The following is a 72089-nucleotide window of genomic DNA, read 5'->3' as shown; positions in this document are numbered from 1 at the left end:
AGCGTACTGAATATTGGATCAGACTTGGGACTGTATTGATGAAGTCTAGGAAATAGAACCTGTCATTGTTAATAGAGAGAGAAAGATAATCAGAGGTAACAGTAACTTCGGACATACCCGAACGGAATGTTATAAAGCGACTACTTTTTAAAGTGAAATATATATCTATTTAAAAATAAATGTAAATATTAGTTTATTCAAAATCGTGTCCATCCAAAATTTCGTGACCGATTGCTTTGAAATTTTGACACAACGTTGCATTCTAATCCAGGCGTGTATAACTATTTCAGAATTTTTTGTAACAAAGTTTCACTATTACTAAATTTATTAAAAATAGGATATCACATATATTATAAAGTAGGTATATAAAAACCCATGGGTATTTTAATGCAACGTTATCTTCGAAATATCAAAGCATTCAGATAAAAAACTTTCGGATACTTGCCATTAGCAAGATTTACTGTGTGAAATTCTAAATTTTCCCGGCGAACTAAATATTCAACAAGATTTCGGGCTTGCAGCCCGTCGTCGTTAGCTTCCATCCACGATATTTCGACTGGACAACTACCACCCATCCTCAGGTGAGCCACCGAAGACTGACGAAGACGTCCTCCATACCGCAATATATAGCGTGCAGCGAGTATTCCGCGCATGCGTCAAAATCATATTAACAGACGAACGACACCGCCCGCCAGCAGCGCCCTCGCTGGTGGAACTGCAGAACTCAGCCGGCCAGAGTGGCCGAGCGGTTCTACGGGCTACAGTCTGCAACCGCGCGACCGCTACGGTCGCAGGTTCGAATCCTACCTCTGGCATGGATGTGTGTGATGTCCTTAGGTTAGTTAGGTTTAAGTAGTTCTAGGTTCTAGGGGACTTATGACCACAGCAGTTGAGTCCCATAGTGCTCAGAGCCCTTAGAACTTTTTTTTGTTTTTATTTTTATTTATTTATTTTATTTTTTTCAGAACTCAGCTGCCTTCGGCGTTGTCAATTGCCGCGGCCATCGGAGTACTCTGGCGTCTTCGTCTGGAGCTGATCTTAGAGATGACGGGGTTCCGCGAATTGTCTAGCTGGTCGCCATTGTCACGGTTCATAAGATTGCCTGTCATGCGAATTTCCACTGATTCTTTTATGACGGAGTCCCAAAAGGATGTTACTGTGGCCAAAATTGTTGTCTTGTCATACTCCATTGAGTGTCCAGTGGAAATGCAATGCTCAGCAATTGCAGACTTGCTAGGTTGCAAAAGGCGAGTACAGCGTTGATGTTCAGTGCAATGTTCTTCTACAGTTCGCAATGTTTGTCCTATATATGACATGCCACACTGACAAGGTATTTTATAAGTTTCCGCTTTCCGCAATACCAGATCGTCTTTCACTGATCCCAGCAGGTCGGAAATCTACGATGGTGGACGGAAAACTACTTTCACTTAGAAACCGTGGAGGATTCTTGCAATTTTGAAGGACATGTTGCCAACAAAGGGAAGAAAAGCTAAAGATTTAGTAGGCGTGCTCTCTTCTTTCTCCACTCCCTGTTTCTTTGGCTTAATTGCAAGTGTCTTGCTAATTTGCCTTGTAGAATATCCATTCTCTTTGAAAACCCAATTCAGGTGGGCAAGCTCTTCAGGCAAACTATCTGCATCTGACACTTCATGAGCTCTGTGTGTATACTCATTGTTTGCGATGAGTGATGGCAGCTGGACGAATTTAAATACAAATCAGTATGTGTGGGCTTTCGTTAAACTGAATGCCCCAGAGAGCCATCACTCGTCCGTCTAACTAGCACATCCAAGAAAGGGAGGCAACCATTTTTCTCTAATTTCATGGTAAACCGAATGTTCTCATGAATGGATTTGAAATGATCTAAAAACTCCATTAATTTTTCTTCTCCATGAGGCCACACTACGAAGTTGTCGTCCACGTACCTCCAAGAAACGGTTGGTTTGAGGGCTGCTGATTCAAGTGCTCTCTCCTCAAAATCCTCCATAAAAATGTTGGCCACCAAGAGACACAAGGGGCTACAGAAGAGTTTCTTGGACTGCGACTTCACATTCCGAAAGGTTTACCAGCAGCTATGTGATACGGTAGTGAAAGCCTTCATACTTGTTTTTGCCAGAAAAGCCTTCTTTCCATGTGCTACCCGAATCTTTACGTCTCCGTGCTTTGTCCTCATTGTGAATTTTGATTTTAAAGTAACAGAATCCTTTAAGTTCGCCTACCTCGTGGTCCTCAAATTTCACTGCAAATTTCTCGCTACCCTTATTTCTGCCACTGCGCATTACTTCCTCCTTTCTTCGGTTTACTCTCAATCTCGATTCTGTGCTCAGTAGTTTGTTCCTTCTGTAGCATGTGCCAATTCGACTACTGAACACGTCCTGTAATTCTTTCTCACTTGCTTTCATTATAACAGTCGCACTACTGAGGCGATACTCCGTAGGCGCGCAGTTTGGTTAGAAGACGCTTGTGAGGAACGGTGTCGAAAGCCTTCTGGAAATCTAAGAATATGGAATCCATTTGACATCCCCTGTCGATACCACTTATTACTTCATGAGTATAAAGAACTAGTTGTGTTTCACAAGAACGATATTTTCTGAATCCGTGCTGACTATGCGTCAATAATTCGTTTTCTTCGAGGTACTTCATAATGTTCGAATGCAGTATATCCTACGGAATACTTCTTGTGGGGTCGTATGGAAAGTTTTATTTACGAGATTCCTGTGGCGACAAAGCAAGATCTGTAGAATGAAGGCTTTCACGACCGGGTGACATGGCTGTTGATATACTTTCCGGAATGTGAGGTCTTGGTCCAAGAACTTTTCTGCTCCTTACGTTTCGTCCAGAACTGCGCTGGACTTCCTCAGAGGCGCTACTCCGCTGAGTCTTGCCGACTGACTGGTCGGGTGTCTGAGAGCGACTTACATATTGTGAGAAAGGGGGGCGTGGTTCAGGTGACACGTGATGAGCAGTGATAATCCATAGCAAAGATAAGGTTGACTATCGATTACCATCTTGTCAAGGATAAAAATTGTTAGCAATTTTGTAGAGCCACTGTCCATATATCGCTAAGTTTCATAGCCACCTCTTTCCTATTGAAATTATCGTGATGTTTATAAATTTCGATAGCTTCTCTATATAGCCGTGGATAGTAATTTAACGTTGTAGATAAAACTTCGGTATCCGAAAACTTCACTTGGTGGTTGCCTGGTTGAAGAGCATGTTCCGCTACAGCTGACTTTTCTATTTTTCCAAGTCAACAAAGACTTTTATGCTCTTTCAGTCGCGTGTTTACGCTTCTTTTGGTAGTACCAATGTAAACTTTACCACAGGTACATGGAATTTTATACACACCACATGTCGACAGATCGTAGTACTTGACTTATTTTCTTTGTTGGTTTAAAGATCGGTTTTATGTCATGTTTTCGTAAAATCTTACCGATCCGATCTGTTACTTTTTTAATAAAAGGGAGAACTACTGTATTTTTCTGTCGTTGTGGTTCATTCTTATCTTTTGGGTTTCTGTTCCTTGAACGCAAAATTCTATTTATCCCTTTCCTTGAGTAGCCGTTTTTTTCAAAAGCCTGCTTCAGATGTTTCACTTCAGCATCCAAATGTTCAGGTGTACATATCCGTTCCGCTCGATCGACAAGACTTTTTATGACACCTCTTTTTTGTTGAGGATGATGATTAGAATTTTTATGTAAATATCTGTCCGTATGTGTTGCCTTCCGAAATACTTTATATTCCAAGCTTCTATCGGACCGTCTCATAACTAAGACATCCAAGAAAGATATTCTGTTATCCTTTTCTACTTCCATGGTAAACTGTATTTTTGGGTGAATTTTATTTAGATAAAGAAATCGTCCAAGGCCTTTCTGCCATGGGACCAAACCACAAATGTGTCATCTACATATCGATGCCAACGAGATGGTTTGTTATTAGCTTTGTCTAGGGCTGATTGTTCAAACTTCTCCATATAAAGATTGGCAATCGCAGGGCCTACAAAATTGCTAACAATTTTTATCTTTGACAAGGTGGTAATCGATAGTCAACCTTATCTTTGCTATGGATTATCACTGCTCATCACGTGTCACCTGAACCACGCCCCCCTTTCTCACAATATGTAAGTCGCTCTCAGACACCCGACCAGTGAGTCGGCAAGACTCAGCGGAGCAGCGCCTCTGAGGAAGTCCAGCGCAGTCCTGGACGAAACGTAAGGAGCAGAAAAGTTCTTGGACCACGACCTCACATCCCGGAAAGTATATCAACAGCCAAAGGAAGATCTGCTGACATGAGCTCTGGCCGCTGCACTAGGAAGTCATGAGACAGCAGGTGGGATGGAGAGTGTGGACCAGAATATGCGTCGTGACGACGTTGGTGATCACCACATGGAGCCGCTGTTGTAGTGCATCAATGTTGTTCTGCACCTAAGGTACGCTGGCAAACGGTACGTTTCCGGGCATGAGTTCCTAGGCGAAATATTTTTACTCACTGCTCTCTACAAGTCTGTGACTTCCTTGTTTACTTGCGCGTGAGCTCACTCGCGTTTCAGTGTCGTGTTTGGCTACGTGGTGTGTGGTATCAACGAAGACGCACGGGCGGTTTACGACGATAGAGGAGAGAGCCATGTGTTTAGATGTTGAACACCATAGGTGACACCATTTTAGAGTTGTATATGTATTTTGACGACTATGTCGAGATGCACCTTGGAAGACACGGCTGCAACAAGGGAAGTAGCCGCGATGTTTTAATTTTATTATCAATTTCATTGTGCCTGGTGCATGTTCCAAATAAAAATGGCTCTGAGCACTATGGGACTTAACTTCTGAGGTCATCAGTCCCCAAGAACGTAGAACTACTTAAACCTAACTAACCTAAGGACATCACACACATTCATGCTCGAGGCAGGATTCAAACCTGCGACCGTAGCAGTCGCGCGGTTCCAGACTGTAGCGTCTAGAACCGCTCGGCCACCCCGGCCGGCGGTGCATGTTCCATTTTAGCGAGTTTTAACAGGTTCTTTTACTTTTTATTATTCTGATGATGGAAGCTTGACTTCCGAAACGCGTCAATCTTAGTGTTTTACACTATAAACAAGTCGTTGAGCCGATACATCTTTTAACAAGTCTAAGAATTTTGTAACAGGAATATCCGAACACCGTCTATGTAGATGTAGGAAATTTAATACGCGAGTTGTGTGATCAGTATCTCAGTTGTTACGCAATTAAATCATCTTCTCGTTAATACCTCGACTGCTTTTCGACGGATGCTCCAGAGTGACATGGTAGCTGGGTGGTGGTAGCTGAGAGAGGGGGATTACGGTCGGCCACAGAGCGGCCGTCCGCTGGCGCCCGCTCCGCCGCCTAATCCACTTGCTGCTCGCGGCGCAGCTGTCGCCCGACTCTGGCCTCGCCGCTCGGCTTTAATTTTACTGCTGCGTCTGTGCCGCACGTCGCCATCACGTTGACACGAGAAGCGGGCCCAGCAATACCCAGGCCGTAAATGCCATCTCCTCTTTCCTGTCCTCATTTATACTTTTGGAATTAAGCGTGTCCTCCGTCGTAGGGTCTTCGGGGATCATTATTCAAAATTTCGAAGAGGTGAGTAGGTGCCATTATTGGTTTGTGCTTCTTCCAGTTACGGTTTCGTGAATTGACGTATGCACCAACACTCTGCACAGTCTAACGTGGACTGTGGTTTATCATAAATTTTCAGATTTCAATGAGGCGTTTTTCACTAGCGTGTTTGACCGAGTGAGGTGGCGCAGTGGTTAGACACTGGACTCGCATTCGGGAGGACGACGGTTCAATCCCGCGTCCGGCCATCCTAATTTAGGTTTTCCGTGATTTCCCTAAATCGCTCCAGGCAAATGCCGGGATGGTTCCTTTCAAAGGGCACGGCCGACGTCCTTCCCCATCCTTCCCTAATCCGATGAGACCGATGACCTCGCTGTCTGGTCTCCTTCCCCAAAACAACCCAACTAACGTCTTTCATATAGGGCTTCCTCCATAACAGCAGTGAGCTCTCCTCTGAAATGTAAACCGACAAGTTATCTTCTGTTGAGAACGTAAGGCAGGCTTAATTAAAATATTTTCCTTTCTCTCGAAAAGTTGTTTGGTCTTATGAACCGTAGATTTTTCCACTCAAAAAACCAGAGTGATAAATTGTAAGTAGGCTGTTTAGGTTTTTGATGTTGGTAACGCCACGTAGCGCTCTGTATGAAAATCACTGACTGTGCTGTGTGCAGTCTGTGGCTGGTTTGCATTGTTGGAATATTTGCTATTGTAGCGTTAGGCAGTTGGAGGTGAGCCACCAGTAGTGGTGAGTGGTGGATGTGGAAACGATCTGGACGTGTGTCCATCAGAAAGAGTAAATTTGTAATACTGGATATCATGAACTGATATATATATATATATATATATATATATATATATATATATATATATATAATGACTTTTGAATATTATTAAAGTAAATACATTGTTTGTTCTCTATCAAAATCTTTCATTTTGCTAACTATGCCGATCAGTAGTTAGTGCCTTCGGTAGTTAGAATCTTTTATTCAGCTGACAGTATTGGCGCTCTCTGTATTGCAGTAGTGTGAGTAACGAGGATTTTTGTGAGGTAAGTGATTCATGAAAGGTATAGGTTATTCTTAATCAGGGCCATTTTTTTGTAGGGATTACTGAAAGTCAGATTGCGTTGCGCTAAAAATATTTTGTGTTAGTTTAGTGAATGTCTGAGTACGTTCAATTTTGCTCAACTGCTTGAAAATCAAATAACGTAGAGGTTTTCCAGCACTGTCATTTATAAAAATTTTCTAAGGGCATGTTTCAAAATGTGTTTTCCAGTGTGCTTGAGTAATTGCAGGACGACAGCTTACAAGGTGTACAACTTTGCTTCCGCCGTTTGCCGATAGGGGGCGACAACGGTTTGTAGCGGTCGAAAGAAACAGATCGTAGACGTCAGGCAGTTAGCTTGGACCTCGTTCAACATAACCTCATTCAAACATCAGTCGATTTGTGTCTGCATCATAAAGTTGTTCTCGATTGAAAATGTCAGTTTACGAGCCTAATTCTCGTCATTTGCGGTAGGTGTTACTGTTTTGTTTCAATATTAAGGAAACAGCGGCTGAGACTCATAGAATGCTCTCAAATACGTATGGTTAGGACGCTATTAGTGAAAGAACGGGTCGTGAGTGTTTTCAATACTTAAAGAACGGTGATTTTAACGTCGTAGGCAGGTATAGTGGGACGAGATAATGTTTTCGAAGATGCAGAATTGGAGACAATGCTGAGTGAAGGCTCGCGTCAAACTCAAGAAGAATTGACACGATTTGGAGTGACACAGCAAGCCATTTCAAAACGTCTCAAGGCTGTGGGCATGATTCAGAAAGAAGGAACCTGGATCCCGTGTAAGCTGAAACCAAGATACGTTGAACGGCGTTTGTGTGTTTGTGAAAAGTTGCTTCAGAGGCAAAAACGGAAGGGATTTCTGCATTGCATTGTGACCGGAGACGAAAAATGGGTTCATTACGATAACCCTAAATGCAAAAAATCATGGAGATATCCAGGCCATGCTTCCACGTCGACTGCCAAACCGAATATTCACAGCTCCTACATCATGCTCTGCATTTGGTGGGACCAGCTCGGCGTCGCGTACTATGAGGTGTTAAAACCAAGTGAAACAATCACAGGTGCTCGTTATCAAACACAGTTAATGCGTTTGAGCAGAGCATTAAAAGACAAACGGCCGCAACACAGCGAGAGTCACGATAAAGTGATTTTGCAGCACGACAACGCTCGGCCCCACGTTGCAAAAGACGCCGAAACGTACTTGGAAGCTTTAAAATGGGAAGTCCTACACCACCCGTCGTATTCTCCAGACATTGCTCCCTCTATCACCTGTTTTGATCATTGGCGCATGGCCTGGCTGGCCAACACTTCTGATCTGATAAAGAAGTCACAAATTGGATCGATTCGTGGATCGCTTCGAGACATTAACAATTTTTTCGACGCGGAATTCGTACACTGCCCGAAAGATGGGAGAAAATAGTGGCCAGCGATGGAAAATACTATGAATGATAACGTGTAACAAATTTGTTTAATTAAAGCCTCAAATGTTGGCGAAAAAACGGAAGAAGCAGAGTTGTACACCTTGTAAAAACAGCCAAATCTGCTTGATTCACCTTCTATTTAACTGATGACTGGTACCGAGTTATCTGAACCTATTCTCAGATCATCCACACAGATAAAACAGTATTTTCCGAAATAGCGTATAAACCACGTCTACGTGGAAGTTAATAGGAATATAAAAAAAGGGATGAAGGTTTATCTGTTTAGCAAGAGTAATAGAAGGCAGATTTCAGACTACCTAACAGATTAAAACGAAAATTTCTGTTCCGACACAGACAATGTTGAGTGTTTATGGAAAAAGTTCAAGGCAATCGTAAAACGCGTTTTAGACAGGTACGTGCCGAGTAAAACTGTGAGGGACGGGAAAAGCCCACCGTGGTACAACAACAAAGTTAGGAAACTACTGCGAAAGCAAAGAGAGCTTCACTCCAAGTTTAAACGCAGCCAATACCTCTCAGACAAACAGAAGCTAAACGATGTCAAAGTTAGCGTAAGGAGGGCTATGCGTGAAGCGTTCAGTGAACTGGAAACTAAAATTCTATGTACCGACTTGACAGAAAATCCTAGCAAGTTCTGGTCTTACGTTAAATCAGTAAGTGGCTCGAAACAGCATATCCAGACACTCCGGGATGATGATGACATTGAAACAGAGGATGACACGCGTAAAACTGAAATACTAAACACCTTTGTCCAAAGCTGTTTCACAGAGGAAGACCGCACTGCAGTTCCTTCTCTAAATCCTCGCACAAACGAAAAAATGGCTGACATCGAAATAAGTGTCCAAGGAATAGAAAAGCAACTGGAATCACTCAACAGAGGAAAGTCCACTAGACCTGACGGGATACCAATTCGATTCTACACAGAGTACGCGAAAGAACTTGCCCCCCTTCTAACAGCCGTGTACCGCAAGTCTCTAGAGGAACGGAAGATTCCAAATGATTGGTAAAGAGCACAGGTAGTCCCAGTCTTCATGAAGGGTCGTCGAGCAGATGCGCAAAACTATAGACCTATATCTCTGACGTCGATCTGTTGTAGAATTTTAGAACATGTTTTTTGCTCGAGTGTCATGACGTTTTTGGAAATCCAGAATCTACTATATAGGAATCAACATGGATTCCGGAAACAGCGATCGTGTGAGACCCAATTCGCTTTATTTATTCATGAGACCCAGAAAATATTAGATACAGGCTCCCAGGTAGATGCAATTTTTCTTGACTTCCGGAAGGCGTTCGATACAGTTCCGCACTGTCGCCTGATAAACAAAGTAAGAGCTTACGGAATATCAGACCAGCTGTGTGGCAGGATTGAAGAGTTTTTAGCAAACAGAACACAGCATGTTGTTATCAATGAAAACACTCGTTCGACCTATACTTGAGTATTGCCCATCAGTGTGGGATCCGTACCAGATCGGGTTGACGGAGGAGATAGAGAAGATCCAAAGAAGAGCGGCGCGTTTCGTTACAGGGTTATTTGGTAACCGTGATAGCGTTACGGAGATGTTTAACAAACTCAAGTGGCAGACTCTGCGAGAGAGGCGCTCTGCATCGCGGTGTAGCTTGCTCGCCAGGTTTCGAGAGGGTGCGTATCTGGATGAGGTATCGAATATATTGCTTCCCCCTACTTATACCTCCCGAGGAGATCACGAATGTAAAATTAGAGAGATTCGAGCGCGCACGGAGGCTTTCAGACAGTCGTTCTTCCCGCGAACCATACGCGACTGGAACAGGAAAGGGAGGTAATGACAGTGGCACGTAAAATGCCCTCCGCCACACACCGTTGGGTGGCTTGCGGAGTATAAATGTAGATGTAGATATAGATGTACATTATACATGTACACTAACCAACCAGAACTTTATGACCACCTATGTAATAGCCGGTATGTCCACCTCTGCCACCGATAACAGCGGCAACGTGTCGTGGCATGGAAGCAATGGGGCCTTGGTAGGTCGCTGGAGAGAGTTGGCACCACATCTGGACACACACAAGTTACCTAATACCCGAATTTCCGTTGAGGTGGGCGATGAGCTCTGATGCCACACTCAGTGACATCCCAGATGAGTTCGATCTGATTCAGATCTCGCGATATGGGGCGCCAACGCGTCAGTTGGAACTCGCCACTCTACCAGTCGATCACCCTTCTGGCCTTGCGACACGGCACATTGTCTTGTTCAAAAGTACTACTTCCGCCGGGAAACAAAATCGTCATGAAGTGGTGTAAGTGGTTGCAAATGGTGTACAACAGGCCTTGGTTGTTATGGTGAATTGCACGAGCTCCACTCTACACACGAATACCCATGTGAATGTTCCCCAGAGCCTAACGCAGCTCCCGCCAGTTTTTTCTCCGTCATGCAGTGCACGTATGAAGGTGCCGTTCCCCAGGAAGATGACAGATTCGCGCCCTCCCATCGGCATGATGATGAAGCTAGCGGGATTTATCACACCATGCAACGCTCAACCACTGCGCCAACGTCCAGTGTCGATGGTTACGTGCTCATTTCAGCTGGTGTCGTGTTGTTAACATTGGCATGTGGATGGGTCGTCGCCTGTGGAGGCCCATCATTAGCAGTGTTCGGTGCATTCTGTGTTCAGACTCACTAGTACTCTACGCAACGTTAAAGTCTGAAGTTAGTTCCGCCGCAGTTCGCCACCTGTCCTGTTTTATCAGTCTGCCCAACCTACGATGTCCGACATCTGTGATGAGTTGTGCCGCCCAGACCCACCGCGTCTGGAAGTGCTTTCAGCTTGGTTTCACCGCGTGTTGGCAACACTCACCACAGCTCTCCTCGAACACCCGTCAAATCGTGCAGCTTCCGAAATGATGTAGCAAGCCACCAGGCCATCACAGTCCTCCCTCGGTCAAACTCAGATAAATCGCGGAACTTCCCCATACTACACACGGAAAACACGTTCACTGATACCATATGCACCGTTAGTGTCTCTGACTAACAGTCATTCGCCGTCAGGTGACGTTGCTATCGCCTGGACTGTTACGTCGGTAACAGGTCGGTGTTCATAATATTCCGGGTGACCAGTGGTCGTACAACGAAGTCAAGTTTAACGATGAAGAGTGAGTGAACATCCATATCACCAAACATTTTCTAGGCCATATTGGACGTCGCATTCCCTTGCAATCCTTCGATACTTGGAATGATGTATCCCGACAGTTGTCTCTGTACTCACGTAAGTGGGATTCAAACCATGATATAACTCTGCTTTTTTCCAACAAATACACATTTTCAGAGGTGAAAGAAGTGGTAATTAACATAACTAGGAATCCAATCCCAGGCCTTTCGACCCTTAGTGAGTCACTCTATTACCTTCTTAAAAAAAAAAGAATTCTTCGTGAACTGTTGAACCACTGAACCACTGTCTTACCTTCAATCAACAGCTCAATTAAAGTTCGATAGTTTGACAGCACGCATTTCAGCTTAAAAACCGGATGAATCAGATGATAAGTTAACTACATAAAACTTATTGAAAATGGCTATCTTTCGAAATAATAATATGATCCTACTTTCTTCAATCCTTTTCCTAATTAAGTTGGACCACTTTAGAGTCATGAAATTTTGTCGCAATATTGATTCACAATTTTTGCCACGTATGCCACATTCATCTGTATAAGATATTTGTCACGTCGTTCAGCTGTAAGCCAGTGGAATGATGGTTCGGCATTGTTGGCCACTAGCCCTTTCTGGCATTGCTACTTTTTAACTGACATCGTATCGGCAACCTGAATGTTGATAACGATAATCGTAATTATGATGATGATGATGATGGAGTGATGATGAAGACCACACAACGCCGAGCACGAGCAGATAAAAATCTCCGACTCTGCTGGGAATCGAACCCGATACCTCATGACCTTGAAGTAACAGCGTAACCAGTTGTCCCGGAAGTGGGGACACCCTGTGTAATAACGCATCACGTCGGAAGTCGCTTAAAAATTACGATGTTGAAATTAGGTCTTTCAGCACTTGACTGCCATCTTCAGAAGTAACTAATTCGTTAAAACCTTCGACAACACGTACAGCAATTCCAGATGAATCTGGCGAACGTCAAGAAGTCTTACACAATATGTCAATGAACACATCATGTCGTCACATTAAAAGAAATTTATACTTCTCACAGATGTATAATATCCCCAGAGTGATGTAGAGCAGCAGGTAAAGCACTGTATAACACCTCTACAATGTTTGTTATACTGGCTCAAAGTGTATTACCAAATATGACATTATATTGCAGTAAATATTACGCTCTGACTATGAGTTACCTAATAGATTTGGATTATCGAACGTGTATTTAATATAACAGAAGAAACCAGAAAGATAAAGACTGAAATTCTGGAAGCGTTTTAAATAACTAAGTTTACTTAAAATGAAGTATAATTCGGTCGCCAGCCTAATTAGGCACAATAATGTGAAACATTACTTCATAAAAAAATCTGTACAGAAATTTAGTAAGGGAAAGCTTTCATTACTTCTTTCTCAGAGAAGTGCAATGAACTCTACCATAACTAGCCGAGAGAAATGGTTCAAAATGGCCCTGAGCACTATGGGACTTAACATCTGAGGTCATCAGTCCCCTAGAACTTAGAACTACTTAAACCTAGCTAACCTAAGGACATCACACACATCCATGCCCGAGGCAGGATTCGAACCTGCGACCGTAGCGGTCACGTGGTTCCAGACAGAAGCGCCTAGAACCGCACGGCCACACCGGCCGGCTAGACGAGAGATGCTGTCAATGCTAGCAGTTATAAATAGTATGAGCCAGCTGCCACCGGAACAATTAACACTTTATCTCTTCTCAACAGTAAATATTTTGTCGTATATGAACTGTTTCATCACCAAATGTTATGAAATACACCACTAAACGCAAAATGGACATGGACATAGTCCTGTTTCGCTAGCTAATTTTCATATAGTACAAATATAACTAAAAGTCACTTGCAATTGTATTTTTACACTCACAATGAAGCAAGGTAGTTTCTGTTTTATGAATAAAAGCCATTACAGTAACTTTATCTTTCATATGCAAAGCCTTAGATGAGTCCCTCAAACTGTCTTTCCAATTCTTACTACCCAAAGCATCCAAATTTATAGAATTTCTTCAAAATGCAATTAATAAACTCATTGTTCAAGAATCTTTCTTCATATTAAGCAACACTAAAATGGGGACTCTTAAACTGTCCATTTTCATGTTTATGTGACCAAAATTTTCTCCGGATTTTCTGGGCTATGTATCTTCCATGTCAGTCTTACAAGTCAGTTAGCTACCTCCCGTTGTTTCCTCTAATCTGTAAATATGTTCGAAGCTTAAAACGTTACGTAATTTATAAAATCAGTGTGTGCAAAGGCACTAGGCTCATCCAACCTGAAGGTCTTTCTTTTCAGATTCGTCTACCTTGACATTCCAAGATACATTTCCACAACGTATATCATTCTTGGACAAAGAACCCAGTGCCTCCGCTGTAGCGTTCATCACATCAAGATGAGTCAGCCTCTTAAAATTTCTGACGCTTAGAATAATAGTGACAATTTCACCTTCTTCGTGTTGTTACGAGGAACACATCATAGTTCTTTTCCCAAAGGATCTGACTGCATAGCGGATGGCTAAAAGTTAAATGAAGCACGTAAACGGATATTTACGTGTCTGTACGGGTAGCTACCTCATTCCATTGACAACAGATGGATAGGTATCGTCAAGACTGTAACTCGTTACGTCGTTGTCTGTTTCAATGATTACATTGTTTTACGTTCTATTGCAACCTTCAGTTTGACTTCCTAGTTGACGGTTTTTATTACCATAAATTGTGTTCGACGTATCAGTAATCCGATATAGCATTACATTAATTCTGTTCAGGTAATTTCCTGATAACCATGTTGAACTCCTTATACTACAGATCATTGGAGTCCAAGTCAGATCAAATTAGATCACTGGAGTCCAAGTCAGATCAAATTTGACACGTAAGTAGACTGTCGATGTTTTTCAGATTGTTTTCACTTCAATTGCTGATGGAGGACCACATGCCTGTTGATGTGTTTTCTAGTTAATCAAATTTTATTCTCTTTTTCTAATGCTCATTGAGACTAGAGTTTCTAAGACTACTCATTTGTATGATTAAAAATTTGGTAGTCTTAACTGTAATAAGGAATAGTCATACATGGGATATTGATACAGAAATAACGAAGTGCCGTCAGCGGCTGAGTGTGTATATAGTGCCAGCAGTAGACACTGATAATGCTGAACCGGCGGTTGGTTTTGGCAGCCAAACTCCTCCAGGAACCAAAGAATAGAAATCTATGCCGGGCGGAAAGGCCGAGCGGTTTTAGACGCTACAATCTGGAACCGCGCGACTACTACGGTTGCAGGTTCGAATCCTGCCTCAGGAATAGATGTGTGTGATGCCCTTAGTTGGTTTTAAGTAGTTCTGTATTCTAGGGGACTGATGACCCCAGTAATTAAGTCCCATAGTGCTCAGAGCCATTTGAACCATTTTTGAACAGAAATCTGTGTGAAGGTGCTAATCAGCTGTAGCTGTTTTGTCACCGTGTGTTACTCACACTGATTTTTCAGATAACTATTGTTATTGACAAGACAGCCAAGACAGCCAAGTCACAATGAGAGGAAGCCGGAAGGCACGCGTTAAGCTCACGCAGTTTGGCGTGAGGTCTGGAACAGATAAAGGAATTAATAGTAGCAAATAAAGTATGTAGTTGATGTAATACTTAACTTTAATCCACAATTGTAGAACATCTCTCTTGACGGTACATGTTATAACAACAATATAAAATAATATCAAATGCTATGGCGCCTTGCTAGGTGGTAGCAAATGACGTAGCTGAAGGCTATGCTAACTATCGTCTCGGCAAATGAGAGCGTCGTTGTCAGTGATCCATTTCTGGCTAAGTCGGCTGTACAACTGGGCCGAGTGCTAGAACGTCTCTCTAGACCTGCCGTGTGGCGGCGCTCGGTCTGCAATCACTGACAGTGGCGACACGCGGGTCCGACGTATACTAATGGACCGCGGCCGATTTAAAGGCTACCACTTAGCAAGTGTGGTGTCTGGCGGTGACACCACAACTGTGTTTGGCACTACGGACTCAGTGCTTGCACTAAATTTTCTAGGCTACAACTTTGTTCACCTGCCCAATGAATTCCCCCAAAATTTTCTGTCGCAAATTTCCGTACTTACGAGTCATGTTCTCTTGACCATTCTGTAATTTCCTAGTAACGTGGACAGGATTCCTTCTCCTCGCTGTCTTCTAGTAATGCCTTAAATTCTGGCCTTCCGCTCGGTTTTCCAGAGACCTAAATTACTGGTGTGTAATTTAGTGTATATCACTGGTGTCATCTTTAGATACTGTCAGATATCAATGATGGTCCTCTAAGGATTCATTCCATTGTTATAGCTAAGGATCAGATGATAAGCTGCCCTTTCCTTTGGAGAAATGGAACTAGCGTGCTTAATTCCGTACTTCATCCTTGTTGATATCTATGATTGAATCAAAATTTGTGTTTTATTATTACAGTGCTGTAATGAAGGATTTGTTTCCAGTTGTTTATTAGCGATGATGATAACAGAAAAGATCATAGCAAATTCCGTTTCACAGAGTGACGTTGCAGTATGCCAAGTGCCTCGTATGATTAACGTAGTAGGAATGAAGAGCCCTTCTTCCTAATATCTCCTACCTAGACGATTAATATAACGTAATTATAACCACAAAAATTTTTGTTTCCCTTGTGAATCGTGTATCAGCATTTCAGGGTAGTATAAGTACTGTTTCAGAAATTAGTAATGTTACCATAACTTTTAATTAGCGATTAAATTAGTACGTCTGTAATGAGCGACGCCGACACGAAAACAAAATTTTCATTTGTACGACAAATGATTATTTATTTAATATATTTTTTTTCCTTTTCCCCTTCTTCCATCTTCATTGAAGCCATCTGTTGCTCGGTCAACCTTCTTTCCTGTTCTTTTATGGTTTATTACTAGTCAAACGAATTTGTCATCCCACTTCCTCGCGAGAAGTACATTGCATTTTCCCCTTCCTTGGCGTATTCCATTATACACACTATATCCTACGTTCTTCTTTAACAATAATAGTGTTTGTTTTATATTCCCTAAAGAAGCTTGTTTAACCCATCTACATTGATCTTTCGTCATTCTGATTCAATATGCTGGTTTAAGTTCCGTGCGAAATCAGAGGTGTAGCAATTTATAAAGTTTAACCCTGCATGCTTCGTCGTTTCTCCACCCACTACTCTGCGAATTTTTTCACTTCTCATTTACACCTTACGTAATTTATGAACGACATTGTTTTCATACGCAGAGTTAATTACTTTACAATTCGCAGGTTAATTACAGACATGCCAGTCACAGAGTCATATACACTACAGGGGAACCCGGACTCCAACCATGCCGAGTGCTAGCCATTACTTTTCCGCAGGAAGATATCAGGGTATTATTTTCCACGGACACGTAGCGTTGGACGTCACGTTGCCGTAAATACACCGCACCGCCTGCTGCTGTCAGCGCGAGTAAACTTTCTAGAAAACAGACTCTTCGCCATATTCGGCACCTGCTCACACGACGTACGAGGTCACACGAGACACTCCTCTCTAGATTGCACATCCGAGGGGTCAGCGGTTCTCCGTCACGATATTAAATATGTCCGCTGGCCTTCAATTACATTCACCCGCGTTCTACTGCAGCAGCAACAGACAAGCGAGGCTAGAACTACATGAAATACTGTACATACAAAAGTTTTTAAATTTAATTAAAACAACTTAATGCGATTCTAAAAGTTTTTTATTTGAACTTTTATTCTACTCTTTTTATCGCTCTTGCCCAAGAAGGATGTTCCAAACGATTCCCTGAACGTATATTCGAAGTTGGGAGAATTTATACCCATCCCAATATAAAACAGTACACCCCACTGTATTCCACACTTAGAAAATCTTGATCAGATGCATCCTCTCCAACGTAATTTTTATAACGATACACGTCCCACCCAAGTCATATTAGTCCCTCCAAATCATTTAATGCCATGCACTCTTCCACGCTTTCTGCATCCGTTTATCTTCCTCTACACAGATCCTTTACCATATCATGAAAAATCCATATCTCCTACCACATACTGAATATGTTTCAGCATCCCACACCATCTCCAGACTGCTACAGTCCTATAGCCTCCCGTCTGTTATTCATCAGGAGTATGCTGGAGTGTGCCCTACAACTACACAATTTCCACATCCTCTCCCATTCAAATTTTCAACGTTCTCCATGACGCAAACAATGACATCTGTCATGACATACAACAATCGTACCAAATTTAAACCCACTGCCAACCCGTCACACATCAGGGTCATCCCTTTCCTTTTTCTCCACATCATACGCTACCCATTTCCCCTTTCATTCCCATCCTTCACTGACCATTTTCCCCTTCGTGCTATTGACCTAGCCACATCCCATTTCTCCTACCTTCCTATCTTCGCAACATCCATTCCCTCGCCACCGATACTGCCAATCAGTACTACTATGCATCCACCTCCTCGTCCTACTACGCACCTAACCTTTCTTTTGTAAACCTAACTCTGAGTTTTCCTGTTTTTATCTCAAAAGCGAAGAAACTAATATTTCTTTGATATAAAACTTTCGTTAATCATCCTTCACAAAGTTTAAAATCATTTGTAAATATCTTACCTACTCTTTCATTGAACGGAATGCTGACTATGCAGCTTAGAGCCCATAAGAGTAAGGGGGTCCAAAGAACTTTAAATAAAAAGAGGTGAAACCAAAACCTTCCTCCAAACACACCATTCTGCACGCATGTTTCCTATATTGAACGGATAATCTCAATGCTTACGCCTGCGGCGGAGTAGATACCGCATCTCTGGTACATCCCTTCTCGACCACTCCTAAATTCTCCAGCTCAGCGCCTCATACTCACCACCTTTCTCCCTCCACTCAAAATGGTTCAAATGGTTCTATGCACTATTGGACTTAACATTTGAGGTCATCAGTCCCCTGGACATAGAACTATTTAAACCTAACTAACCTAAGGACATCAAACACATCCATGCCCAAGACTGGATTCGAACCTGCGACCGTAGCGGTAGCCCGGTTCCGGACTGAAGCGCCTATAGCCGCTCGGTCACACCGGCCGGCTCTCCCTCCACTCTCATTAATCCTTGCCACTATCTATTTCCACCATAACCATTGCACACCTTACTATTTCCTAGCCCACGCAGCCTAAGCGCTTTAAAACGTACATAATCGCTGCTGATTTTAATATGCGCTTACGTATCCTTGACGGAAAATAGCAGTGGCGTCCGTATATCGATACCATGAAATCCACACCGTGCTCACATCTTTCCTGGCAGGGTTACTACCCACAATGGCATTTTGCTTCCCTAAGCCCTTAATGAGCACTAAAGCAGAAATCTTAGATCCATCTCTAGATCTCATACGCTTTAGCACTCGAAAACCTCCTGTTTACGGTTACTTACAAACTAAACACCCCAACTCTAAAGAGTACCGGTACTGGAAATACACTCCTGGATATTGAAATAAGAACACCGTGAATTCATTGTCCCAGGAAGGGGAAACTTTATTGACACGTTCCTGGGGTCAGATACATCACATGATCACACTGACAGAACCACAGGCACATAGACACAGGCAACAGAGCATGCACAGTGTCGGCACTAGTACAGTGTATATCCACCTTTCGCAGCAATGCAGGCTGCTATTCTCCCATGGAGACGATCGTAGAGATGCTGGATGTAGTCCTGTGGAACGGCTTGCCATGCCATTTCCACTTGGCGCCTCAGTTGGACCAGCGTTCGTGCTGGACGTGCAGACCGCGTGAGACGACGCTTCATCCAGTCGCAAACATGCTCAATGGGGGACAGATCCGGAGATCTTGCTGGCCAGGGTAGTTGACTTACACCTTCTAGAGCACGTTGGGTGGCACGGGATACATGCGGACGTGCATTGTCCTGTTGGAACAGCAAGTTCCCTTGCCGGACTAGGAACGGTAGAACGATGGGTTCGATGACGGTTTGGATGTACCGTGCACTATTCAGTGTCCCCTCGACGATCACCAGTGGTGTACGGCCAGTGTAGGAGATCGGTCCCCACACCATGATGCCGGATATTGGCCCTGCGTGCCTCGGTCGTATGCAGTCATCATTGTGGCGCTCACCTGCACGGCGCCAAACACGCATACGACCATCATTGGCACCAAGGCAGAAGCGACTCTCATCGCTGAAGACGACACGTCTCCATTCGTCCCTCCATTCACGCCTGTCGCGACACTACTGGAGGCGGGCTGCACGATGTTGGGGCGTGAGCGGATGACGGCCTAACGGTGTGCGGGACCGTAGCCCAGCTTCATGGAGACGGTTGCGAATGGTCCTCGCCGATACCCCAGGAGCAACAGTGTCCCTAATTTGCTGGGAAGTGGCGGTGCGGTCCCCTACGGCACTGCGTAGGATCCTACGGTCTTGGCGTGCATCCGTGCGTCGCTGCGGTCCGGTCCCAGGTCGACGGGCACGTGCACCTTCCGCCGACCACTGGCGACAACATCGATGTACTGTGGAGACCTCACGCCCCACGTGTTGAGCAATTCGGCGGTACGTCCACCCGGCCTCCCGCATGCCCACTATACGCCCTCGCTCAAAGTCCGTCAACTGCACATACGGTTCACGTCCACGCTGTCGCGGCATGCTACCAGTGTTAAAGACTGCGATGGAGCTCCGTATGCCACGGCAAACTGGCTGACACTGACGGCGGCGGTGCACAAATACTGCGCAGCTAGCGCCATTCGACGGTCAACACCGCGGTTCCTGGTGTGTCCGCTGTGCCGTGCGTGTGATCATTGCTTGTACAGCCCTCTCGCAGTGTCCGGAGCAAGTATGGTGGGTCTGACACACCGGTGTCAATGTGTTCTTTTTTCCATTTCCAGGAGTGTATTTCGTACGCTCTCTAGAAACCAGTCCACTCCCACGCACCTCATCATACAAGACATTAGAACTCTTCCTGACAGCCCCACCCATGCGAAACATTTGACATAATACCTGGAGACTCTTTCACAACCTCACATTATCCCATCTTTGATAACTCAGTGTAGCCTTATATGCCAGAACGTCCGAACATTGATAACCCAACTCTAGAACCAAACAGAACTAAACAACCCAATAACAGCTGAAGACATAACACAAGCGCTCAGTGAAATATGAACAGCTCTCTCAGTCACAATACAGTTACCTAGTGCCACCTCAACGAATGTCACATAGTATAATATTATGGGAGCGAGGGCGCCTCAGTTGGCTTACTCATAAGATTTTATTGTTATATTACACGGGGACACGATGAACCACTTGAGAGTATACGCGCTACTGACCTGAGAGCATTGACAATGACAGTGAGTTCTGTTTTCCTTAGTCAGCACTGTAGTTGTTTATTGTAACGGAACTACATGGCCGGCCAGTGTGGCCAAGCGGTTCTAGGCGCTTCAGTCTGGAACCGCGAGACCGCTACGGTCCCAGGCTCGAATCCTGCCTCGGGCATGGATGTGTGTGAAGTCCTTAGGTTAGTTAGGTTTAAGTAGTTCTAAGTTTTTGGGGACTGATGGCCTCAGATATTAAGTCCCATAGTGCTCAGAGCCATTTGAACCATTTGAGCAACTGCATGTTTCAGATAACGGCCACGAAGAACAAATGCAGTAATATCGTGGTTGGGTAGTACCAAAAAACTGTTGCTACCCTTTACAGTCCCATCCTCTACCTGGTCATTACCTGGCGCTATGTAACACATAAGAAATGCCATTTATTTCTGAAATATGATATAGATATACCACGTTGTGACAGAAAAATGTTACATAAGCTTTTTTGTAATGTTTTGTCAGGAACCTAGATAACCTGTTAACGATTATTTCAGTGTGTTTGGTACTGGGAGAGAGACGATCTAATGGGCAACACTGTTGAACGTTTAGCAGGTTCACTAGTTTTTTTATGTTTTCTTGTACGCCTTTTCTCTGGAGTTAAGTTACAGACAGACCGCTGTTTTGGGAGTAGGCAGTGAGCAGTGGTGGAGCTACATTGACGATACTGCAGTTTATGGAATAAAGGCGATAGATATCAATCTTGCTTTGATCCGTAGTCGTAAATTGTATCCATATACGCAAGACATTTCCAGGCAAAATATGACGCTGCAGGAACTACATCAACATTACATCAAGAGTGTTTCCTAAATTAGACAAATGGCCTGTTTGATCTATCTAAATAATACGAGACGTGGGATACTGCGATATCCCTATTGCAGTATTTTCTTGCCTGCACTATACCTGAAAATCCAAGCTGCTGATAATTTCTTTCTTAGGAAAACGTGTAGTGATTGTTGTTTTGGATACAGCATTGAAATAAATGGTTCAACTGGCTCTGAGCACTATGGGACTCAACTTCTGAGGTCAGCAATCCCCTAGAACTTAGAACTACTTAAACCTAACTAACCTAAGGACATTTATATAACGAACCACTTGCCCACGAAAGTCGTGGGTTTCGAGTTAGAGTTCCTGTCTGGCAGCCAGTTGTAATCTGACACGAAGTTTCATATTAGCGAACACTCCGCTGCAGAGTGAAAATTTCAGCAAGTTGAAGATAAAATGCATAAACCTGCTGTGGTTAAGAACGATCTCGTATTCGAACAGCCGTTGGCAAAATACCCATCAGTACACCAACTGACAATCGGGTAGCTACAGCTAGCAGTTCAGTTAGCTGGTTAGCTTAATCTCCCGACCTGAAATCCATACTGTGTGTTTCGGATGTACTCTAGACGTATGTTGCAGTTCATAGTAGCAAGGACTATGCTCCACACAGAACAGCTTTGCAAGAAAAATGGCATCCATCGACTATAGAACCAGCCCATACACTGTCATTAATACTGTGTAATATCGTGTCATTATTTCTGCTCGGAAGAACTACAGTTAGTATTTGTTTCTAAATATCCATTTTTCCCGTTTTATAGAACGACCTAAGTTCGAAGAGAATTTACTCTGTTCCATCATATTTTATTATGTCCTCCCAGTGATCCACTTTCGGCAATGTTTATCTCATTCGACAGATAACAGTGCTATCACTACTTTTAGGGTTATTTTCTACAAATGGACATTAGATTAGACTAATGCTGCACGGTAGTCTTGTGATAGTCGCCGACAAACTAGTGTGGCCTAACTATCAGTACTATGCTCATAATTTTCTTCATTAGACTAGCGTCCCGAATGGACCATCACTAGATAAGCATCGTAACAGTAGGTACTTAGCAACTGAACCGTAGTAGGAGTTCCGAGATGCGATTCCAGTTCAGCGCGGTGAGGTGTTTAAGAACAACGTTATTTCGAGGGCGTTTTCGAAGGGACAGTGAATGGGAGCCAGACTAACCATCATTTATATTTATTCACAATTTCAACTGTAAAGGGCCAGGAAGTTGAGTTGCCCTAATGTATTGTGGATCTAAAATCAAATGTTGTTTCGAACTGTTCACTCATTTATCTAATAGAGACCAAGATATTGGCTACTTGGCCACTTGACTGAAATTTCGATTTTTCCTTCATGTAAAATATGTACAGAATTTTCATTTTCTGGTGTGGTTTCCCACTAAGTTCTACGTGTTTTCCAACGAATGTGTGCCAGAATAGAAAATTTTGTGATCTTGACAATCTCTCGCACTGGCTCAACCTGTGACCAGCTACGAGTGTGATTGTCATCCAGTGCACTTTCTTTGTCATCTGTTACGCCAACCACATGTGGATCACACACCTTCCAACAGTATTCCAACATTCGGCGGCGTACAAACGTAGAGGAAAAATACAAGGACACCACTAATTTATTCATAAACCGATCCTCCCACTCGCTTTAACTTCCTTTTATTCTGGTTCCACGCTCTATTAGTCACTGTGTTTTGTGTTACGTGACTAAATCTAAGTGTTCCATGCTACATTTATAGTTGTCACTTTATCGCTAGTCTCTGTACCGTATGGGAGTCGTGCGTAAGTCTGTATAGCTATTGTTTACTTATTTATTTATTTAACCTGATCAGATTAGGGCCATCAGGCCCTCTCTTACATCGGACCAGTGTTCCACACAGCCGGCTGGTGTGGCCGAGCGGTTCTAGGCACTTCAGTCTGGAACCGCGCGACCGCTACGGTCGCAGGTTCGAATCCTGCCTCGGGCATGGGTGTGTGTGGTGTCCTTAGGTTGGTTAGGTTTAAGTGGTTCTAATTTCTAGGGGACTGATGACCTCAGATGTTGAGTCCCATAGTGCTCAGAGCCATTTGAACCATTTTTTTGTTCCACACATACAGCATTTCACACATCAGAGTTACATCATGACAATAGTTTAGATAATAAGATTAGATTACTCTAGCGACAATATGAATAAGGAGTAATGGCTAAGACCTAACAAAATAAATGCTGACAGTATTTTTACAACAGGTGCTACACATACAAATTACGATAAAAGCAATAATAATAAGAGTAAACAAAATCAAATAATAATGATAAACATGAGATAAATTGGCAATAGTAATGAAGATTTGTGCAGATGTACATAAATATCTTGGTGTGTAAAGTAGATGTTTAATAGTATAGCGAGTTTTGGGTTCAAATGGTTCAAATGACTCTGAGCACTATGGGACTCAACTGCTGAAGTCATTAGTCCCCTAGAACATGGAACTAGTTAAACCTAACTAACCTGAGGACATCACAAACATCCATGCCCGAGGCAGGATTCGAACCTGCGACCGTAGCGGTCTTGCGGTTCCAGACTGCAGCGCCTTTAACCGCACGGCCACTTCGGCCGGCGCGAGTTTTGAGAAAGGGAGATTTAAGGAAGGGGAAAGAGGGAAGTAATGAGTTGAAGTGCATTCATGTACAGAGGAAGGTATTACTGTTGCTTAAGTAGGCACGTCATTAACTGTTTTTTGAAGCCGGACATGGTTTTATGTTCTCTAACATAACGAGGGAGGTTATTCCAGAGTCTGTTTCCCGCTACTTTAAAGGACTTGGAGAAGGTGACTGAGCGATGCAGTGGAACAGAGAGGATTTTATTTTTGATGGGAACGTGTGTTTCTGTCATGTTGCTCCGACATAAGCGTTCAGGACGAGGAGAGATATGAAGGACAGTGTACATTTATAAGGCAGTGGATGAGACAGAGAGTATGGAAATCTCTGCGTTTGTCTGCACGCAGCCAGGACAATTTCGCATATGCTGGTGAAATGTGATCAAAAAATCGAACGTCACAGATATATCGGACGCTGGCATTCATGGCCTGTTCCAGACGTCGCTAATTTTCCTGAGAGCGGCCTTGTAAGATAATATCGCTGTAGTCAATGATTGGGAGATTAAGCGTTTGTACTAATTTGTTTTTCAGATCGAAAGGGAAGAGTTTTTTATATTTTTGTAGGACATGAAGGGATGCTGATGCTTTTTTGCACACTGCAGTTTCGTGCCCTGTCCAATTAAATTTTCATCTATTGGTACATTTCCTCTGTTTCATTCAAGCCTTCAAGTTATTGGACTCTCCAGTACGCAAAATTCTAAGTCTTTAACGCAATTAGTACGTAACATAAACAATAATAACACTCTTACAGTATACTAGGGCACATATAAAGTTTTGTAGTGATAACCCTAGGAATGTTAAACATTAATCGCCGTAAATAATTAACTATGCTGTCACAAAGTTAATATTACACATTTTTTAACATGAAACTGATTGCCTGATATCAGAAACTCTCTTTTCAGTGTAAAATCAGCCTCGCGCTTAAGCCCTGGATTTGTCAAAACGTGAACCCACTGAAAGCACGAGGCAACAGAAGAGTGACAGGTCTCCAATTAACTAAAATGCACATGTGTCAACCCATATAATCTTTTCAAGCAGTGAGCAACGAATTTTAAAATTCACGATGATGGAACTGATCCTGTCAAAGTCTGAGATACTTACGCGATTATTGTCATTTTAGGAGACAAACTTGAAATCTCAGTTTTTCGCTCTCCCATTACATGCTTCTAGAGCAAGAACAGCTGCTGTCTCTGTACCAGTCGTACTACTGCACAGAGTAACAAATAATATCGAATAAAAGAAAAATATCGGTACTATGTTTTCACTGTCCAACTTGCCTGCACAGGTGGACGAGTCTCTGTACATACAGGGGAGTCAACGTTATAATCATTTATGTGATACTGACATACAGCTTCGAAATACTGTTCTGCTTATGGTACGATAAACTAGTGACACTTCTAGACAAACTAGAGGGCGTCACTAAAAGTATAAGGCTCTTAATGTTCTTTATCGGACTAGTGTCCCGAGTCGATATCGGAGAACCGTTAGATAAACAACGTACGTAATAGGAGGTACATAGCAATTAAACCGCAGTAGGTTTTCTGATATGCAGTCCCAGTTCAACGCGGTTTAACTACTTCGTAGAGTCTTGATCGTCTAAAGTGTTTCACTAGCAGCACATATGCGGGTGGAACCAGCTATTTCACATTCCTTTTAACCGGTGTTCATTTCATAATGATCAGCCAAAGCCCTTATAACCATCTACCTCAATAATGGACATAAAAATTACTCAGATCTCAGCCTTCTGCGATATTCTGTTTTACTACGCTCTAACGTTTTGAGATGGAACGTTTCAGATTGTTTCAATGAGACTATTTCACTGTGTTCGCTAAAAACACGTCGTAATAGTACACTGGGACTTACTTCAGGTACCTCAGCTACCAGAATATCCACATATAATCAAAGTAGCCCGCGTGCATCTTTTGAATAATCCAGTGCTCCACAAGAGCAGCTTAGAGGGATAACGTCAATCAGAGATTCACAGATAATAGGTAAAAGGATATCATACGTGCCGACTCATTAATATAATCTAGGAAAGGGTCATCGTAACTAGCATGACAAAGTCATGCGATATCTTGTAATATCGTATCGAACCTCGGTTTTCCAGGCGGTCTGCAGCAAGACGAGGTGGCATTGACTCAACAAGTCGTTTGAAGTACCCTGCGGGAATACTGAGCCATGCCTCCTCTATAGCACTCCATAATTGAGTTGCTGGTACAGGAGTATGTGCACGAGCTGACCTCTCACTTATGTCCCACAAATGTTCGATGGAATCCATGTCAGGTGACCTGGGTGGGCAAATCATTCGTCCGAATTTTCCAGAATGTTCTACATACCAATAGTCCACAATTTTGGACCGGTGTTACGGCACACTGTCACCCGCAAGAATTCCGTCACAGTCTGCGAACATGAAGTCCATGAATGGTTGAAAATTGTCTCCAAGCAGCTGAACATAACCATTTGTAGTTAATGATAGGGACAGTTGGAGGAGATGCACCTATCCATTCCATGTAAACGCAGCCCGCATCATTACGGAGCCACATGGGTCCATGGCTTCGAGGGGTCTGCGCCACACTTTTCTTTTTCTTTTTTTACTTGTGACTGGTTTGGTGCTGCCCGCCACGAATTCATCTCTTGTGCCAACCTCTCCATCTCAGATTAGCACATGCAACCTACAAAAATTATTTGCTGGATGTATTCCAATATGTGTCTTCCTCGCCGGCCGGTGTGGCCGAGCGGTTCTAGGCGCTTCAATCGGGAACCGCGCGACCGCTACGGTCGCAGGTTCGAATCCTGCCTCGGTCATGGATGTTTGTGATGTCCTTAGGTTAGTTAGGTTTAAGTAGTTCTAAGCTCTAGGGGACTGATGACCTCAGATGTTAAGTCCCACAGTGCTCAGAGCCATTTGAACCATTATTGTGTCTTACTCTACATTTATCTCTCTACATCTCCCTCTAGTACCATGGAAATTATTTCCCGATGTCCTAACAGATGTCACGCCGTTCGGTCCCTTCTTCTTTCAGTGTTTTCCATACGTTCCTTCCCTCTATGATTCTGCACATAACATCGTCATTCCTTACCTTAACAGTTCACCTGATTTTCAACATTCGTGTGTAGCATCACATCTCAAATGCTTCGATTCTCTTCTGTTCCCACAATCCATGTTACACTGCCATACAGTTCTGTGTTCAACAACGTACATTCTCAGAGATTTGTCCCTCAAATTAAGGCATATGTTTCTTACTAGGAGTTTTCTCCTGGACAGGATTACCCTTTTTGTCAGCACTAGTTTGCTTTTGATGTCCTCCGTCTATATTGCGTTATTTCACTGCTTAGGTAGCAGAATTCCTTAATTTCATCTACTTAGTGACCATAAATCTTAATGTTATCTTTCTGGCTGTTCTCATTTCATCAGCTCTTACCAACTACAGTCTGGACTCACTTGACTAGACCACGGGCTTCAAGTCGTCTAGGGTCCAACCCATATGGTCATGAGCCCTAGAGTGGCGCAGCAGGCGATTTCGTGCTATCAGCGAAGATACTCCCACCATCGTCTGCTACCATAGCCCACTGACGCCAAATTTCGCCTCTCTGTCCGAATGGATACGTTCGTCGTAAGTCCCACATTGATTTTTACGCTTATTTCTCCTAGTGGTGCTTGTCTGTTAGCACTGACAGTTCTACGCAAACACCGCTGCTCTCGGTCTCGGTCGTTAAGTGAAGGTCGTTGGTCACTGCGTTGGTAATTCTTGAAATTTGGTAATCTTGGGACACACTTGACACTGAGGATCTCCGAGTACTTAATTCCCTAACGAATTCCGAAATGGAATGTCCCATGCGTCGAGCTCCAACTACGATTCCACCTGTTAATTCCAAATGCGCGGCCGTAATCACATTGGAAACCTTTTCACACGAGTCGTCTGAATGTAAATGACAGCTCTGCCAATGCATCTTTTTTTATACATTGTGTATTCGATACTACCGCCATCTGTTCATGTGCATATAGCTATCCCATGGTTCTGTCACCTCAAAGTAGTGTACATAACCTATGCTACTTTCTACAGACACTGAGGAACTTACAGGTCTTTGTTACCATGAGAGGCTCTTGCACATGACATCCCCTTGCCTGGGATAACTTTATGGGGAGGAACTATTTTGTTGAAAAATCTGTGTTAAGGGTAGAAGATGCAGTTCGATGTGTTGTGCACAGGCGGGAGAAGCTGGAAGCGAGCACTGAATTAAAAGCAACTGAAATATATGGCTTACGGGTAGCAAGGCGAAATTATAGTTGTTCGCGTCACGGAGTGTGAAAACTGTGTCGCGAAACGTAATAGGTTCGCGCCGTGGAAAGTTTAAATTGCGTCCAACGACTACCATCATTTCGAGAGTGAAACGTTAAGATCGATCATCGAGAAGAAGACGGATGACGGCGGCAGCAGACGTGGCGAGGATAGCCACGCAATTTGAAGGAGGCATCTCTGAGCGCAGGTAGCGCGCTGGAATCATTGCTTCTCAACAGGAACGAAGGGGTCCGCTGGGGCGCACAGGCAGAGGTTCGGAGTTCAACGTGCAGGCGCAGCATCAGTACATACAGCAACGTCGTCTGGAGAACAATGAAATTTACCGAAAGATAGTCGGAGTTCACATCAGATAAAAAGAGACCTAAATAACAGTTTTGTAGTACTGTATGTTATTAAGAGTATCCTGCTTAAGAGTCGCAGGACAAGCCCAAGAGACAAAATCAGTGAATTATTGGAAAGTGCAGAGTAGAAGACGCACCGGAAACTATTGGGTCAACAGATAACATTAGTAACTTATACTTACTGGCGTAATATAAGGAAAGTGAGGGATGTAGAATGAGTGAGTTATTGGGAAATGTGGACCAAGTAAGGTGGGCTTTGCAGATAATATAGCTGAAGCAACAATTGAGGTCAACCTCGATGAGGATGTATCGACGTGAAACGCAATTATAAACAGCAGTCTGAGGGAAATTATTCTAATCTTTAAGAGTGAATTTGTTAAAATGAAACAAATTAATGAATCAACGAAAAATAAAACAGACTAATGTTCTAGTAAAACTAACAATAAATTGGAAGGGACTAACTATGGCGTTGAAGAATTTTCTGGGAAAACTTACTAAGAGCTTTATGACGTAAGGAAAATCATTTAGGAAACTAAGAGGCTAATCATAAAATAGATGAATGTTTCGAGAATAGTGACTACAGATTTGAAGAAGTTGACGACAGAATAGAGGAAGTCGTGAAAGAACGGAAGCAAGTGAAAATTCGTTGTCAAGCAGAATAATTACTGCTAATGGGTTAATGGTAGAACACGATAGGTGTCTTAATGACCTTGATAATACTAATAGAACTTCGGATAATAATTTTAGCGTAGAAACTGAGAAATGTTATGGAAATACCTGAATTGACTAATAAACTGTATGAGGCTGAGGCATCATTGTCGACTGGATAGAATCAGTCGAAAATTTTGTTGACAGCAGTACAGGAAAGGTATCTGTTAGAGCAGCTGGTATTCAGCGCGAGGTCAGTGATCCTACTACCGGGGACATTGACGTCTTCGTTGAGAGAGTAGGGAAGCTGTTAGATTCAAAATTAAAATGTCCGAGCACACTGCTATAACCGTGGAAATGTTGACAATGAAAGCCACTATTTGGAAGTCGACTGTTTCCGCGAGCTAACGACTCAGAGATAAGTATATTCTAGAAGTAACCACAGAAAGCAAAAGGGAGATGTTGATGATGAATGTCGTTCTTTGAAAGTCACTGACTTTCTCAAATTTGCTAACAAAAAACAACTCCATTATTATATCAGGAACCGTAGGAAGATAAATGGGATTGGTTTGGAGACTCTGTGTCAGGTGACTGTTACGTCAGAAAAAGCAACGAAGTTAACGTTTGGAAGAACCTAAGACGGAAGTCAAAGGAAAATGGAAACGTTATTCATATCAAAGTAAACAACATCTACGTAGACAATTCCCAAAGCGCTATGTAAAGCATGGCAGGGGGTACGTCAGAGCATATCAGTAATTAGGGTTTCACCCGTTCCATTCAATATTCGAGCGCGGGAAAAACGATTGTATCAGTGCCTCTGTAAGTGCTGTGATTAATCTAATCTTGTCCTTACGATCGCCATGTGAGCGATACGTATGTGGTTGTAGTATTTTCCTAGAGTCACCATTTAAAGCAGCTTCATGAAACTTTGTGATTAGACTTTCTCGAGGTAATTTACGTCCGTCTTCAAGAGTTTACTAGTTCGGTTCCTTCAGCATCTCTGTGACACTCTACCAAGGGTGAAAAAAATCTGCGACCATTCGTGCTGACTTTCTCTGTACACATTCAATATCCGTTGTTAGTCCTATTTGGTTGGGCCTCACATACTTCAGCGCCGTGGCCGTGCGGTTAAAGGCGCTGCAGTCTGGAACCGCAAGACCGCTACGGTCGCAGGTTCGAATCCTGCCTCGGGCATGGATGTTTGTGATGTCCTTAGGTTGGTTAGGTTTAACTAGTTCTAGGTTCTAGGGGACTAATGACCTCAGCAGTTGAGTCCCATAGTGCTCAGAGCCATTTTTTTGATATTCAAGGGTGGTACCACCTACTTTACTCTCGACTGGACCTATGTGATCTTTCCATTTACTATCCCTACGAAGTGTTACACTGTGGTATCTGTATGAGAACCAGCTGTAACTCACTAACAGTATAGTTGTAGAATACTATGTTTTTCGTTTTGTGAAGTGAACAATTTTATATTTCTTAATACTTAAAGCAAGCTGTCAACGTTTACACCACTTTGAAATCTTATCAAGAGCTAATCGAAAATGTGTGCAGCTTCTTTCACACAGCAGAGTCGGGCAAAGTGGCCAGTTTAAGGTGTTCCCATTTTTAAGGTGAGTAGCAGTAGACCCAAACACACAGCAATGAGTGGTTATAATCTGCATCTACTGAAGGATGACGCCGAAGAATTAATTACCTTAGGATCAATTCAAATAATATAAGGAATTCAGTTTGCACAACGTGGCCAGCCAGTTTTAAACTAAGAAATAATCGAATCAGAACTTTTTGAAAATGAACTAAATATCTTTTATTGTGAAACATGATTCAAATTAAACTTTTCAAAAATTAAAGTCGATATACGTTCCTCAACACGTGTACAGAGCTCATGGGTACAGAGGAAAAACAATTGGCACTTAATCCACTGCTCTTCTGACCTTGAATTTGAAATTTTTCTTAGCAGTATATGCACATTCTCTTCATCGTTATCGTCATGAAGAGCTCTTCTGGGGTTGGGTTTCCTGCTCTTCGTACTGTTCTTGTTACAGGCTTTCTTCTCTTTGACTGCTTTCTGTTTCTCTTTCTCATAATTTTCATTTACTTCTCGTTTTTATGTGCCGCTTCGACATTAGTCTTATGGGCACCTGCGGTCAGTATCGCCACGGAACCCCTTCTTTCATTAAGAATCAAGGGGGACAGAGGCCTCCGCCGAGGTGGCCAGTTTGTCAGCACTAATACCTGTACACGAAAGCTACACTATGTGATCAAAAGTATCCGGACATCTGGGTGAAAATGACTTACAAGTTCGTGGGTCCTCCATCGGTAATGCTGGAATTCTATATGGTGTTGGCCCACCCTTAGCCGTGATGAGAGCTTCCGCTCTCGCAGGCATACGTTCAGTCAGGTGCTGGAAGTTTTTAGGGAGTGGCACGCCATTCTTCACGGAGTGCTGCACTGCGGAGAGGTATCGATGACGGCCGTGCATTATGAACAGGTGCTCGATCGTATTAAAAGATGCAATCGCCATCCCCGAATTGCTCTTCAATAGTGGTAAGCAAGAAGGTGCGTAAAACATCAGTGTAGGCCTGTGCTGTGATAGTACCAGGCAAATCAACATGGGGTAAAACCCCCCCTCCGTGAAAAACACGACCACACCATAACACCACCGCCTCCGAATTTTACTGTTGGCACTACACACGCTGGCAGATGACGTTCGCCGGGTATTCGCCATAACCACACCCTGCCATTAGATCCCCACATTCTGTATCGTGATTCATCACACCACTCAACGTTTTTCCACTGTTCAATCGTCCAATATTTACGCTCCTTACACCAAGCGAGGTGTCGCTTGCCATTCACCGGCGTGATGTGTGGCTTACGAGCAGCCGCTCGACTATGAACTCCAAGTTTTCTCACCTGCCGCCAAACTGTCACAGTACTTGTAGTGGATCCTGATGGGGTTTGAAACTGATGTGTGATAGTCTTGATAGATGTCTGCCTATTAAACATTAAGACCCTCTTTAACTGTCAGCGGTCTCTGTCAGTCAACAGACAAGATCGGCCTGTAAGCTTTTGTGCTGTACGTGTCCCTTCACGTTTCCACTTCACTATCACTTCGGAAACAGTGGACCTAGGGATGATTATGAGTGTGGAAATCTCGCGTTCAGACGTATGACACAAGTCATACCAAATCACCTGACCACGTTAGAAGTCCGTGAGTTAGGCGGAGCGCCCCTTTCTGCCCTCTCACGATGTCTAACGACTACTGGGGTCGCAGAGTTGGAGTACCTGGCTTTAGGTGGCAGCACACTTTGCCGCGTCTCCTCTGCTTCATTTTAAGTAGTGTATCATCTGCAAACAGTCTGATATTGCCATTAAAATGGTCCGCAAGGTCATTAATATACAATATCAATAGCAAGGCTCTTATAGGACATCTCTGGGCACGCCTGAAGTTACTTCCACATCTGACGATGACTCTCTATCCAACATAGCATGCTGTGTCCATCCTACCAAAACATCCTCAGTCCAGTTACAAATTTCCCTTGATACCCTTTAAATCGTAGATGTGGTAGTGAGTCAAGGAACACTGCATCTATGTGACGGCCTTTATCCAAAGCTTTCAGTATGTCACGAGAAAAGAGTGAGTGTGGAGTTTTGTGTGATCGATGTTTGCGTTCCCACAATTGAAAATGAAGGGTATCGTAATATTCGTAAATAATAGATTTCAGCTATCAGTCGTCCTTTGGAATTTTTATTGCCAGATCTAGATTTCGGCTAGCATCTAGTCATTCTCAGTGCACTATCCTTTTTTTGGTCAATGCATGTAATGGCTGTTGGTCTGGCTTTGTACGCAATTCAGGACGACTGATAGCTGAGATCTATCATTTACAAATCAAAATAACGGTCGCTGCGTGCAACAGCCTCTGAATGGAGGGTAACCTGATGGGTATCGTAATAGTTTTCTGGGAAAAAATTTGCGATAAATGCAACGATTCAAATTTCCACGGAAGTAGGCAAAGAAATGATTCTGACAAAGATAACACTGATAATAAATTCTGTTTCCATAGAAGGAGGCAATATAACGATTGTGACAGAGACCTTTGACTGTAATAGGTGATGACAGAGGAAACATGAATAGCAGGGAAGAAGTAAGGACTGAGAATAAACAGAATTTTCAGCTGAGTGTGATTGTTAGAATTGTTGGTACTGAAACATGTACGATCACTGAAGTCGTTAGCAAATAAGGCGTCATTTAAATGGAGGAATTTATGATCAATTAATAAACAGAGAGAGCGTACAAGGTTTATCATTGGAGAGAAATAAGGTCGTAAAATCAGCCACGTGTTAGTAGTTCAAACACGCCTCTGGTTGGTAATAAGTAAATGCTGTCCTTTCATTGTGTGCACGATTCCACATAACGCAGTTTAAACCCGACCTGTAAGGAAACGCGTTATTGCTTAAAGAGGGTTTAGCCTTCAGAAGAATAGCTGCCATCAATGTTCCTAAAATATTCACAAGGGATAGGAAGAGGACCTCTATCTTAGAATAGACAACAACTTTTCTCTGTAATTGTATCTATTGGAAACACTTTTGTACATGTTGGGTCTTTACAATGTTCAAGAGCAATCTCAGGTATTGCTTGTCCAGATCCTGGTATTAAGATTCTCAAATAACATAAAATATAAAAGATCAATAAAACCACAAAATCTAGGCAAATCCTGAGTGCGTGATTCGTAGTCTTTATTGTAGGCGTGAACTATGGCTTCATAGTTCGCTGTGTTATACACGTTTACTTCCTTATTTTAAGTTAGAGAAAAATTCTCTGGTGGCAGACTCTCCTATGGTTGAGCCGAACAATGTTACCGGCTCAAACAAATTGTATTCTTTCACCAAAAATGTTAACCAAACGTTGGGGTCGAGTGCATAAAGGAAAACGTTAATTTTGGGAAATACTACAAATAGGACAGTTCCTCCTGCTTTGAGCTTCGTATCACTGGAGTAAAAACTGGCTTGTGACACTACATTTACATTTAATGCGATGCTGCGTTCTTTACTTTGCGTCGTCGGCTTGGCTGCTGCCGTGTGTCGTCGGATCTGTAAGTCTACCTAAATCGTATACTGAGCGCGGCTGATTCAGCCCTACGTTTTCGTGAAGCGAAGAAAGTCAACTTCATCCTATTCTGCTATTAATGGCTAAGCACGCGCGCAACGCTAGCACGCCGTGTGTTACTATGCCCTGGCTGTTCTCGCAAGAATTTAACTACAAGGCCTCTCGTTGTTTTCCGCTCAGGAGATTTACGAAAAGCCAGGAAAACAAAGTGTTCACACCAACATACCTCATTTCTCTGTCGTCAAGTCAGAGAGGAATGCCCCCCGACCACACTCAACGACCTCTCAAGGGAAAGTGCCCGTCGCGCTGGGCAGCTGCACATCTCTTCAGCCAAGCTTCCCCTCCCTCTAAAGTGGGGTTGAACAGTGGATAGAGCAGTCAATGGCAGTCGTTCTTTCGTTTCTAGCAGCGATAGCTGCCCAATAAGCAAATAGCTTACTAAGTACAGTGTCACATAATTGGCAGGCCTTCAAATCTGTTTTCCCCATTATTAACACTCCATCATGAACAAGAGTGGTAAGGTACGTCCTCACTCGCCCCTCACGTGATATACTGCTCTTTCCCCAGTTTTCTGCCATGCACGTCACCTGCGCTTGACCTTGACTGCGCTGAGACTCTGCCGGCCATTGTGTCACAGCATAGCTAACTAAGTCTGGCTTCCCCTCCAGTAATGCTTCCACCCTCTTTCTACCCAACTTAAACATGTATATTTACGTACGGGAGCTATTCTCGTCACTCTCAATGTCACACGTATCAAATCTGAAACAGGTGAAATATACACACAAAAACCTGTCTCGTGTTGCAAAACCAGTGTCTTACAACACTCTAAACAACTCGTAAAACTGAGGCACCCGACATGTCATTTGTCCAGAATCCTGACTCCTTACAGTAAGAGTACAGTCAAAATATTGACAAGTATTCTATTACTTGTTCTCTCTTGGTACCTGAGTGCGTGATTCATAGTCTTTATTGTAGGCATGAACTATGGCTTCATAGTTCGCTGTGTTATACACGTTTACTTCCTTCTTTCTCTTAGTCACGGTTTCCACTGCTTCGTTTCCCCTTTCCTTATCGCTGATGGTGTCATGTTCTTTTTCCAAATAAGTTGGCTGCGCATTCAAGTGGCTCATCTTCATTATTCACTGGCGTCTGTCCCGTATCTGTGGGTTCTTCTTCTTGCTCCTCCTCTGTCGATTCCCAATCAACATCGTCCCAGCTGGCTAGTTGCAGCTGATTGCGTGTTGTTATATGCTGAGACTGTGTTCCTTCTTCTCTATTCTGCCCATTGTATGTCGTTCTATTAATGTGTTTCGTGACGAAGTCGTCTTCTGTCTGGGCAGTCATCTGAACAGTCCACGTCTCCATCTAGTTAATTCTTCGTCTTCTCTGGATTAGGACCTCGAATTTCTATCTCATCTTGGTGTTCGCCAAAATCACTTGCCTTTTGTATTCCTTGGCTGGCACGTTCCTAACTGCTTGGCCCGGAAACTTCTGGTTCTGCTGCTGAAATCCTCCTGATCTATGATTGTTTCCATCATTTGACCAATTCTGGTCTCTTCTATTAAATTCTACTTGAATAGATCCTTGACTGTTGTTGCTAAAATTACTCTGTGTTTGGTAATTTCCATTTGAATTGAAAGATCGACTCACATTGTTGTCCCATTACCATTTCCATTCCCATTATTAAACCCATTCCCATTCCTCGGCCTATTATTCCTATTATTGTCGCGCACGTTTCTCTGTTTTCTTGCGTCGTCTTCACTGAAAATAAATTCCAACTCGTGAAGTACTCCTTTATACGCTTCTATATTATCACCGCCCTTACCTACTAATGACTGTTGATGTCGGAGAGGTAATTTCATTATGCACATCCTAATTAATTCTCCATCACTGTATGGATTATCCACACATTGGTTCCGTTTTGCCCTGTCATCAAAGATCTTAATTGCACTCTTCTCTTCTGAACTATCGAATTTATTCAGCAACAGTTCATATTTTATCCGGTTCTGCGCCTCTGCAGCAGACCAATACCTTGTCAGAAATGCCGACTTAAGTTCCTCATAGTCGTGCGGGTTAGCCGCACGGTCGGGGGCGCCTTGTCACGGTCCGTGCGACACCCCCTCCCGCCCCCTGTCAGAGGTTCGAGTCATCCCTCTGGTATAGGTGTGTGTGTTGTCCATAGCATAAGTTAGTTTGAGTTAGATTACAGTTTGGTTCCATAGAAACTTACCACAAATTTACAATTTTAACCAATCTGGTTAATAAATGTTCTTGGGTGCAGATTATTCCCATTTTCTTTGTAATGTTGAAGCTCGTCTACTGTTAGGAAATGATCATTGTCAAATTGATTTCCTACATTCATTTGTACCGAATTCTTGTATGGTAAGTAGGAAATATTCTCTTGCTGGGTGTTGAATCTTTGCAGTGGCGTACGATTGCCAGTTTCAGACTGTGAAGTAGCTTGTGGCATATGTCGCCTGTCCTGTGACGTTTGTTGTTCCGGTGGAAAATACTGCGTCGTAGCATAACTCGTACTGGCCTATACTCGTACTGTAATAAATGGCATCTTCTGAACGTCGTCCGTGTGCATAAAATTACGTGTTGGGCGTGTCGGTTTCCTATATTCTTCTGGCGTCTCACAGTTGCTTTGGGGCGTGCGCGCAGCTGGTACTAATGGTACTTCGTTCTGTGGAAGCGCCTGTGCTGTACTCTCTTTTTCTTGTAAATTATCTACACGCGCGTGTGAATGCTCCATATTCTGCAATGTGCATTCGGCTTGCTTCATTAAAGACACTGAAGGTGTCCTTACTTTCTTAATTACGTCCGTTTCGTGTTCTACCACCGAGTCTACAGATACAATGGATTCTGAAATATCACTGCCATTGTCGATATGAGCTTCTATTGTTTGCTTCATTTCGCTACGAAGTCAGGCAAATTCATGTTCGTTTTTCGCGGTTATTTTGCTAATACGGCTGTCAAACCTCTTCAGCGCGGCCTTTGTCACTCTTTTCTGGATGTGACTATATGCCGTGCTCTGCTCGTAGCTTTCCATGCTAATGAATCAACACGTTGGTTGACTTTTTCTACCTCCCTTTGCGTTTCTCAGCGCAACTTATGGAGCTCCGTACATACCTACTTTTGTTCCGCCATTAGTGACCTTATTTCTTCTCATGATTCTTTAGCCTCTTTACAAGCCATGACTAACTGTTCATGAAAATGAATACGCGTATTTTGGATTTCTCTGCCCATGTCCTGTTTCTGTGGCTCAGCCTTCGCACTCGATTCCTTTATGGCTCTATACATATCTATTCTCAATTCTAACATTCTTACCTCGGTCTTCTGACTCAAATGCTGTATGGCTTTATTCGAATCATGTATTGCGTGCAGTAAATGTTAGAACATTGTCGACATATCTGAAACATTCGTTCTTTCATCTACAGCTCTCAGAGATACTCTTTCCCCGTGGTTACCATTAATCTTAATTTCTGAATATATTACAGGATCACTTACACTCCTTCTGTCTCCCTGCACTGACATACGTGGACTGAATCTACTCTCGTTCTGTAATGATTCTTCCGTCTACTCATCATCAGATTCTGGTTCTGTGCCGCAAAAAACTTTTGCATCTCTGTGTCTGCCGCCATTACTTCGTGTACATCTAAATTTTTCTCGACTTTTCCTCTGCACTGGATGCGGTGAAATCGCCTAACATTCTGTCCTGCAGTATTTCATGTATGTCACTACTTTCAAAATGTTGCGTCTTAATTTCGTCACGATCGAGATTTTCCACTCTCTGGTTTGCCTCCAATCTGTTGCTTTCTGTCTCTTCTGTACTAGCCTCTAACCGCTGTTCCTGTCTAAGCTTCTCTTTGTCAAATTCCCAATATACACTCCTGGAAATTGAAATAAGAACACCGTGAATTCATTGTCCCAGGAAGGGGAAACTTTATTGACAAATTCCTGGGGTCAGATACATCACATGATCACACTGACAGAACCACAGGCACATAGACACAGGCAACAGAGCATGCACAATGTCGGCACTAGTACAGTGTATATCCACCTTTCGCAGCAATGCAGGCTGCTATTCTCCCATGGAGACGATCGTAGAGATGCTGGATGTAGTCCTGTGGAACGGCTTGCCATGCCATTTCCACCTGGCGCCTCAGTTGGACCAGCGTTCGTGCTGGACGTGCAGACTGCGTGAGACGACGCTTCATCCAGTCCCAAACATGCTCTATGGGGGACAGATCCGGAGATCTTGCTGGCCAGGGTAGTTGACATACACCTTCTAGAGCACGTTGGGTGGCACGGGATACATGCGGACGTGCATTGTCCTGTTGGAACAGCAAGTTCCCTTGACGGTCTAGGAATGGTAGAACGATGGGTTCGATGACGGTTTGGATGTACCGTGCACTATTCAGTGTCCCCTCGACGATCACCAGTGGTGTACGGCCAGTGTAGGAGATCGCTCCCCACACCATGATGCCGGGTGTTGGCCCTGTGTGCCTCGGTCGTATGCAGTCCTGATTGTGGCGCTCACCTGCACGGCGCCAAACACGCATACGACCATCATTGGCACCAAGGCAGACGCGACTCTCATCGCTGAAGACGACACGTCTCCATTCGTCCCTCCATTCACGCCTGTCGCGACACCACTGGAGGCGGGCTGCACGATGTTGGGGCGTGAGCGGAAGACGGCCTAACGGTGTGCGGGACCGTAGCCCAGCTTCATGGAGACGGTTGCGAATGGTCCTCGCCAATACCCCAGGAGCAACAGTGTCCCTAATTTGCTGGGAAGTGGCGGTGCGGTCCCCTACGGCACTGCGTAGGATCCTACGGTCTTGGCGTGCATCCGTGCGTCGCTGCGGTCCGGTCCCAGGTCGACGGGCACGTGCACCTTCCGCCGACCACTGGCGACAACATCGATGTACTGTGGAGACCTCACGCCCCACGTGTTGAGCAATTCGGCGGTACGTCCACCCGGCCTCCCGCATGCCCACTATACGCCCTCGCTCAAAGTCCGTCAACTGCACATACGGTTCACGTCCACGCTGTCGCGGCATGCTACCAGTGTTAAAGACTGCGATGGAGCTCCGTATGCCACGGCAAACTGGCTGACACTGACGGCGGCGGTGCACAGATGCTGCGCAGCTAGCGCCATTCGACGGCCAACACCGCGGTTCCTGGTGTGTCCGCTGTGCAGTGCGTGTGATCATTGCTTGTACAGCCCTCTCGCAGTGTCCGGAGCAAGTATGGTGGATCTGACACACCGGTGTCAATGTGTTCTTTTTTCCATTTCCAGGAGTGTATTCAACCCCCTGCAACTCCAGATCAGCATCTCATGTCCTGGAATAACATCCAACGTAACAATGCCGTTATAGATCGTGGAACGAGCGCCAGCCCTACTAAAATTACTGCTGCACAACTGCACGCATTTGTTTAATATCGTGAAATTGTTGTAATTCAGTTAAATTAATCCCATAAATTGAAAGCAATCTGCTAGTAGTTCACAAACGTATTTCAAATTATACTTCTCCTGATGTATACAAGCTTGAAGTATGAATTTTGGCCGGCCGCGGTGGCCGTGCGGTTCTAGGCGCTCCAGTCCGGAGCCGCGCTGCTGCTACAGTCGCAGGTTCGAATCCTGCCTCGGGCATGGATGTGTGTGATGTCCTTAGGTTAGGTAGGTTTAAGTAGTTCTAAGTTCTAGGGGACTGATGACCTCAGCAGTTGAGTCCCATAGTGCTCAGAGCCATTTGAACCATTTTTTAATGAATTTTGTATCCAGTTAAATCTGGTGCTTTCTTAACAATTGCTCTGTTAATTAATTCAGTAATTAACCATCCTGGCAGGGTCGCTGTGATCTAAACACGCGTCTGATTGGTAATAAATGAATTCTATATTTGCATTGTGTGCATGACTCTACTCAGAACACATAACGCATAGGGAAACAAGCTAATTCTCACCAAGGGTTCGGACTTCAGAAGACCATTTGCAATCAGTGGTCCTAAAATATTCCAGTGAGGTAGGAAGGGTCCTCTGCCTCAGAATAGACAACAACTATTCTCTGTAACTGTGTTTACTGGAATCACTTTTGCACATGTTGGGTCAATACAATGCACAAGAGCGATCTCAGGTATCGCCTGTCCAGACAAAAAAATAACATAAAATATAAAAGATCAGTAAAACCACAAAATACAGGATAGTTATTTTAACTTAGAGAAAGATTTTCTGGTGGAAGTCTATGCTAACACTGAACTGAACAATGTTACTGGCTCTAACAAATTTTACTCTTTCCCCACAAATTTTAAACAAACACGGGCATCAGCTGCACAAAGGGAAAACGTTAATTTCGGGAAATACTACAAGGAGGACAGGTCTTCGTACTTTGAGCTTCGTATCACTGGAGTAAAACCTGGATTGTGACACGACATTTACATTTAATAGCTTGCTGCGTTCTTTACTTTGTGTTGCACAGTCACCGGCTTGGCTCCTGCCCTGAGTCGTCGGATCTGTAAACCTACTGTCTAAATCTACTGTCCCATACTGAGCTTGGCTGACTCTGTATGAGCAAGCCTGAAAACGTTAACTTCACCCAACTCTGCTTTTAATGCGTAAGCGCATGCGCAAGGCCGGGGCCATGTGTTACTCTGCCCTCGCTGTTCTTCACGATTTTAACTGTATTCGCTCGCTTTGTTCTCTGCTCAGGAGATTTACGAAATGAATTCAGCCAGGTCTTGACTGACTTTTGGAGCCAGGTGAACAATGTGTTCACACCAATATATCTCCTTTCTCTGTCGTCATGTCAGAGAGGGATGCCCTCTGGCCACACTCAACCATATCTCAAGTAAAAGTGCATGTTGCGCTGGGCAGTTGCGCATCTCCTCAGCCTAGCTTCCCCTCCATCCACAGTGGGTTTGGATACTGGATGGATACTGGATGGAACAGCCAATGGCAGTCGCTCTTTCATTTCAAGTAGCCATAGCTGCCCAATCAGCAGACAGCCTCGTAAGTACAGTGTCGTGTAATTGGCTGGTTTTCAAGTCTCTAACCCCCTCTCCTCTTATTAAGACTCCATAATGCAGAAGAGTGGTAAGAAACGTCCTGACTCGCCGCTCACGTTATACACTAATCTTCCCCCAGTTTTCTGCCATGCCCGTCACCTGCGATTGCCCTCGACTAGGCTGCGGCTCTGCAGGCCATTGTGCCACAGCGTAGCTAACTAAAACTTATTTCCCGTCCAGTGATGCTCTCCCCCCCCCCCCCTATTTGTACCTAACTTGAACATGAAATTTACATACGGGAAATATTCGCGTCACTCTCGATTCCACGTGTATTAAATCTGAAACAAGTGAATATACACACAAAAACCCATCCCATGTTGCAAAACCAATTACTTGCCACACTCTAAACGACACGTCAAACTCAGGCTCCCGACATCTCATGTGTCCAGAATCCTGACGCCTTACTGTAGAAATGGGGAGTAAAGTGAAAACATTGACAAGTATTGGCAGGATGGTACCATATCATTGTATTTGCTTGATTATAGGAAAAGATCTATTGGCACAACATGTTGAGTGGTGACTTTTGAGATGGCCGCATTACCTTTAAGGTAAATACTACGGAATAAATACAAAGTTTGCAGATATTAATGGTGCTTCCTAAGAATCGAAAAATCGATATTACACGAAGTTCACGAGTGAATGTTTTCAGTACGTATTCAGTAAAGATCAAATATACTCACAAAGAGAAAAGAATAGCCACAACTTGATCAAAATGGGAGTGTCAAACAATGTAATAAAAGTAGAAGAAAATAATATCGTAAAGAAAACTGTAAAAAGGAACGGAAAAAACTTTTATTTTTAGGTACCTGAATGCTTTGCCAAATACTACGAACGTAATGAATAGTATTGGAAACGTATGCAATGTTATTGGTGTAATTTACAAATCTATAAAGTGAATGTTAACAACTGGCTTTCGAAACAAGAAAAAGTGTTTTCGAAAGGTATAAGACTGACAGCAAATGACGAGAAATCATTCATCATTAAGTACCCGGTGTAGATGTATTACGAGAATTTCAAGGATCAGTATGTAGCGAGTGGGGTACGTCAACGAAAGGAGGTAGAATTGGAACCATGTCATCTCTCTAATGACTACCATCAAAAAATGTATTTGCAGAGAATATTTCAAATTGGGTTTTCATTGTCTCGAGAGTTGAATATAAAGTATTATGTTTCCTACGTGACTTTGTTTATCAGTTACATTGTTTATCAGTTTCAAAAAAGGTGTGGATATTAATATTATGAGAGCTTGGCAAATGGAGTAGGAACAGTGTGATAATCTGAAGGAACAGAAGAGAAGTATGCAGTCGCTATTTATATAAATTTCTAAAATTTGTTTACTTACATCAAATCTCCAACGAGATTATCTTAATGTAAAAAAAGTTTTTCATTTTGCCCGGACTCAGAAGATCGCTGAAGTAATTAGCTGCCGTAAGCAGCGGTGCAGAATATGACAGCATTACGTAAGAATCCGGTTATTGGAGACAAATGAACCACATCGGACGATAGAGAATCATTGAAATGGCAAAGTACATGAATCTTGAGAAGGAATCATCTGAAACTTGGAAATATCTTTATCAAATATTATGTGTAAAAAGCCACTTTTAACATGGTGAATACTAGAAGGAGCCTTTGAGTCGTCAGAGTTGTATAGCAACAATATTACCATGTAGTAATCACTTAAATCAATCGACAAACGAATATCAATGGACAAACGACCGCGTGATGCAGCCAGTTGACCGGTCGCCAACAGCCCTCTTCCGTGGGGCGGGGGCATGGTTGCCTTCCCATAACGACGTACAGCTGATGAATTAGTAGAAGATAAATTATGGATTCTGAAAGGCCTTTCTCTCTGGTCCTTCATCGACATGCCACTTGACTTCAACCCTCAACCATTCGGCATCCTGACAATGTAGCCACCCTGCCACCCCACAGGGTTGGCTATATCAGTAGGAAGGCACAACTCAGTCCAGAGGTGCAAATCGACGATGAGAAGTTCCAGGAAATTGAAGCCCCACTCGAAGGTCGCTAAGCTTCGACTTGAGAGTCTATCTTCGATGTTTATCACAGTGAAGAAGATATTACAAGATCAAAATGCGAGGATCGGACAGCGCCGCCACATTGTAGTACCACTGACAAGATCTAGATCCAGGGTGCGGTAATTGGCTCCACTGAGAATTTCTGAAACAGCCGTTCGCTGTTTGTCCCCGATAGAGAGCAATACTGTGATTTGCAGTGCAAGCGGTGAAGCGTAGTGGTTATCATCGTTGCCTGGCGTACTGCGTACTGCGTATCACCAGTTCTAAGCACGACCACCTTAAAAGCGGTGGCTCGTTTTATTTTACAGGTTACCATCCCACTGTATGGCGCCTGTAATTTTTGATATTCTTTTTTTTAAACCAGCAAGGTATAACAGAGGCCACTACTTCCACCACGTCAAGTGGATTTAGTACTCACGTAGTCACACTGAGTCGTGAAGACTTCCCAGTTTATCAATGGGGGATAACTGAAAATTATTATTACTATTATCGGTGCCATGCGTGCAATGGTCGTGCCAGGCGCGCGATATTGTATCTTGATCCTATCATTAATGGCGCGAGACCTGCACGACCGTGTAGCAACCGTTATAGTTCTGCATTATTCTACTGTGACACTAAGGGTGATTTCATGTAATAAAGGGAGAATGTACAGATTAAAGGACTCATTTATTTAACAATTGAATACTGAACAATTACACAATCAAATGGTGGTGGGGGAAGAAAGAATTGAGTTCAGCAGCTTGCCCCAACGCTCGTTCATAATAAGCCACGATAGCAGGAGACAAGAAATTTTAGGGACGATCGCCGTATTATCAAATGGGGTCCAATTTACTAAAGGAAGGGGTTGCAGGCATGCAACGACCACCACCATGAATCAGCCAAAGACTAAGAAAGATGCTACTGTGGGTGAATCGCTAGGTAGCCTCCCGTACTAAAGGAATACAACCAGCAAGACGCGAAACTATTCATATAACTTTGTCTCGCGGTCCGACACTCACCACGTGGCGTAGGACAAAGGGCACAAGTATTCAAGCTAGGAAGACATAAATTCTGAGTCGAATTTTACACAGGAGAACTGAAAGAGCTACTGTCGGACGAAGTGGAAAAGTGAGCATGAATGTATGCACTTTCGTGCCGTACTGCAAGCTTCTATGACTAACCAACACGTCTCGCACATTATGCCCGACTGTATAAGGAAAACCCTACAGTCTGATAACACGGAAAACATTGCATAAACCGTAATTCAAGGAGCGCACATCAGTACAATGACCTATAAGGTTCCCTCTGGGCCGCAGGGCGCGAGACTACAGTGCACGTCGGCGCTCATGCTTACCGAACTTCACCTCCTGGAAGCAGCACCTCCGGCCTCAGGCACGGTCACACTAGAACTGACTACTGCCCCTTTGTCCACTATCCATCCGCGGAGGGCGGTTGGCGCCCGCCCGCGAAAAACCGACGCGCACCTGAACTGGCCAATCAAAGGGCCGGAATTTCACAGGGAGGCGACCTCGCGACGATAAGGTTGAGAAGAAATATCAGTTACAAGGTTGGTAAGGCAGGTTGGGGAACTGAGAGCAGGAGAAACTTTGGCCACCACGTGCTACCCTGGTGATCGGAAAAAGGATAGGAAACGGGGAGCCATCATGGCTGCTAGGAAGACTGCTGCCCTCGCCCATAAATAAAGAAAATTCCTGGCGCCAATCTCCTCTCACAGATCAGTGTGAGACAAGCTGTAAAAATCGTCAAATAAATCAGGCAACCCATAGAAATTATTAATATTACCTGAATTATTAGTTTACCGAATACCAGAATGCGTGGATTAGAAATATGAAATGCGAGCACTGAATAGTTAATGAAGTGCACGTGTTTCAACCTGCTGTTATTTTTTATTTAGTATTTATCACTGCCGGACGGTTCTTCAAATAGTTCGTTTGTAAGATTGCATATTTTGGAGTAAATTATAAATCGCATTAGCATGTACTAAAAAATCTATTAACCAAAAAAGAAGCATTCTCACACACACTTAATGATCATAGCAACATTTCTCAGTATTTCATATACAAACATTTCACATATCCATCATAATTAACTAATTAATCTAAACTGCAACTACCCGCACTTACGCATTTACACTCGGTGGCCATGGTTGTGCCTACATCTGACTCACTCTTTCTTCGCTATTTCCCCACCTGCAGAAGCTAACTCTTTTGCCCAGCACCATTAAACACATCCACACCCATCCACCCACCCCCTACAAATCCTTACCTCCCCCCCCCCCCCACACACACACACATGGTCTATGGTACGGCATACTCGAATTTCTACTTGAAGGTTTTCTTACATCGCGTACAATGACTCAAAACACATTACTTGAAGTCACCAACATTTCCTATTACGATATAAACGTGCCTCTTTCTCTGCATTATTGATAGCAGCAAAGAATGAGATATTCACTCACAAAACATGTGCTCCAAGAGTGGCTGTAATAGGCTTACACTCACCTCAGGCTACTTTTCAAACTTCATTGTATTTCCTTATCACACAATCTTTCTGTGGAGGGATAGTAACTGAATGCCTATACTTGCAGTTCACTAATGCGTCATATTTCCAGCTCAAAATGATGAACTTAGTTAGAGGTGATGGTCTTCCTATTTTAGTGCACGTCCTTGAATACACACATGTAGCCTCATTCATTAGGTACTAAGCATGATTCGAAAAATCGCCTCACGACAACCTTTGCATGAAGAAAACTCCTCAATCTCAAATAACTCAAACACTAGAACACCAAAATAATCATCAACAATCACAATGCCATCCTCACTACAAGGGAATTACTAAGAACTTAAAATCGCACTGTCACCGTCAAAACCGACAAATATCTTAAAGTCATCTTTACATTAAAGGAGGCAGTAAACACCTAAACGTCACACTTAATAAGCACCATGCTGAATAATTATTCAGTACCGTGACCGTCTGAACAGAAATATCCATTACACAAAAAAACTCATTGAGTAACACTAACTCGTAAGATCTTACTAAACAAACCTTCTCTGCACTATCATTTGTGCAATCCACTGAAAATTATCTGGAAACTAATTTCTCCCAGGGATCTCTGCCACATAACACAGTCAGAAAATCCAAACTTTTCCAGTATTCTAAACATTCATAAGGACACTTTTTTAGAGTACGACCAACTTCATACATTTTCCAATAAAGCATACCGATAGTAAAGTATTCACCCTCACACAGACTGAACTTAGTAAGAATGGGAACCAGAACAGTAAATAAAAATATGTAATATATTGTGTTTCAGCTAGCTTGCCTTCTTTTAGACAGACACACGGCATATACAGAAACAGTCACTGATCAGCCATAACATTATGACCACCTACCTAATAGCCGGTATGTCGACTTCTGGCGAGGATAACAGCGGCGACGCGTCGAGGAATGGAAGCAATGAGGGCTTCGTATGTCACTGAAGGGAACTGGCACCACATCTGCGCACACAAGTCACCTAATTCCGGTAAACTCCGGGAGGGTCGATGAGCTCTGACGCCACGTTCAGTCACATCCCAGATGTGTTCGATAGGGGGTAAATCTGGCGAAATGGCGGCCCAGCACATAATCTGGAACTCGCTACTGCGTTCCTCTAACACTCCTAGCCTACCGACATGGCGCATTATCTTGTTGATAAATGATACTGCCGTCGGGAAAAATTATCGTCACGAAGCTGTGTACGTGGTCTGCAACCACTGTACTGTATTCCTTGAGTGTCATGGTACTTTGCAGAATCTTCACTAGAGTCATAGATTCCCTAATGAATGCTCGCCAGAGTCTTATGAAGCCGCTTTAACCTTGTCTTAGTCCCAAAAGTACACTATCTTATCAAAAGTATCCTGACACCCCCAAAAACATACGTTTTTCGTATTAGGTGCATTGTGCTGCCACCTACTGCCAGGTGCTTTATATTAGCGACCTCAGTAGTCACTAAACCTCGTTGAGAGAGCTGAATGGGGCGCTCCGGGTAACTCACAGGCTACGAATGTGGTCAGGTGATTGGGTGTCACTTGTGCCATACGTCTGTACGCGATATATCCACGCCACTAAACATCCCTAGGTCCACTGTGTCCGATGTGATAGTGAAGTGGAAACGTGGAGGGACACATACAGCACAAAAGCGTACAGGTCGACCCTGTCTGTTGACTGACAGAGACTGCCTACAGTTGAAGAGGGTCGTAATGTGTAATGGCAGACATCTATGCAAACCATCACATAGGAATTCCCAACTGTATACGTAACCACTGAAAGTACTTTCAAAGTTACGCGGGGGGTAAGAAAACGTGGATTTCATGGTCGAGCAGCTGCTCATAAGCCACACACCACGCCGGTAAATGCCAAACGACGCCTCGCTTAATGTATGGAGAGTAAACATTGGACGATTGAACAGTGTAAAAGCATTGTGTGCAATAACGAATCACGGTAGACACTGTGTCGATCCGATGGCTGGGTGTGAGTATGGCGAATGCCTGATGAACGTCATCTGCCAGCGTGTGGAGTGCCAACAGTAAAATTCGCAGGCTGTGGTGTTATGGTGTGGCCGTGTTTTTCATGGAAGGCGCTTGCAGCCCTTTTTGTTTTGCGTGGCACTATCCCACCATAGGCCTCCAATGAAGTTTTAAGCACCTTCTTGCTTCCCACTGTTGAAGAGCAATTCGTGGACGGCGACTGCATCTTTCAACACGATCGAGCACCTGTTCATAACGCACGGCCTGTAGCCGAATGGTTACACGACAATAACATTCCTGTAATGGAGCGGCCCGCAACTGACTCCTAACCTGAATCCTATAGAACACCTTTGGGATGTTTTGGAAAGCCGATTTCGTGCCAGGTCTCAGCGACCGACATCGATACCTCTCCTCAGTGCAGCACTCCGTGAAGAATGAGTTGCTATTCCAGCACCTGATTGAACATATGCCTGCGAGAGTGGAAGCTGTCATCAAGGCTAAGGGTGGGCCAACGCAGTATTGAAATCCAACATAGCCGACAGAGAGCACCACGAACTTGTAAGTCATTTTCAACCATGTCCTCGGATACTTTTGATCACATAATGTACATGTGTTAAGGAGCTGTCCCCCTGGAAGACAATGGATTGGCGTCTTCCCCTCACCATGATGAAGAAGGCATCGGGATTCATCGGACCATACAATCCCCTGCTACTACGCGAACGTCCAGTGCCAATGATCGCAATTACCTTTCTCGTGTGTTGACAATGGCCCATGCATGTGTCGTCGGCTGCGGAGGCCCATTGTTAAGAGTGTCGGTGCACTCTGTGTTGAGAAACAATAGTACATTGCCCAGCATTAGAGTCTGATGTTAGTTCCCCCACACCTCACCGCCTGTCCTGTTTTACCAGTCTGCCCAGCTTACAGTGTTCATCACCATTGTAATGAGGCGTGGTCCGCTTAGCAACTCCATGGCATCTGGAGGTCGTTACACCTCGGTTTCGTGACGTGTTGAAGACCCTCACCACAGCACTCACCGAACACCAAGCCAAGTCGTGCAGTTTCCGAAATGCTGCTGCCGAGCCTCCAGTCCATCACAGTCTGCCAGCGGCAAACGCAGATAGATCGTGCGCCTTCCCCATTCTAGACACAAACATACTACATACACCGTGCGTGTGCCTGACTAGTAGTCGTTCCCCGCTGTTATCGTCTGGGCTAGTTAATATAGTAGTAGGTCGATGGTCATAATATTCTGGTTGATCAATGTACATCGCCTGAGGGCTTTATACGTAGATGTTTAATCTCGCAACACTTCCACGTTAAGCGTGAAAATAGCTCGGGAACCCGTACATATCTAATTGTAGGACGGAATGAGAATAGGAACTAAAAATGAACCTCTCACTAGTTCGGTTACTGACCCTAGGGTCGCCATTCCCATAATAGATATCACATACACCACCATAAGGTTTCTTTCACAACAGAAAATATTTGAAAATCAGCCTCTGTTAGCGTCGGAGCAATCAACAACAAAAGCGTCTGAAAAATTGGGCCACACTGATGAAAAACATGCGGTAAATAAGGAGCCTTCCTGGGTGAATTCAATAGTAGATTAATAACCTCTCCCAGAGCAGAAGAAATTTAAGAAACTCTGAATCACACGTAACAACAAATTCATTTGTGTCTTATCTCTCTGTCAGTCAACTTCAACATTCCATACTCTTAACTGATAGGAATACCATGCAAAAAATCAGCCCTGTATCGATTGTTCTTTTCATTACATGTTCTGAACCTTACACAAATAAAATCACCACCTGGTGAATTACTTAATTATGCAACGAAGCAGACGGCCATAAACTTACATACACAACCAGTACCATATCGTTCCAGAAAACTGTCACTCTATGGAAACCTAAGATCATCAAAAGCTTCGCTGTGCACATAATACACTCCATAGTTACATTTGAAGACAATCACACAAAATAAAACAAATGAAACAGAACATACAATAAATAAATAAAATATTTTCATTCACCATGGCTTTATTACACACAGTTATAAACCACTTTTTGTTTCAATTTCTTCATTGCATAAATTTCCTTATAGTTTGACATCGTTATTCTCTAACACTGTTGACTTTGTTCCGTTACTAGTCGCGACCCCCCATAGATTACATCCTTCGTTCATGATGCCAGGAATACTCTGTAAACGAATTCACTCCAGTCTTGACGCAGTGATTTTGGCTCTTTTCTCCAAATCAAATAGCAGAAAATCCTGTTCTCTCTATGCTGAATCATCATTCTCCACATCTTCTGATCCCTCCCCGCCGTCATCGTCATCATCATTCTCATCGTCTTGCATATGCATTTGTCTACAAACTCTTTTGTTTACAGTGACCTACCTTCTTCTTTTCATATCAGTGATCGTCTGAGATAAACATTATTTTTTCGAACGTGCGCGTTATTTCTGGTGTCTGCCGGCCTAATTTGGATCCTGTCGGAGCTGCAAATGTGTTATTCTTTCCTGCCTCGTTTCTATACCGATTCTCCATCCCGTTCTTCTCCCTGTTAGAGTTCCATCCATCAGGGCTCTCCTGGTGACGATTATCCTCTCTTTCATAGCTTTATCGACTCAACTCATTCGAACGATAGGGTTGGTGTCACTTATTAATTCAGTAGCTTGTGCGTCACTTATCGTGGGTGTTGCGTGGGCTCCTTCTGAGTCCTCTGTTATGTGGTGGACAATATAAGCAATTTGGACGACGTTGGTCATTTTGCATTGTGTTTTCTCCTGCATAATATGCCATTTCCTGGAGTAGGCTCTTAAAAGCGTCAACGTCATTTTTGCAACTCCCACTGAAACAGTATGCCTCAGATGTACCAGCAGTTTCGTAAAACAAATACTGATGATCTCGGCGAACTTTAACGGATTAAAGAGAAACTGATACTTCTGAAGCATATGCTCAAAGAATCTCGTCGGACTCGTAAAGCCTGACTGGTTGCCATTTGGTAGTATCTTGAACCATGTTTAGCGCGATCTTGGGCAGCCTCTGCGCAGTACGCTGATACGAATGCTTGGCAAAATTATTGTTAACGTACAGCATTCTCGCACACTCGTTCTCTTTCGGAAGGCCGGTTCCTGTTCGAAATAACCGCACATGAATTTGATTCTGTACCCTCTAGGTCATGTGGGAGGCAGCACATTGTGGAATGGTTCCAACCAAGCAATGGTTAAGATACTATTCGAGAAAGTATGGAAAACTTTGAACTTCCGTACAGACAAGAACTGCTGACAATCCGTTTCTTGCCAGAGTGATAAATCTCGTACATTTCTGTTACTTTTCGTTCCATGTATGGGCACATACGGATTTGATCCGAAATTCCAGTTACCTTCGCAAGCGGAATCTTCTGGATACACCCCTCAAACGTACCATTTACCAACCATTCCTCTCTGTCGTGGAAGTGGCCTAATCTTTTTTCTGCTTCTTGCGCTGTTTCACAACATAGCTTCTCGCATGTTTGTTGCAGTTTGCTAACCTCGTTTAGCTTTTAGTCCTGGTGTTAGTCTAATGCCACTATTTCCTCTCGTATTAATTTTCAGCTTGATTACTTTTGCATCAATTTTCGCACTTAAAACTTTATGTAGGTGACTTAAATTTTGCTTTTGTATGTCCATCCTTTTAGCAGGTGGTCTCGGGACGACGGCCGTTTACTATTGTAACAAAAGATAATAACACCTACAGCCGTCCTTATGATTTTCTTTAATTTTGTCGCTACCAGTTTCAACGCTTCATTGAGTCATCTTCAGGCTGTATGCATAAAACATTAAAGATAGCGCTATCAACTTATCAATCAAGTTACACATAACCAGATTAAAACAGAATGAGAACAATGCAAGACTCTAAAAATGAATTTACACCGAACACTTGACGGAAGGAACACAAACATCCATATCACATATCTAAAATGTAGCATCACGAATTTACGCTCAGTTGGTAATGTTCCATCTTTTTGCTTCTTTGTGAGATATTGTTTCCTTCCATTCATCTCCTTTTACAGTTATCTTGTCTTACAGTAAGTTATTTCAGGGTTGTGCATATAATGCATGACCGACTGTCAAATAAAAATAATGAATAGTATTTAAAAAAGTTTTAATAGATAGTATAATTGTACAATGTATTGAATGAAAAATCTTGATGGTACATTTTAGATATGTTACGATGAATGTATCTGTGCTTTCGGCCAGAAGTTCGGAGTAAATTCATTTGTAGAGTCTTACCATTGTTCTCATTCTGTTTCAGTCTGTTTCTATGTAATTTGATTGACAAGTTGATAATGCAATCTTTAATATTTTATGCATACAGGCCTGAAGATGACGCAGTGAAGCGTTGAAACTGGTAGCGGCAAAATAAAAAATGGCTCAAATGGCTGAGCACTATGGGACTTAACATCTGAGGTCATCAGTCCTCTAGAATGTAGAACTACTTATACCTAACAAACCTAAGGACATCACACACATCCACGCCCGAGTCAGGATTCGAATCCTCGACCGTAGCAATCGCGCTGTTCCGGACTAAAGCGCCTAGAGCCGCTCTACCACCGCTGCCGGCTGACAAAATAAAATATAATCATAACAACGGCTGTAGGTGTTTTTATTTTTTCTCACTTAAATTTTGGGCTATATTGTTAAAACACCCTAGGAACATTATTCTTGTTTTCACGCATTTGCTTATTGCTAGAGTCAGCATTTTATGAAATCTGTTGCGTTCAACAAATATGCTTCGTTGTACAATCGGTAGGTATTTTAACTTCCCCACCAATGTTCACAGAATCTTGCCCACTCGAGAAGTGAGCGGCTTCCTCTGCGCTGTTTCCTTCATTAAACCTGATGTGCATTTTTGCTAATGCATCTGCCTCACAGTCATACACATTTCGCTTTTCTAATTCTGGAGATCTTCTTCCAGCCCACTCTTCACTCGACTCGAACTCTTTTTAGTCCAGACCGACATATTCGCTCCACAGCGGTGTGTTCGCTGTAACGAAACTTTCTAGCAGCTAAAACCGTGTGCCGGCACGAGACTTGAACTCGGGACCTTTGCACTTCGCGGGGAAGTGTCGGTAGAGCACTTGCCCGCTAAAAGTGAAGGTACCGAGTTCCAGTCTCGTTCCGTTACACAGTTTTAATTTGTCTGGAAGTTTCATTTCAGCGTTCACTCCGCTACAGAGTGGAAATTTCATTCTCGAAACATCCCACAGGCTGTGAGTAAGCCATGTCTCCGCAATATCTTGTCTTCCAGAAGACTAGTCTCGCTAGTTTCGGGAGAGAATTTCTGTGAAGTGCTGAAGGCAGGAGATGAGGTGCTGGCGGAAGTCGTGGGCCTCGCTTGGGTAGCTCAGTGGATGAACACTCGTCTGCGAAAGACACACAGTATCAGTCTGCCAGTAAGCTTTCTTGGAGCGGTTTCAAATGAACTTCAAACAAACAAGCAAAATTACGAAGTTAATAACCACGTAAAGAATCAATTACTGACACACGTTTCTCGATCTCCCTGTAGTTATCCCTGTAACAATCAAACTACACAGAAAATCTTACGAAAAACCGGAAAATCATAAGAGATCAGAAATATTATCAAAGAAACACATCAAAATGGTTCAAATGGCTCTGAACACTATGGGACTTCACTTCTTTGGTCATCAGTCCCCTAGAATTTAGAACTACTTAAACCTAACTAACCTAATGACATCACACACATCCATGCCCGAGGAAGGATTCGAACCTGCGACCGTAGCGGACGCGCGGTTCCAAAATGTAGCGCCTAGAACCGCTCGGCCACTCTGGCCGGCGAAACACATCAAACCACCAAACAACACAGTATAGTAAATCGCAGGAATACTATGAAAACTATTTTATTCTGGGAAACGGTATATCATTAGACATATTGTTGTAGACAGTATGTTTAATCTGGTGGCACAATCTGACTATTTACCAGAAGATTCGCACTAGTTCGAAAATCCTGAGTCAGGGTTCAGGAAAAGAAAGAAATCTATTACTGAAGAGTATCTAAGTATCCTGGCATGGTGATCGAAATAAAGAAATCTTTGCAGGGTGAAAGTAAATGAAGGAGGTCTGTTATGGGCCGAGTATGTAAGATGTAAAAAAAGCGAGTGTTGACAGATGTGAAAATTACCGAACTATCAGTTTAATAAGTCACACCTGCACAATGCAAACGCGAATTCTTTACAGACGAATGGAAAAACTGGTAGAAGCCGACCTCGGGGAAGATCAGTACGGATTCCGTAGAAATGTTGGAACACGTGAGGCAGTACTGACCCTACGACTTATCTTAGAAAATTGATTAAGGAAAGGCAAACCTACGTTTCTAGCATTTGTAGACTTGGAGAAAGCTTTTGACAATGTTGACTGGAATACTCTCTTTCAAATTCTAAAGGTGGCAGGGGTAAAATACAGGGAGAGAAAGACTATTTACAATTTGTACAGAAACCAGATGGCAGTTATAAGAGTCGAGGGGCACAAAAGGGAAGCAGTGGTTGGGAAGGGAGTGAGACAGGGTTGTAGCCTCTCCCCTATGTTATTCACTCTGGATATTGACCAAGCAAAGGAAACAAAAGAAAAATTCGGAGTAGGTATTAAAATCCACGGAGAAGAAGTAAAAACGTTGAGGTTCGCCGGTGACATTGTAATTCTGTCAGAGACAGCAAAGGACTTGGAAGAGTAGTTGAACGGAATGGACAGTGTCTTGAAAGGAGGATATAAGATGAACATCAACAAAAGCAAAACGAGGATAATGGAATGTAATCGAATTAAGTCGGGTGATGCTGAGGGAATTAGATTAGGGAATGAGACGCTTAAAGTAGTAAAGTAGTTTTGCTATTTGGGGAGTAAAATAACTGATGATGGTCGAATTAGAGAAGATATAAAATGTAGACTGGCAATGGCAAGGAAAGCGTTTCTGAAGACGAGAAATTTGTTAACATCGAGTATAGATTTAAGTGTCAAGAAGTCGTTTCTGAAAGTATTTGTGTGGAGTGTAGCCATGTATAGAAGTGAAATATGGACGATAAATAGTTTGGACAAGATGAGAATAGAAGCTTTCTAAATGTGGTGCTACAGCAGAATGGTGAAGATTAGATGGGTAGATCACATAACTAATGAGGAGGAATTGAATAGAATTGGGGAAAAGAGGAGTTTGTGGCGCAACTTGACAAGAAGAAGGGACCGGGTAGTAGGACATGTTCTGAGGCATTAAGTAATCACAAATTTAGCATTGGAGGGCAGCGTGGAGTGTAAAAATCGTAGAGGGAGACCAAGAGATGAATACACTAAGCAGACTCAGAAGGATGTAGGTTGCAGTAAGTACTGGGATGTGAAGAAGCTTGCACAGGAGAGCTGCATCAAACCAGTCTCAGGACTGAAGTCGACAACAACAACAATGTAAGATGTTGGTGTTCATTTCTCCTATTGAGTCAGTGTAAGTGTCGCCAGATGCCTCGGCATCAATGATTAATACGAAATGAAGAAATATATCCTATGGCCTTTAGGCCGAACGGTAACTATCGGTTATTTAAAAGAAATTTGTACCATAGAATTGTTAACAGAATACAATGTCCGTCACATATAAGTATGAATGATGCTCTTGCCTAATCTAATAGCATTCCGATACCATGTGATTAATTAACTACATATTTACTATACAAAGATATAGATACTTGAGAAAAACTGAATATTCCAAATGTTTTCGTTAAAAAATAATAATAAACTCTCTCAGTTGTAAGTTATGTACGTATGACGTGTCAGCAGGGTACTGAGTCGGTTTTCTATGATGTTGAAGAAATAATAGCATTATTGATATTAACGAGAAGTTAGACATGTATCAGAAGTAATATGTGCACGAAACAAGTTAACGAGGATGTCATGGTCAAGATTCACTGTAACAAATGCTGAGTCCGGTATCACGAGATAATTGAAGTTATAAAAGCAATAAATGTGACAGTGGGTGTGAAACGACAGTAGTTTAATCACAAGGGTATTAAACTTCATAGGGCGCCGATCTCAGTCTAAATCCTAAGACTGCAGCAAGAATACTCATAATTCTGGCTGCCGCTTCGGACCTCGAACGATAACCAATCGCTGTCGGTCGATCTCAGAACCATAAATCTGCTGTTCTCTGCCAGTCTTCGGCATTGAAATTTCTCTCCACCGATCTCTGACAGCGCTCTCTCAAACCTTTTCACTTCTCTTACTCTGGCATCTCAGCAAAAGTAATTACACCGAAAACCTGTGTCAACCAACCAAGGATTGTGCTTCTTTATTTCACCAAGCCACACATTAGCAGCCAGTGACAGTCTTTGCGTTAACTTATGAGACACGAACTAATGCTCCTTTGTCCCTCTGCCATTCTGAAAAGTTATCGAAAGCATATCAGCTCTTCCCACGGTTTCGGTAAATGCCTTTGGCTTCGGTACGTCCGCCGGGGACATAATTTCCTACTTGATCAGCAGGTTGTCAACTTTCAGCTAGCACCAGCATGTCGCTTGGAGGCATACACGATTATCATTTTATGAGCTTCCTTTCCTGGGCTGGAGCCATTGTGTCTACAGGAGCCGTGTCTCCACCAGCAATCAGCGAAGTGTCCTCCGCAGTGCATTGCGAATCAGCGCCGGGCAGCGGTTCTACTATATACATTATTTGAGCTCTCTGTTGTCCACAAGGTCTTACCGGAAGAGTTGCGAGACTTGGGTGTGAAACTCGGCCATTCATTAAGACCGGACGTGCTTGTTCATTGACCTGTTAAGAGGAGTATCAAACTGTCTACCTATATTCTATTAAAAGGAGCTAATTATGAGGATGTCTACAATTGTTTCTTCTGTGTTTACACTGCGATTACTGGTGGAAACCTATCCTGAGCGACTTTTAATCACAGAAGGCGGATGTCTCAGTCGAAGTGCATGTACTGAGACACGCGCCAGCATCTTCCCATGTCCATTCTACTAATCTCCCTCTTTGTCGTCTGTTGTCAGACTGGATTTTCACAGAGATGTATCAGCAAGGAATCGAGGAGTGCAGAACAAGGGCATTACTTGTCAGACATGCAAACCTAAAGAAAACAGTGGCACACTTCTTTCCGAGAGGTTGGTTCTATCCGCAAACATTTAGCAAATGGCAAATCCGATGCAGTTAAGAAAAGTAAATGGATATGAGAGGAGTCTGACAGATATTTCAGAATCACTTTTCCTGCTTCCATTTTAATTAACCTGTACAGCCCATAAATCCTAGAGTTTGGCTTTCCTTAAAATATGATAGTAAGAAATATTTTCACTATCGTAAGAAAGATGTAATATGTTTATCGAATACTGCGCGCAGCCTGAAATTTGTAGTGAGTAAATTTAATTAATTAAATAAACTTAATTTACTTAGGTTAATAGCTAATAGCTTCTTAGGAAATGACAATTGTCATACACTGAAATTTGTATTCTAGTTCTTCAGCAACTTCGGATCTTCTTGTGGTTGTTGAACGGTATCAATAGTAACATAAAAATATGTCGATTTAATCAAAGGAGTGATTCAAAGCTTTTTGAATAGTCACGTTTTAGTCATATGTCGTTGTAATGTTGTTCTTTATTGTTGTATAAAGGAACCCTTACGTATAGCACCAAACACAGGCAGTCAGAAACTAGGCATCTTAGCTTTGTTGCATGATTGAGGCACTGCTGCCAGCATCTGTGCCTTTAAGACAAGAATGGCATGTAATAGGGCGCTTCATGTTTTCGCGGCTTAAAGACTGTTCCATAAAATTTCGGGCGTGCAGCCGGATAAATTCAGGTTTTTCTTCTAATATTTTGGCTGAGTACCGTCCATCCATCTTCAGAGTGAGCCGAGGTGATTAACGCTCCAGCAATCGCTCTGGCCTTCTAAACGTGAGGACCTAACCGCTGCGTATGCGAAAGAGGTGTGACGTATGCATGGAAATTAAATCTGTGGCTGCGCAGTCGATCCACACGGAGATATCGATGTTACGGCAAGAAAAAGGAATAAAAGTGAGATAGTGTTAATATTGTCATCCTTCTTTACCTCCTCTGCATTACTGCAGATGACGTGTCACTGCGCACATTTGTACTGTGCATGCAGTACACGTGAGGTGCCTAGTTGTTTCCACTGCCCTGTGTGGAATACATAAGTTCTTGTACACTTCACTAACCTGCTGTCTTCATGATGATGATGTCCCCAGCGCAGAAAACAGCACGCAGGTCGTCGATTCTTTTTCTTGAGGCTGAAATTAACTTCGGAAGGAACTGCTGCTACGAATAAACTATAACTCATTTGGGATGCCACTCGCGTTTTTATTGATATAGACACGAGAAACTATTGTTGATTACAACGTATTGAACATATCTTTCCACAGTAATTATATTTGGCTAAAATAACATGAAATACATCCTGCCACAGACAACATGTCTGTCTACTGGAACCATCAGAACTGGAGAATAAAATTACATGAATCAAATACTACTATAACAGACAATATGTCTGTCTGTTGGAACGGCCAGAACTGGAGAGCCGGACTGCCCGAGACACTTTGCGCGTCAAGCCAGCAAGACCTGACCCGAACGCCACTGAAGTGCATCGGCAGTAATGTCGTCAGTCTTTTGTTTTAGTAATACTTTGATTTTAATAATTTTGAAATGACTGATTGCTAGCTGGCTGTTGAGAGATGTTTATTTAAAAAAATGAAGTAATTTGGATGACAGGTTCAATTAATAATAACAACTAAAGTTTAACGTTTTGGCGCCCTACCGCCGAACACAGCAGCCAATCACAGAGCAGCAGCGTCATGCAGGCGGTCTTTCTCATGGGAATGGTACCGAATCTATCATCTTTCACCGGTACCTCATCCCACATTGCGTCATCTCTATGCTTCGTGCATCTCCACTGCCCTGGGAACAGCTTCCTGGTGCCTAATATGATGGCTGAATAAGCCAGAAATATTACAGTGTGTCACGGAAAGCTGTACCGTCGCGACATCTCTGTGATTTAGTTACAGAAATTGACGGATTCCGTGATTTGTCCAAGCTGAAGCTGCTATCTCTATTGATTAAATTCGTCGCCAACCGAATTTCATTTGTTTCTTTCACTACTGAATCCCAGAAAGATAAAGTCGAGGATAAAATATCGACATTGTGGTACTCCACAGAGTGCCCAGTGTCAATACGGTGTTCCGTCACCGCAGATAGGTTGTAAGAGCCGGGTGCAGATGCGGTGCTCTGTGCATCTCTCCTGGACTGTACGTGTCGTCCATCCGATGTATGAACGGCCGCACTCACAGGCGATCTCATAAACACCCGGCTTCCGAAGCACCAAATCATCTTTAACGGAACCCAGGAGTGCTGCAGTCTTTGGTGGAGGGCGAAAAATCATTTTCACTTTATGTTTCCTGAGGATCCGTCCTATTTTTGAAGAAAGGCTTCGCACGCATGGCTGGTAAGCCATGGATTTAAAACTTTCCGTGTCTTCTTCCGCTTTTCTTGTGCCCACTGTTGATCTCATTGGTAGTGCCTTACGTATCTGCTGTGGAGAGTACCCGTTAGCTTCAAAAACACTTCTCAGGTGAAAGAAAGAATTGAAATTCGGTTGGCGACAAATTTAATTAATACGGATAGGGGCTTCAGCTTGGGCAAATCATGGAAACTGGCAATTTCCGAAATTAAATCACAAAGACGTAGTGACGGTACAGCTTTCCGGGACACATCGATATCTCAGTGTGGATCGACTGCGCAGCCATAGATTTAATTTCCATTCATATGTCACGCCTTTTTGCCGCCTAACAACGTCTCTGGCGCCTTGTGTATCTTTGGCCGCCTACGCAGTGGTTCGGCCCTCGAGTTCAAAAGGACGGAGCAAGTGCTGGAACGTTTGTCACCTCGTCTCACTTTCAAGATGGCTGGACGGTATTCAGCCGAAATATTAGAAGAAGAAACTGAATTTATGCGGCTGCACGCCAGAAATTTTATGGAACAATGTGCTTACTGTTTTTTCGAAGGTCGTGTTACTAAAATGCGAAGACGAATTTCTTCCATGTTGCTCTCTATTGCTTTGCAATGCTCAGGTTTTTTCGAAAAACATTAACGTCACTGGAACTGCAGGAAATGTTGCTCCACAATCAATCAAGTTACAGTGAATATCTTGAAGATATATGATAACACGGAATTCGTTTTTGATAATGACACTCTTACTTGAAATACGGCATTTTGTATACTTGTCTTTGCAGCATTCTTTACCTTAATATTTATGAGAAAACTTTAATAATTATAATAATATCTTTTGTTTATTGTATTTACTTTGCCTGTTGCGACTGTGTTTATATGAAGCAAAACTTCTACATTTACATCTACATCCATACTCCGCGACCCACCTGACAGTGTGTGGCGGAGGGTACCTTGAGTACCTCCATCGGTTCTCCCTTCTATTCCAGTCTCGTATTGATTGTGGAAAGAACGATTGTCGGTATGCCTCAGTGTGGGCTGTAATCTCTCTGATTTTATCCTCATGGTCTCTTCGCGAGATGTACGTAAGAGGGAGCATTATATGCTTGACTCCTCGGTGAAGGTATGTTCTCGAAACTTCAACAAAAGCCCGTACCGAGCTACTGAGCGTCTCTCCTGCAGAATCTTGCACTGCAGTTTATCTATCATCTCCGTAACGCATTCGCGATTACTAAATGATCCTGTAACGAAGCTGCTCTCCGTTGGATCTTCTCTATCACTTCTATCAACCCCACCTGACACGGATCCCACACCGGTGAGCAGTATTCAAGCAGTGGGCGAACAAGTGTACTGTAACCTACTTCCTTTGTTTTCGGATTGCATTTCCTTAGGATTGTTCCAATGAATCTAAGTCTGGCATCTGCTTTAGCGACGATCAACTTTATATGATCATTCCATTTTAAATCACTCCTAATGCGTACTCCCAGATAATTTATGGAATTAACTGCTTTCAGTTGCTGACTGCTATATTGTAGCTAAATGATGAGGGATCTTTCTCTCTATGTGTTAGCAGCACATTGCACTTGTCTACATTGAGATTCAATTGCCATTCCCTGCACCATGTGCCAAATCGCTGCAGATCCTCCTGCATCTCAGTATAATTTTCCATTGTTACGATCTCTCGATGTAGCACAGCACCATCCTCAAAAAGCCTCAGTGAACTTCCGATGTTATCCACAAGGTCATTTATGTATATTGTGAACAGCAACGGTCCTATGACACTTCCCTGAGGCCCACCTCCGCAAGTCACTCTTACTTCGGAAGACTTCTCTCCATTGAGAATGAGATGTAAAGTTCTGTTATCTAGAAACTCAGTTATTTCGTACCCCCTCCCCCCCCCCCCCCCCGACCCCTCCTTTCTCCTCAGTTCACAGACTCAAAACCGTCTAAATATATTTATGAAAATACAATTTTAGATAGTTTGTCATAAACTATTGTGGCACCTGGTGTGAAGTGACGGTTTGTATATCTTAGGTCGATATATTGTAAGCATTGTTGCAAGATCAATGGTCTTCCAGCTCACTCTCGTACTTTTGTCATTGTTACTGGTAATGACTAGTTAGGTTATCCTCCTGTGTAGGGTATTCTTTGAAAGCACGTGAGAAAATGTTTATTGTAGAGAGTACACCAAAGTGGCTACGTCGTACACATCACTCACTGTATAATGACGCCATCATGGTTGAGTGCTTAAACCATAAATATTCATTTTATGCCTGGCTTGTGTTTCCTCATAGTACACCCCTATTCCGATGTTTTCCTTACAAGGTAGAAATTTCTATTTTAAATGTGTATTCAGTACTGTTGTATTACATTTTCATTTTGTCACAGTCACCGTTTTGCTCCAACGTGTTTCCACGTAGTATAAATTCAATGTACTGCTGACAACCGCTAACAGTTAAAGATATATTGTATCATATTGCCGCATCACTGTTTGCTGGCGTGGCAAGTAATTACGTTAATTTTTCCTGCTTGCCTTATTTTCTTTTGATCTGCAATATATTTTCTAATATTCTGCTTTCATAACGTTCATAATTACTTTCGTGATTCTAATATCTTGGGCCTCACTCAACCGTACCATAAAGCCCAATGCTTATTAAAAGTCCGTCGCCACTGCCGTTCGTGTCATATTACTTTACACTGCATGAGAGAAGACTGATAGATCTGACGGCAATATTCCATATTGACAGGATATGGTACAACGTAAACAAAATCTGTCATTCAATGCCTGCAGAAAAACGCTTAGACATATTTACGAAATAAACGAGAATGATTTCGTATCCGCTGTATTGAAGTCATCAGTCGAAAGGCAATTTCGATGCTACTCTCGATATTAATGTACCATGCTGAAGCCTCACCTTCACATATCTACTGCAACCTGCATGTATTTAAAACTACTATATTCAGGTACCTGAAATTTTTATCACTTCCCCCCTCCCATTTTCCGAGTCCTCCGACACGTTTACCTCCAGTACACAATTAATTAAGCCTTGACTCTCCACTATGCGTCCTATCACCCTATTAGTTCTTTCAGATTTTGTTTCACCTTTGCGTAGTTCATGGTTTATCCATCTATTATTAGTCACTATTCTCTAGTAACACGTTTTGAAAACTTCTGTCGTCTACCGAAATGCACGCCGATACAGAATAACTGTACTCTGGTTCGATATTCGAAACTCGATCTTCTCTTTTTATGGGTACTGCCGAACCAGGTACGATATATATGACCCTCTTCCAATGCTGTACTGTTGCCATTACCGCGGTGCAGTAGGCTTTCTACATACCTTACGGGAGTAACACGCCTGGAGTAAAGGAAGCAAGGAAGCTGTGATGGGTAAGGAGGGAAGCTGCGGCGGGTGATAGACTGGTGGCAGGGGAGGGGGGAGTATGGGGGCGTTTCTAGTTTCGTATCTAAAAAGATCGGTCTGTAAGCAGGATGCACAACGAAGGCAAGGTTTCGGGATAGACCTCCGACCTAGTAGACACTGTTAATATGTAACACTGTTCCGAAACAGCGCAAACATTATTGCCATGTGAAATGCATTCTCGAAACAATTCCTTACGCTGATACTAAGCCGTTGCTGTGCAGTGTCCTTTCTTTCAGAAGATCCAGTCCTCCGAAATGTGCACGACAGCTTTTATTAGATGATAACCGCGAATATTTCATCGGCTTCGTCAATTTCGAAAAGTAGGAGAGGCGTTAGGTATAAAGAACAGGTGTGAGGGAAAGTCTTGGTATATTCCTTGATAGCTCAGAATGTCAGAATGTTGCGTCAAAAACCGATATTCCAGAGCGCCAAACGTCCCGCCGCCTGTGCTAATTTGCCAGGAGATTCTATTTTTCCTCTCTGTAATGCTTTTCACTTCTGTGTAATATTACACTTAACAAAATCCGTCCGGAAAACATCTTTAAAAAATACGTATTCTCTGTAAGATTTATGTTAATGAGGAAACAAGTTAAACTCTCTGCATTTGATAAGTCTCAACTTCCGCAGAAAAGTTTTTCATGCTGTTGCCAGTCTGCATTTCATATTATTCTTACTCTGCTGTCATCCGTTGTTTTGCTGCCCAGGTATAAAAGCTCTTCTACTACTTTCAGCTTCTCAATTTCTTATCTAACTGCTTCAACGTTACCTGACTTCATCCGAATGGGCACACATTGCTTTACCTGAAACTTCCTGGCAGATTAAAACTGTGTGCCCGACCGAGACTCGAACGCAGGAGAGCTTCTGTAAAGTTTGGAAGGTAGGAGACGAGATACTGGCAGAAGTAAAGCTGTGAGTACCGGCCGTGAGTCGTGCTTCGGTAGCTCAGTTGGTAGAGCACTTGCCCGCGAAAGGCAAAGGTCCCGAGTTCGAGTCTCGGTCGGGCACACAGTTTTAATCTGCCAGGAAGTTTCATATCAGCGCACACTCCGCTGCAGAGTGAAAATCTCATTCTGGATTGCTTTACCTGTTTTTTTTTTTTTTTTTTTCTTTTATGAACATACATCGAAAAAAATTCGTCTGTAGCTACCCAACCTGTTTTAAGCGTCGTATCTCTCTCGTATGACGTATATTCGTCCGTTTGGTTCCACCGTTTACTCCTGCGCACTTTAGCACTTGATTTATCGATATCTCTATATATAGTATAAAAGCACGTTAAAACACTGGAAATAAATAGGAAAGCGTTTCGAGAGTCGAGCTTATAAGTGGCTTTATCTATCCGTTGATATTTTGGACCGTTCATTTGATTCACCTGTTGTTTGATGTGGTATTGACTCAGTATTACGAGTATTTAACTGTAGACTGCATTACTGGGCAAATTTACTCGGAGCCGATTGAACCACTGTAATAACTTTGATAACCTTGCGCGTATGTGGGGTGTGTCTTCTCGATCTGAGACTTGTACTCTTCAATATATCTGACCCAAAGTGTAATGGAAAAGCGTCTCGGAATTAAATAGTTTGTGTTTTACACAGAATGCTTGAAAAAACTTTCTGCATCGATTTGAAGTCCACTCGGCTCACTTGTATATACAAAATTCGCATTTCCTCATTGGAGTTAGCTATTGCTGTATCCGTCGCCGCACTGGACAATTTACATATTCGTGTGGCAAAATATGTGGATTTATAGCTCTCCGAATACGCAGCACACCGCGCAAGCGCAGAAACAAGGGACTAGGGCGGCGTCTGATAATACCGCAGTTAATCTACGAGTACAATCCTGGCCAAGCTGACTCCATTAGAGAAATGGGTTTTGCGCTCTCATATCTTCTCATTCCTGACGACGTTCTTTGTTTGTTTTCGTAATGCATTAAAAAAATACACAAGGTCCCGTTAATTTCTCCTACTGGTGTTATCCTACAAGAGAGAGATGAAATATCTTACAGCAGAAAGCCATTTACGTTTTACAGAGACAAATCCTGCACTACACGTAAATAAGAGAGTAAATAGATAAACTGGTTTTAATGAAAATGATTTCAGCAATGAAAAAGTCAAAATTATTTGACGAGGAAAACACCTATCGACGTAACTTGGCACTTAGCAAGAAAGGAAGATAGAAGAGATAAAGTACAAATGCGCTGTTTTCTGTGTTCTAGATATTGTTTGCTGTGTTTGCCAGTACATATTTTCCGGAACAAATCAATGTATATGTTGTGAAATGTTTGCATTACACTTTTCGCATTCTTGCAGTTCTCAGGGGTGTAAAGAATTTGCTATACAACCTTTGACAAGACCTCCCGCTTTGGTCTCTAGTGAACTCTATTATCATTTTAAACATTTGTAGAAAGTGAGTGTCAACAGGCCTTAGGTAATGTAAAAACTGCATATTTGAACCATCGGTTGCTTTTATTTTAAAATTTTGATTTTTTTCGTAAAAGGATTCTACCCATAACTTCGCTTTCACCGCTAAGATGCCTAACTGCACTGGAGACATCTCCTACAGCACAAGGAATCTTTTCGCTGAAGTGTAAGCGGAAATAGCCGCTCGAAACGGACAAGATTCAGTACAGGAATAAAATGCCAGGGGCGTTGCAAAAGGAAGAAGGAAGATTGGGTTTAACGTCCCGTCGACATCGATGTCATCAGAGATAGAGTACAAACTCGGAATATGTCAAAGGTGGGGAAGGAAACCGGTCGTACTCTTTCAAAGGACCCCGGCATTTGCTTCAAATGCCTTCAAATGGCTCTGAGCACTATGGGACTTAACATCTGAGGTCATCAGTCCCCTAGAACTTAGAACTACTTAAACCTTACTAACCTAAGGACATCACACACGTCCATGCCCGAGGCAGGATTCGAACCTGCGATCGTAGCAGCAGCACGGTTCCGGACTGAAGCGCCTATAATCGCTCAGTCACAGCGCCCGCCGATATATGGTTAACGGTGTCGATATCTGTATCCTTACAAGCTCTCAGCGTGTCGTTGTCCGTTTAAAAATCATTAAACAGTGTACCGTACCATAAGAACGAGCCAACAATGAGTAAATTCACGTTATCGCTGTATCGTCAATGCACATCCTTCTTAACGATTCATAAATAGACATTCAGATGTCGAGAGCGTGATTCTCAAACAGCGTTGCTATGTGTTTTCGCAGTTTCAGCGTTGTTCTATGCTAAATGAATAGAACTACTGACATAACATCCGCTTCCTCCAATCCATAAGTTTGGCAGTGTCAAAAAATTATCAATACCTTCCACCATAGGCGGAGAGGTTACTTGAAAGATTAATTCCACTGTCGATAAAACTTTTACATGTCATCTGACACGAAGATAAGAGAAAGACAGACCGCCGAGATATTAACGACAACTGCATGTGGCCCTATTGTCGGGCGGAGGTCTGTCAACTGGACGTCGCTTCAGAGAATTGCGTGTGCCTAATCTACTGGAGTCATTATTCGCACAAACAGTCGATAAGCACTAGACTGAGTTCAGTAATCTCTACTTTGAAGTCTCAATTGTCAGATTGTTATTGTAATTATACGAACAGATGCGGCAATAAACCAGCTGATAATTGTAATTCATTGTAGTGCTTGTTTCATTTTTGTCGTTAGTTTCTTTCTCCTTCATTCATTGCACATATAGTTTTTCCTAATAACACTCCCTTAATAGTTGTAATAAAGGACAAAGACAGGGGAACGAAGCTATATTTGACGACCCCATAACTTGTTGAAACCTGCCTAGTCGTCGAATATGGGGTGCCTAGTAAACCTGCTTTCTCGGAACGCTAGACAACATTCAAACAAATCCTATAATGAGTTTTATCACGAAATGAAGAATGACAGTACATTACTTCGACAGTAACACAGAATTGTCGCAAACAAAGGGTGACATGCAGATAAGAAATCTCTTGAGTATACACAATTCCTAATACAAGTGAAGTAATACAGTTGATTCTTCAATTTAGGTCGCTAGTCGTGAAGCATCTGTAAAACTGGGCCGCGGCCAATCGGTTTATGTTCTCTTCGCATAGAGGCCGCTGCTGTCTCGTTGTCGTCCTGGAGAGGGGTCGGTCAGCGTGCAATTGGCTAATGTCTTCTTCACAGCCCTCTCCACTCTATCGTTCCCGACTGGCGTTCCGGCCTAATGTAAGTAGTGCATCTTCAGCTTTGAATACATTAATAAGTAGAATCAGTGTAACGGCACACAAAAATAGAAACAGTGGTGGGTAGGTAAATCCTATATTAAGCTTCTTATAGTAGTATGTTCATTTCACTTAGTAAATATCTTTACAAAATTTAATGGAGAAGGTCTGCATGTTACCAAGTCTACGTTTTGTTTTACGAAAATCTGATTTAAGTCGTTGCTAATTAAAGAAATGTAGAAGGAACCAGTATTTCACTTATTAAATTTCGTAACGAATACTTGCTTAATGTAAGAAGTAAATAGGATCTTCCTCGTGATGAAGGTTAAAAAATGAAATCCCATGGACACAGTCAACAAAACGTCTGCAGCTGATATGGCAGAGCTGTTGATACATTGGCGCCAGTTTCGATGGATGAACCAAATGTTCGATTTTGTCAAGCTGAAACAGAATTTCTTATTGCTAGCATAGAATCTGAAATTACAAAATTTAGTTATTTATTAGCGCGACGAGAGCTACGACTTGCTGGAGACACGTGGATTTTTCTGCCGATCCCCAGTCAATAAATATTCTTTAGCTGAAGAGAGGATCTTAACTGTGGTACAGAAGAGTGATGATCGCCAAATAAAAATATAGGATGAAAACTGGAGTTTGGTTATCTAAAATGAATTCACCTGTGTGGAAAAAAATGAAAGATTTCCCCCATAAAAAGGTATATGTAAAAAGAGAAAGAGAAAGAGCGAAAAGGTCCACATCTCTTTATTCTTAGACAAACGTGACCGGACATTTTCTAGATATTTTTACTATTTCTGAAGAAGGTGCAGATAAAATGGGTCTCATGGCAGATACAATGATGGAAATGTGATGAGTTAACAAAGTTCACTCAAATGCAACAGACATGTTGTTATCGGCTACATATCCTACGTCCCGTTACATGATTTACGCCAACGAATAGGCGAAATAAACGGGGTCAGAAAAAAAATTGGGATGCAGGGACAACCAAGAGACGAGTACCGTGAGCTGAATCGAATGGATGTAGGTGGCAGTAGTTCTTTGGAGGTGAAGAAGCTTTCACAGGATACAGCAGCATGGAGAGCTGCATCAAACCATTCTTCTGGATGAGGACCACAACAACAACAACAACAACAACAACAATAGCAACACGTTTCACTGTATTGTCATATCAGGTTTGCCGGGTTTGTTAATGAAAGTTTTGCCCTCAAAACACATGGTATATCACTGAGAAAAAGATATGTTTCTAACCTCAATCAACGTTGATAATTGAAAGCATAATCAAAGTCAAAAGCGTGCTTTTCAGTACAACATCTGACAGTACAATAAACAAAATGACTGGTATGAAAGAGACAGGGTAGCTGGGCACATTTTTATGTTGAAGTTGCAAATGTGTAAAATTCTACGTTATAATCAGCTTACGTTACATGAAAAATTAAGTTATGAGCTGTCCATCTGCCTACAACCGATCAGATATTGATATAACGATAATTCAACAGAATTATATCACAGTAATCCCCCAGAATTCTAAAAGGAAATAAAAATTGTATGAAGAACTCTCTCAATACACCGATTTACTTTCATCAATCCAGACTTAACTCATACGAGCCCTGTGCATAGTGTTCCAAACCCATATATATATATATATATATATATATATATATATATATATATATATATATATATATATATATATATATATATATAATAAAGTTCAGCATACAATGACATGAAAGCTAATTGTTCTGTGTTACTGTTTGTAAAGAATGGAATACGAAATGAGTATAAGAAATTATTCCGAAATAAGTTAAGACAAGGGAAGAGCTAAATCAGACAGTTCTATATGTCAACAAAAATGCAGTTGTATTAGCTAGATTACACTTGAGACAAGGAAAGTCAGCAACGTGAAACAAAAAAATATAATTTGTAGATAAATGCTGTATTAGAGATTCCGTTCATTGAGCAAAACTTTGTAAATAATAGTGTTATGTAAGTAAGTGAGTGCTTATTTTCAAATTAATGTACAGGCTGAAGAAAAAAAAGGCTGTTATTTGCATGTTACTTGATTAAATAATTGCCTAACTCCCTTTGGTAATATTTCAAGAGATTAATAAATCACAACAGTGTCAAAATAACATATGTCTACTATACAAAGTAGGATGACTAGTGAATTAGAGACTGTGTGTTCAAATGTATTCCGTGTAAAACAGTGCATTAGGCACTACGTTTCATATCAGCACACACTCCGCTGTGGAGGAAAAATTCGTTCTGGAAATATTTTATGCAAAATTTGTCTAATATACGCTAATGTACTTCTTAGACAAAATTGTTATGTACGTATTCGGAAGTGATGGTCAAACAGGAGAAAGAAGAATTTGATACTGCTCTAGAGATAAATTAATCAAGTATTCTGCTTTTGCTTCACCTGATCTATGCGTGTGTCTGTATTACCCACATAATGGAATGCATATTTCAGAATCATAGCACGTTTCTATCCAACATTCAAGTTATGTTGTTTCAGACCAACACCCTGAGTATACTGATTCCAGTAAGAAGTGAAACAAAACAAAGGATTCTTGTGCCATTAAACAGTGCTACGTATGTTTTCAGAAATAGTGGCATTCAATCACACTCACAAAAATTAATTCTTTTACAAATATGTTATGAATGAGTAGTAATGAGTAGTCTGAGTCCGTGGTCTAGGCGTAACGTCTCTGACCAGTAATGAAAACGTCCTATGAACTGGATTCACACCTAGCCACTGCTAAAAATGTGAATTAAAATGATCGATAATGGCGGCCGAAGACTTACGGCATAAAACGTCATCCAGCAACGGCCTTGCCAAGCAGTGTGGAGAAGCATATAGTGGTTCAGAGCACTCTCGTGCATTTGGGATGCGAGAATGCCTGAGAACGTCAACGATACGAGGTTGCAGAACATAATGGAGACCACTGCACTGAAGATACTTACGGTGTATCCACAGGACATGTGACCTGTAACTGAAAAAAAGAGCCGTGGTGGCTTCCTTCTTTCAAAACTCTCGTAGTGCGCACTAGCGATTTCTCGCCACTGAGAGCACCCTCCAACTATGGGGTGCGACCGTACCGCCACGAGCGACCCCTGCGGCTGCTGTCATCGGCAGTGTTTTGGCGGCAAATAGTCAGACTCCCAGTAATTCGCTCTGTGGGATTCGACTTTGGTCACCTTGGCCGATAATATTTGCTAGGGGCCTGTTGACACTACGGTTCTCCGACGTTATTTCCGAGTGGGTATTGTTGTACGTGATCATGGCCCTGTATGTATCTTGAGCGCCAAAATTTATATTATTTGTGAGTTAAAGTAATTTTTTTTCTCATTTGAGGATTGAGTTTGTATGAACTGTAGAGTGTGGTGTTTAGTAGAGTCTGATCATTAGGTGCTTTGGCCTTTGGATTTTCTCATTTGAGGATTGAGTTTGTATGCACTGTAGAGTGTGGTGTTTAGTAGAGTCTGACCATTAGGTGCTGTCTGTCAGCCCAGTGAGCATGGAGCTGTTTAAGAACGTATAAGACCGGCTGTCACGAGAAGGCGATATTCGTGGTGTCTGGGTTTGTTTCCTGTCCTGGTATCTTGCCTCCCAGTGCTGAGCAGAATCAAGGGGCTCCAATGCCTGAGATGTGGTTCAAGTAACATGTAAGAGGTCCATGACTAAGGAATTTATTACTAGCACACTCGAGCAGGTGTAACTTCAATGGATTGCTCACGCGCTGCCTGCAATATGTATGCTACCATAGAATCGCCGACCAGAGAGCAGTGTCGGCAGCAGCAGCAGCAGTAGTAGTAGTAGGAGTACTATCACCGCCAGCAGTAGGAGTAGCAGCTCGCAGTCGGGCGATTGTGTCGGACGTGGAGAGCGATGGCCGTGCATTAACTATGTAGTATAAGGTAAAAGCAGCCGCGCGCATGTGTAATTTGTAACAACTGATTTTTTGCTATTGTTATATCAAATCCATTGAAATGTCTTTAAAAATCTTTTAATAATAATCTTTCTTATAAAGATAACTTTTGACAATCATTCTTCTGAATTTATAGGATTTTACTAATTTCATCCTATCGATGGTCATCCCTATTACCGTAAGAAAAAATCAGTTGTTTCTTTTTATACATAACAAATCTAGTGGCCAGCATTGCACTGGGCTGTGCCAGAAAAATTTCTTATAGGAGCAGATATATACGCGTTATCCAGCGACTTCATTGAAGTAAGATTTTTCAATTTGTTGAGAAAGACTTTTCAGGGCCATGGCGCAGCATTGCTGATGTCCAGATTTACCAGTTTAGGTTCACAGTCAGTTAATTATTGAAAGGTTATATGTGAGCCACAATTTCATTCGGAGGTTAGACGCATTTTATTATTAGGAGGTTAAGGACAGAATTTATATGTTGGGAGGTTACAAACTGTACGCTCAGAAGTAAATGTGACAGGGTGAATGTATTTAAAACTGTAAGAAGGGTTGGAGAGTCTGTATACAGAGAACTGATGTCTTTGATGGAGGTCGCGCCTGCTAAGAGAACCCTTTTCTGAGCTGGTTAGGCACGTAAGACCGGCTAAGTCACTAGAAGGCGATATTGGTGGTGTCTGGGTTTGTTTCCTGTCCCGGTATCTTGCCTCCCGGTGCTGAGAAGAATCAAGGGGCTGCACTGCCTGAGGTGTGGTTCAAGGAAATGTACGCTCAGCAGGGTAGACGTATTTAAAACTGTATAAATGGTTGGAGATTTCGTGTACAGCGAACTGATGACTTTGATGGAGGTCGCGCCTGCTAGGATAACCCTTTTCTGAATGAACACTCTATTACTAGAGGCTGTGAAAGGAGTCAATGCCGCTGCATCTTAGATGCTCCCTTAGTTTATTCCAGCGTTACAGGTGTTGTGTCACACGCGAAGGA

The sequence above is a fragment of the Schistocerca piceifrons genome, chromosome 2, assembly GCF_021461385.2.
Source record: "Schistocerca piceifrons isolate TAMUIC-IGC-003096 chromosome 2, iqSchPice1.1, whole genome shotgun sequence".
Classification (NCBI taxonomy): domain Eukaryota; kingdom Metazoa; phylum Arthropoda; class Insecta; order Orthoptera; family Acrididae; genus Schistocerca; species Schistocerca piceifrons.
Note: the sequence above shows the minus strand (reverse complement) of the source record.